Source organism: Gastrolobium bilobum, unplaced genomic scaffold, assembly GCF_033153095.1.
Source record: "Gastrolobium bilobum isolate Gb01-03AN ecotype WA unplaced genomic scaffold, APGP_CSIRO_Gbil_v1 utg9238, whole genome shotgun sequence".
Classification (NCBI taxonomy): Eukaryota; Viridiplantae; Streptophyta; class Magnoliopsida; order Fabales; family Fabaceae; genus Gastrolobium; species Gastrolobium bilobum.
In genome coordinates, this window is record NW_026895853.1 from 69,121 (window position 1) to 140,381 (window position 71,261).

General features: G+C 34.5%; 5 protein-coding genes across 13 annotated transcripts; 4 read left to right on the plus strand and 1 right to left on the minus strand.

Moving 5' to 3' along the window:
- Window positions 1-7,340: 7,340 nt before the first annotated feature.
- Window positions 7,341-15,020, plus strand: LOC133296420 (phosphoglycerate mutase-like protein 1). 3 transcript variants are annotated; one of them, XM_061495398.1, is made up of 10 exons: window positions 7,341-7,359; window positions 9,930-9,991; window positions 10,424-10,531; window positions 10,955-11,034; window positions 11,858-12,020; window positions 12,788-12,862; window positions 12,999-13,087; window positions 13,659-13,778; window positions 14,601-14,645; window positions 14,718-15,020. In XM_061495398.1, exons 1-10 carry the CDS (start codon window positions 7,356-7,358, stop codon window positions 14,830-14,832), a joined length of 861 nt encoding a protein of 286 aa, XP_061351382.1. In that variant the 5' UTR covers window positions 7,341-7,355; the 3' UTR covers window positions 14,833-15,020. The 3 variants fall into 3 exon arrangements, with proteins under 3 accessions (XP_061351382.1, XP_061351381.1, XP_061351380.1); XM_061495397.1 differs by lacking the exon at window positions 7,341-7,359 and adding an exon at window positions 8,886-9,184 and having other exon boundaries at window positions 9,924-9,991; XM_061495396.1 differs by lacking the exon at window positions 7,341-7,359 and adding an exon at window positions 8,888-9,178.
- Window positions 15,021-20,171: 5,151 nt separating this feature from the next.
- On the plus strand, window positions 20,172-44,103 carry LOC133296423 (phosphoglycerate mutase-like protein 1). 5 transcript variants are annotated; one of them, XR_009749499.1, is made up of 12 exons: window positions 20,172-20,246; window positions 28,568-28,629; window positions 29,032-29,115; window positions 29,548-29,627; window positions 30,433-30,595; window positions 31,371-31,445; window positions 31,586-31,674; window positions 32,233-32,352; window positions 33,027-33,071; window positions 33,141-33,279; window positions 42,577-42,723; window positions 43,944-44,103. XR_009749499.1 is itself a non-coding variant. In XM_061495406.1 (11 exons), the coding sequence occupies exons 2-10, from the start codon at window positions 28,570-28,572 to the stop codon at window positions 33,253-33,255; spliced, it is 831 nt and encodes a 276-aa protein (XP_061351390.1). In that variant the 5' UTR covers window positions 20,172-20,246; window positions 28,568-28,569; the 3' UTR covers window positions 33,256-33,279; window positions 42,577-42,955. The 5 variants fall into 5 exon arrangements, 4 of the variants coding, with proteins under 4 accessions (XP_061351390.1, XP_061351388.1, XP_061351391.1 ...); XM_061495406.1 differs by lacking the exon at window positions 43,944-44,103 and having other exon boundaries at window positions 42,577-42,955; XM_061495405.1 differs by lacking the exons at window positions 42,577-42,723; window positions 43,944-44,103 and adding an exon at window positions 20,338-20,407 and having other exon boundaries at window positions 20,198-20,246; window positions 33,141-33,381.
- LOC133296421 (uncharacterized) lies at window positions 40,063-46,469 on the minus strand. Its single transcript, XM_061495399.1, has 10 exons — window positions 46,157-46,469; window positions 45,943-46,038; window positions 45,760-45,848; window positions 45,542-45,670; window positions 45,325-45,445; window positions 43,207-43,291; window positions 42,982-43,091; window positions 42,443-42,594; window positions 41,227-41,323; window positions 40,063-40,530 (listed from the first exon to the last, which is right to left on the minus strand). The coding sequence occupies exons 1-10, from the start codon at window positions 46,442-46,444 to the stop codon at window positions 40,237-40,239; spliced, it is 1,461 nt and encodes a 486-aa protein (XP_061351383.1). The 5' UTR covers window positions 46,445-46,469; the 3' UTR covers window positions 40,063-40,236.
- Window positions 42,317-57,194, plus strand: LOC133296422 (CBL-interacting serine/threonine-protein kinase 8-like). 3 transcript variants are annotated; one of them, XM_061495402.1, is made up of 15 exons: window positions 42,317-42,333; window positions 51,292-51,439; window positions 51,979-52,041; window positions 52,504-52,575; window positions 52,682-52,789; window positions 52,868-52,942; window positions 53,032-53,085; window positions 53,188-53,313; window positions 53,750-53,839; window positions 55,009-55,131; window positions 55,602-55,721; window positions 55,954-56,070; window positions 56,285-56,341; window positions 56,424-56,498; window positions 56,577-57,194. In XM_061495402.1, exons 1-15 carry the CDS (start codon window positions 42,317-42,319, stop codon window positions 56,676-56,678), a joined length of 1,347 nt encoding a protein of 448 aa, XP_061351386.1. In that variant the 3' UTR covers window positions 56,679-57,194. The 3 variants fall into 3 exon arrangements, with proteins under 3 accessions (XP_061351386.1, XP_061351385.1, XP_061351387.1); XM_061495401.1 differs by lacking the exon at window positions 42,317-42,333 and having other exon boundaries at window positions 50,664-51,439; XM_061495403.1 differs by lacking the exons at window positions 42,317-42,333; window positions 56,285-56,341 and having other exon boundaries at window positions 50,664-51,439.
- A 6,046-nt stretch (window positions 57,195-63,240) lies between these two features.
- On the plus strand, window positions 63,241-67,630 carry LOC133296431 (oligopeptide transporter 4-like). Its single transcript, XM_061495416.1, has 6 exons — window positions 63,241-63,735; window positions 63,842-63,939; window positions 65,296-65,859; window positions 65,936-66,188; window positions 66,424-66,606; window positions 67,025-67,630. The coding sequence occupies exons 1-6, from the start codon at window positions 63,241-63,243 to the stop codon at window positions 67,628-67,630; spliced, it is 2,199 nt and encodes a 732-aa protein (XP_061351400.1).
- Window positions 67,631-71,261: the final 3,631 nt, after the last annotated feature.

A 71,261-nucleotide genomic window follows, 5' to 3' on the forward strand; every position in this document is an offset into this window, starting at 1 on the left:
TTTGGTCAAATTCGGTGTTTTTATTCATACTATCGCAAAGTATTAGCCCATTTGACTTGAGGTCATAGGGTTAATCAATCTAATCATCAAATCTGATGATCAATCTCTTTCCATAATCGCAATCGCTAATCTCAAATTGAATATTCATAATCGCACGATATCAATCTGAGTTTGGAAGAGAAATGAACCTGATTAAAGGAAAAACACATATTCTCTAGACTCTTCCACGAAATCAATTACCCTTAGGTTGATTAGATGGTTCTTAACCTCGCATGGCTAAGGTAAACATAATTAAAAATTAAAAAGAAGAAGAAGAAAAGATTAAGAATAGAAACGTGAATTAAACTCTGTAGAGAGAATTGTTAATTGTACAAAAATTTCCAAAATGAAGTCTGTCGTAAAGTTTCCCAAATGAACCCTTTTAAGCCACATCCAAACCGAGTTAGGGTTCAATATATTTCAGCCCACAATAATAAAAATAAAAATAAAAACATAATTAAACTAAACAAATGGCCTTGGGCCTAAACAACATTGGGTTCTGATTACAAACTTAAATCAATAAATCTCTAGCAATTAACGGCTGACTTGGGCTGTAATTTAGATTATCTTCTTGTTCAAACTGGGCTTTCTTGTCTTCATCGTATTTGTAACCCTCTGAGTTATCTTTAAAACGCAATAAGAATGGAGTCAATCAGACATCTGTGGAGTGACATATGGTCAAAATACTAAATTAACATAAAGTTGGAAATTAATGACGAAAATAAATTAAACTCAATAAACAACCAAAAATATAATTTAACCCAAAAGACCATTATTTTCATCCGAATACTCCTAAAATACTAATCAAGAGTGATAAATAAGTGAAATAAAATATCTATTATCAAATTCTCTCACACTTATCTTTTTGCTCTCCTGAGCAAAATCAAAACTCAAAACAAACAAAAGCAAAGACTAAAAGATTAACCTATCCTTTCTAAAAATTGTCAAGAATACAGAGCTTGAATATAGATCACAGAACTTCAACAAATGAACTAGTCAAAACAAAAATTCCTTCATATCAAATTACGGAACCTGGTAATCTCAAATGATATAGCTGATAATGCAAAATAGTCTCTCAAATGCTTTCAATCAATCTCTCAAGTGTATGGGGCAAATAAGTGTATCACTATAGTTCTACTCAAGAAAATTGTCCTATCATAGGCTTGCTCAAGTTCTACTTCTCCACTACTAAAATCAAATGCATGCATAAATCAAGAGAATTTTATTAAAGGTTAAAATGGGGTTGAGGTGTATGGATGAGTATGGAAAAGAGAGGCTAAACACCCAAAAATTTAAAAGAGCACTAGCTAAATAAAAACTATACTAAGGAAACATAACTGAATTTAAAACAGAAAAATTAAAAATAAAGCAAGAAAAACACAACACAAAGATGAGAGCTAAATTTTATTTTTCTTCTTCACTTTTTTATTTTTTGTTATTGCTTTGCTCCTTTTCTTTTTCTCTTTACAGTAAAAATAACATATTAAATGAATGCTCCTCCCCCACATTTAAAGTATTGCACATCTCGGGCAACCCCCCAAAATTAAACACAAAATTACAGTGAAACCTGTAATGCCTGACAACTTGCAAGAATCAACGACTGTCCCCACACACTAAGACGAGACTTTTCAGCGTGTTTTGTCCTCACTCGCACACTTCCTTGGAAAACTTCCCAGTAGGTCACCCATCCCAGAATTGCTCCAAGTCAAGTACGCTTAACTGTGGAGTTCTTCCGATCCGGGCTACCGAAAAACAGATGCATCTTGTTAGTATAGGTAGTACCAATTAATTCTTATAAGCCATTCCCAACTGTACCGTCCCATACCAGCACAGTCTCCGGAATCCCTCTCTTTCGGGTGTTGATTCGATTCATTCATGCACCCCCGTCCCTAGAAGCCTGCCAGGAGCCGCTCCTTGTCCATGCCCTTTCGCACCGGCGATCACTTCCCGCCCTCGTCAGCGCCCGGGATGTTACATGCCCACCAGCTTCCGCCTGGTTCGTCCTCGAACCACACTGTACTGGAAGAGAGGCCCTGCTCTGATACCACTTGTAATGTCTGGCAACTTGCAAGGATCAACGACTGTCCCCACACACTAACACGAGACTTTCCAGCGTGTTTTGTCCTCACTCGCACACTTCCTGGGAAAACTTCCCAGGAGGTCACCTATCCCAGAATTGCTCCAAGTCAAGCACGCTTAACTGTGGAGTTCTTCCGATCCGGGCTACCGAAAAGCAGATGCATCTTGTTAGTATAAGTAGTACTAATTAATTCTTATAAGTCATTCCCAACTGTACCGTCCCATACCAGCACAGTCTCTGGAATCCATCTCTTTCGGGTGTTGATTCGATTCATTCATGCACCCCCGTCCCTAGAAGCCTGCCAGAAGCCGCTCCTTGTCCATGCCCTTTCGCACCGGCGATCACTCCCCGCCCTCGTCAGCGCCCGGGATGTTACAAAACCAATGCTCAGCAAATTTTCAGGGTGTGAAATTAATTGATTTTTCACTTTGGCTAGTGATGTGACTAAGAAAAGAATGAGATAAAAAAGCAAAAATGGGCTAACCAAAGGGAATATAATGTAATGGATGACTATTTAGCTAAAGTAGAGAAATAAAAGAATGAGCAATCATATCTATGCATGCAAATAAAAAATGTAATTTAAAAAAGAACAGGAGCAAGTTCTAGAAAACAACAATCAAGAGCATAAGCACAGCACACAAGAAAGAAAGAATGACAGATGATAAGATCCATTCATATAAGCCCAAATTCTCACTAAAGGATATACTAATCACATATCAGCATCACAAAATTAATTACCAAGTCAAGTAATCCAAGAATTAAGAACTCAGCATAACTAGAGTGATCCATCAGAAGTATCAAGTCCAATTCAAACTATGTAAAACTCAACAAGTATCAGGAAGAATAGAATAATCTACTTATTGACCCTACAAACTAAAATTAAAAATTCAAATAAATTAAAAGTAAAGAAAATAGGGAAAAGAACTCCTTGTCCTCCTTAGGGAGGATAAACAGAATCAATCAACTTGATCTCTGCATCTATAGGCTATTGTTGTGGTCCTTTATAGAAAGGCTTCAGACGATGCCCATTCACTGTAAAAGTCTTGTCTGTCTGCTTATCACATACTTCAACTGCACCAAAAGGAAAGATATTAGTAATAACAAAAGGGTCATCCCATCTGGATCTAAGCTTACTAGGCATAACTTTAGACGGAAATTAAACAAGAGAGCATTTTGGCCCATAACAAATTCCTTTCTCATGATCTGCTTATCATGGAATGTTTTTATCTTTTCCTTGTATAAATGTGAACTCTCGTAAGCATCCAATCTACGCTCTTTAAGCTCTTGCAGTTGCAGCTTCCTTTCCACCCCCGACTGGATTAAATTTATGTTTCACTGCTTGACAGCCTAATATGCTTGATGTTCCAACTCTATTGGAAGACGACATGCCTTACCAAAGATAAGCCAATAAGGAGACATCCCAATCAGAGTCTTGTAGATATGCCCATAAAGCATCATCTAGTCTCTTGCTCCAATCCTTGCGGTTAAAGTTAACAGTCTTCTGAAAAACTTGCTTGATCTCTCTATTTGAGACTTCAGCTTGGCCATTGGTCTGTGGGTGATAGGTTGTGGCATCTTTATGAATAACTCCATACTTTCGCAGTAGAGTCACCATGCTCCGGTTGCAAAAGTAAGAGCCTTAGTCACTGATAATGGCTCTAGGAAAACTAAACCTGCAGAAAATGTGAGACGAACAAAATCTACAACACAGTAGAATCATCAGTATGGGTGACTTTCATCTCAACCCATTTAGATACATAATCCACAACCAGCAATATGTATGTAAAGCCAAAAGAAACAAGAAAAAGACCTATAAAGTCAATACCCCAAACATCAAAGATTTCACATAAAAGTATAGGATGTTGGGGCATTTGATGTCTACGGAAAATACTTCCTCCCCTTTGACAGTTATCACATTATTTACAAAAGAAAGATGCATCATGGAACAATCAAGGCCAAAATAAACCAGAATCTAATATCTTTCTAGCAGTTCTTTGGGGTCCAAAATGACCACCATACGCAGATGCATGATAAAATTGCATGACTGACTGAAACTCAGTATCCCGAAGATAGTATTTGAATTCACATGTGTAAGTGATCATTTTTAGCTTTTTTTGTGTTGTCAAGCTCCACAACACTGCAAAATGCAAATGGTCTCTTTGAGTTTTCTTTTTCTTTTAATTTGGGATGCTTATGATGCAGCCTTTTACTAATTTCAACCAACTTTTAAGAATATTTGTGAGTTCTACAATGAAATCCTATATTTTTCATCTTAATCCTAGCCTTGTATTCTCTCGTATACTCACATAACCTATACTTTGAATGGATTTTTTAAATCAGGATTTGATATCAATTGAACTAAATAACATTTAGGTGAATCCTTAATCCTACAGTTACAGCTGAATGATTATTGTCGCTGACGTTAAAAGTCCTTTTCGATTCTCCAGAGTTGTAACCTCTGTTAATCTTTGTTAATCTTTGCGTCCTCGAAATCTTGTGAGCCTTCAAAGTTTTTAAAGGAGCCTCTAGTTGCATAACAACTGATACCCTAATCTATAACAACATTGTTAATCGCTGCATTGCAGAAATCTTGTGACCCTTCTCCGTAGTTGTTAAACGAGTCCACAGTTATTAAGCAAAGTAGCTCACTATTGCCACCAAAATCATTGAGGGTGGAACTAATAGCTATAACAAGACACTGTTGCGAACTACTAGTAGTGGAAGTACTGAGGTTGCTATACCTTTGTGGTTGTCATGTTTAGAGTTATCATTGTCCCTCCTGCCATGTTGCTTCGTTTTCTTCTTTGATGTGGAATCTGGGATACTGTTATAGGAAATAACTAGGTGCTAGTGGAAGATTAGTGTAACACCCCGTTCTAGAACCGGTTTGTTAACATCACATTATGATATTAAGCGCAGTTACAATCACATGGGTTCAATTAAAATCCGGTTAAATTTTTCATTTTAAAACATGCCGAATTTATAATGCCTAATTACGTGATCATAACATATTACATTGCGGAATAAAATAAATTAAGCTTAACATCATACTTTTATATCCTTAGACCAAATGTTATTAAATATCTTCTTCTAATCGTTAGCTACGCGTGGCTTCGAACCGTGCCACGTTTGGAGCACTGTAGCCCAAGTTATGACAATTTGAAGCAACACAAGAGGGTGTTGAACACAGGCCCCACGCGCTTCAGCGCGCTACCGGGCGCTCAAGCGCGCGTTATCGGGCGCTAAAGCCTCCATCTGGGCGCTTAAGCGCACGGAGGCAGAAAGCATCAGGTCTTTCAGTGTAGATGGGCGCTTCAGCGCGCACCAGGGCGCTCAAGCGCGATATCCTGGGCGCTTAAGCCCCCATTTGGGACGTTTTAGCGCGCAGAGACAGAAGCATCTCCTCCTTCAGTGGCTAAGGGCGCTCAAGCGCGAACCAGGGCGCTCAAGCGCGCAACCCTGGGCGCTTAAGCCCCCACTCTGGGCGCTAAAGCCCGCGGAGGCCGTAAGCATCCCATCTTTCCGCAGCGAAGGGCGCTCAAGCGCGCAATCCTGGGCGCTTAAGCCCCCACTTTGGGCGCTCCGGCGCAAGGAGACAGAGAACATTAGCTCTCACAGGGGAAGCAGGGCGCTCGAGCACGCTCCTGGACGCTGGAGCGCGCTGTCAGGGAATTCTCCCTCTCTCATTTCTCAAGTCTAAAACTAGGGAAAAGGGCATCCCCATGGCAAGCCTCAATGGATTAACCCTCTCATCATGGATTATACTAAAATTTGGGCAGCATAACCTTTGTTTTCTCAACATTCCCCAATTTAGCACTAGGTATATAATCAAGTTTTCCAGCTCAACAATCCAATACATAATGAGCATGCATATAATGAACTTAAGGTAATCATCAATTACAAATCATGTTCATTACAATTTATGGAACTTAGCTTACAAAACACTATGATCACTCCCTTGACTCTCTTCAACAAAGAGATAACCAAAGGCATGAGCATAGGCTAAGTCCATTCCAAATAAACAGAACATACATCTATCAATTGTCTATTAATTACAATCCTATACATGTGAGCTACAAAACAACATGTATAATATCAAAATACAGGATCCTCATGCATCACTACTAGTCTAAGTATGGCCACTTGCCACTGGTGGCTCCTGCAGCATCCTTACCTGAAAGGGGGTCCCCATAACACGGGGTGAGATATACGAATATATCCAGTAAACCAGGGGTCCTTGGAGCATCTCTCCACCCCACAGTTCCATACCAGTGTAATAGCAATAACAATAATAATGCAGTAAATACATATCTATGCAAAGTGCAATAACATCTCCAGGAGAAATCCTGCGAGCTCTCAAGCTGTCCTAAGGAAACTCAGATGCAAATAGTCCTACTGGCCAGCTAACTACCAAGTATGGTTTACGCATCGTCATGCAACATACCACATAGGGAAACACCATCCTATGCCACACCAAATGCATACACATACGTATAACAAAGCATTACACTATTTCATTGCATTTATATACACTATAATTACCACTACCCTTTCAGGGCTTGGTGGAACAATCAAGGGAATTACACCCAAGGTCCGAAGGCTTACCTCAAGCTTCTGTCAACCTATATTCTCCACCAACAGGTTCGACAACCAATTGCAATAATCCACTTTCCAAACAAAACCTACACAAGGTTTAATGCAATTTAAAACATATTGCATCCAAAGTGTCTCATAATTACCAACCACAACTCAATCATGCCACAACTAAAGCATGGACTCACTTATTCCGATGAGCTAATCAAGCTCCATAGCTTGCTCCAATGGTTGATCACTCAAGGTTGGTCCAAATGCCTCAATTCTAGACATCACATGGACACAATAATTATTCAACCAACCAATGACCATAATTGCAAGAAAACTCACAACCAAGTATCATATTCTTGCAATATTCATAGTATAGTCATATAACTATCTAAGCTCATTTTCACCGATTAATCATCATTCCTAGCATTTCTCATAACATACGCTAAGCTACAATACGCCTAGAACATAGCCAATCTATCAATATTTCATAAAAACCCTAAAACACTATTCATTAAAAACCCTAAATCATGGAATTTCCAAGAGAGCAAGGTTCAAGGGTTAGAATCTTACCACCAATGGTCACACAACCAAGGATTGATGGCTCCTCAAGCTTCAATGGAGGTTGAAGCTCTCAAACACCTCAATTTCTCCAATGGGCCGAATTTTTGGAGGATGATATCCCACTCCACAATGCTCCCCACTAAAAACTAAGCTAGGATTATGAAAGAAGAGAAGATTTGGAGTGGTTTAGGCTTTGGAATGAGTTGATTCGGCCAAGGTTTGCTCACTCCATGGTTTCCCCTTCTTCTTCCCTTTTCTCCCTCTCCTCCCTTCTTTCTTTTCTTCTCTGATGCTGGTTCGACGGGGAAATGAGGGGCTTGGGTTCTTTTTTTTTGTTTTATGCCACTTAACCTTATGTTAAATGGTTTTAAGTGGGTATCGGTTCATCTATCTATTTAACTCCAATAATTACCAAACTTCACCCAAAAGTCTGGAATATTATTCTAGGAACATTTTCACTTTTATTTTTATATTTTGGGTACTTTTGCCTACACCCATTTATACCCCTTAATTTTTACTGAGTACACTTTTTAACTCCAAAGTGACTCAAATTCATTTAATTAAGCCTTATACTTAATTTTACTCACTAAAACATGTTTAATTATTTAATTACATGTAATTTGCTAATTAATTGGGTTAGGACTATTATAATTAGGAAGGGTGAGAATTTATTGAGTTGAAAAATGCTGCATTAAATGAGAGCGGGATTAGCCCCGTGCATGTCAGTTACAGGACTAATGATGTGGCAAAGAGAGACGCACAACAAACATGCGGGATTGGCTGGCGTGGTATTGAGGGAAGCACAATAAACATGTGAAACTGGATGATGTGGCAAAAGTGACACATAAAGTACGTGCGGAAGTCATGACGTGGCACTAAATCTCATATTAATAAGATGCGGGATTGATCAACATGCTTTGACTGTGATGGAATCTTTTTCGTTGCGGATTAACTAGGCGATTCTTTTAATGAATTGCACTAGTACAATCATTTTTCCATCTGATTACTTATGTATGTTGCTTAATCTTTATTTTTGTCACTATTCGAGTGGTGATTTCTTTCTAGTAAGATTAGTGTGCATTCAAAGATACGTCTTGTTGGATTATCGCGTTTTTTAGATTTCAGACAATTATTTTCAACATGATGGAAGCAAAAGAAAGCAACAACTCAGTGGATAGGTCCAAAACAAGAAAAAATGTTTGTCCTTTTAAAGGAAAGTCATTTTAGTTAAAACTGATATTTTTTATTTAATATTTAAATTAAAAAAATTTCACTTTTTTTCCACCATGATTTATATTTCTCTAATCATACAAAGTAAAATGACAATTTTCTATATCCTTTAAAATAACAAATATTAATCCCCAAAACAATCACCCCTCCAAATTACTTGCCAAGGTGAAATATTGAAATGCTAATTTAAATTTTCAACCTTTTCAAAATTTATAAATTAATATTATGATTAAAAGTTGATTTTTTATTATATTTAATATGCCTTAGATTATGGTTTATAATCTGTCTTTTCCGTGGATAATTTTTTTGTAATTTAAGTGAATCTAATATATTTTTTTTCATTTGTTCCAACCGTGACAAACAAGAAATCAAATATGTGTGATGACTGATGAGTGATCTGCCATGTGCGAAGGATTAGCAGCCAAAAACGCACCTCTTCATTTTTTCAGACCAAATCAGCAAGCCCATAGGGAGAGTGAGAGTCACAATTATCAAATTATTTTTTCGATACTCAAGCAAGTGGCAACTCCCCAACCGCCACGATGTATTTATCTTGCGCCATGCCCATTCCTCATGACTCTATTTTGTTAAATTCCACTTTTGCCCCCACTCCCATTTCAGAGCCTCGCCGCGCATCCCAATCCCAACGTTCTCCTCGTTTTCTTTGCTTCTCTTCTTCGTTAGGTACTCCCCCTCCTACTCTCTCTCTCTCTCTCTCTCTCTCTCTCTCTCTCTCATTTTTTTCTTCTGCCATGTGAATTCTCATCCACGTTTTCGATGCGCTTTGCTAGAAACTAATCACCTCCAAAATTCTGAGGATTAACTTTCGATTACTTTTACGACGATTCCGTGATCTAATAGTGATGGTGACTCGTTAATTAGTATTCGTTTATGAAAAATTGTTCGTTTCCGGTCATGTAGGAATTAATGGCGCCACTGCTGTTGATCTAGCTCTTTTTGAAATGTAGTAGAATCGTCGTCTCAGTTTTTACTTTCTTTACTAATGATTGACGAACATTCAAATTTTCTTGAAATCAACCTGTCTTCTTCTTCTTTTTAAGCTTGTTCTTTTATTTCATTAATGTTAATAATATATCAAATCCTATAGTCATCTTTGGGCGTTATTGTTGTATGTTCCATGATTCTTGGCGCGTAATCTTGGATCTGCAGTGTTCCTCATTGTTGCTGTTCTGTGTGTTGAGAATATAGAATCTTCTTGTGTGACTTTATGTGATCTTTTTATGCTTGCAAATGTTTGGTACTTTACATCTTTAGGTACAAATACTTATAAGCAAACTTGTGTGTGGTAGAGCCATTCTTGTCTTGTTCAAGGAGACAAGATATAGGCGTGAAGTTTTGCTTATACTCACTACTGGTTTAGTCATTACTTCATCAGTCACACTTTCTTGATGGCTTTTCTTTCATGTCACTGCAGATATGGATACTGCTGCAGGTCAAAGTCTTTATCCATTGCACCGTTGTAAAACTCTTCACCTGGTTTGTGGCAACTTTATGCTTGAAGCAGATTCTTGTTCTTTTTGTTTCCCTTATGATATGAAAATTATATTTGTTCCGTGTAACGTGGCTTAAATTTCTTTTCCCTACATACGTTTGAAATGTAATCCTAAAGCTTTTACTCACCTGTGATTTGTAACTTGTTATATTGACTGATGTTACCTACTTATCTCATTCTGCCTGATATTATAAAATGAAGTTTTAATCTAAACCCTGATGTTCAAGAAGATTAGGAAGTGCATGAAATTTAGATGATGTGGGTCAAAATTCCATTATATTTTAAGGGTGAAATGAATTATCAGATAAGTATAGGGATTCGTAGCTTGTGTATTGGAGTATATTGTGCTTTGGTTCTTGAGAAGATCATTTGCTTACTTTCAACAGTATTAAGGTCTTATCCAAGCTTGTACACAGGTTAGACATGCCCAAGGATTCCACAATGTAGAAGGAGAGAAGAACAATGATGCATACTTGTCTTACGATCTTTTTGATGCAAACCTAACCCCTCTCGGCTGGAAGCAGGTAATTGCCAGTCAAATTAATTGCTGTCATTCAGGATAGACTTTGTGTTTTGCAGAATTCTTGAGGTGTTTACACTTATAAAAGGGAAACATGGTGCTATAAAGCTCCTGCAAGGCGTAGGGCCCATGGAAGAGTCAGACTCATTAAGTGGGTATATAATAATAGGATGTCTTAGCTGATTACATGATTCAAACTTGAGACCTTTGGGTCACATGGCGACAACACCAACCGTTTTGCCAAGATTTTCTGTAGTGATTGGTATTGGTGTTATGCCTTCATATTCTCATAATTTGTTTCTCTTATCAAACAGTGATTATCTCATTCTGGCATAGATCTATCTCTAGCTAGTTCTTTCCCTTTTTTTTCCTGGTTAATTTTTTGTTATTTAAACATCATGGTCGAATATTTGTGTCTCTATGACAGGTTGATAATCTGAGAGAACATGTTAAGGGAAGCGGTCTTTCCAAAAGAATTGAACTAGTTATTGCTTCCCCCTTGTTAAGGTATAACTTCATTGTGATTTAGAATTCTCCTGAGACGTTTACTAGCCTCATTTTTTTCAAGAGTTGTTTCTTCTTTTACTGCTTTCCATTAAAATTGCTTATCTGACCAAGGTCTTAAAGATTTATTGTAATATACCAGATAGGCTGATAGAGATATGTACAGGTGGTGTGAGTTGAAACGAGACATGTTATGACGTGAGGGTATATACATCTGGTAACTTAAAAGATAGCAGAATTGGATTCGAATGAACATACATAAAACAACAGAAATTGAATATGATTTTTTAAAGCTGCTTTGTTTTTCTGATTGTTAGTGGATGATGCAACATATTTTATGACTCTTGACCAAAATCCAACAGAACACAGATACTCAGAGAATATCTGACATTACTTTTTGAATTATATATTGTGTTTGCTAGTCTATTATGTAGATGTATATATTTGTTATATGTCTAACATCTATTATTTAATGTCTTTCAAATATGAGTGCACTATGCTTCTTAATAAATGGTTTATAATTTCTTTTTAAATTCTGAAAAGAAAGAAAAACTGGAAACGACACATTTGTGAACAGATCATCCTACCCATATAGTTTTATTTTCAATATGGGGGATATTTACTTATAATAAGTATTGATCTTGATTTGGAGTTAATCCTTTTAGTATACACTAGGAATTTTTTAAACGTATTTTTGTGGAGTTGTACACTTGTACTGCTATTTGCACAGAATAAATGTTTTGTATATTAGTGAACAAACAGGAGTATTTATTTAGTTTGGGAGGAGCGTCATCATAAGTTAAAATTGCTAATTATTGTATTACAGGACCATGCAAACAGCCGTTGGAGTCTTTGGTGGTGAAGCATACTCTGATGGGATTAATGTACCTCCTCTGATGAATGACAATGTGGGAGATAGTGGTCGTCATGCAATTTCTAGTCTGTATTCCCCACCATTTTTAGCAGTAGAGCTTTGCCGAGAGCATTTGGTATATAATGATGATGATTTTATAGCTTTGAAGTTTGGATGATTGAATTAACTAATTGTATCAATCATTCCTTTGCTTTCTTCAATTCTCTTAGTTCCTATCTCTGCTTGTTTTTTTTCCCCTCTTAAAAGCTTCAAGAGGGCATAGCATCAGTTATTTGAAAATATACCAGATGAATTACTTAAATTACATGGCTGTCTACCTTGCCATCTTGAAACCTGCTTTCCAGCTTATTTAGGAAACTGATGTCAGGTCTTGTCGCTCATTTGCTGTTTGTTTGCTTGTTGAATTCAATATAATCATTACATCAGCTTCTTGAGGAGCTGCTGTAAGGTCATACTTGCCTGTCCCAACTTTAGCCCATTTTATTTTTGTTCCTTAATCCAATTCACTTCATTTTGTTATATCTTTAACCGAGTTTCCGGAGTCTTGTTAATAGTCTGAAGTTCGTTGATTCACTGCAGGATGAGGACATGAGGTGTGTGGTGGGCTGTTGGCTCCTTCATATTGCTTTATATTTTGACTGTATTGATTTTCAAATATTCCCTTTTTATTTCATTGAACAATTGGTGGAGGTCACTGGTTTTCAGCTTTTACGTGGCCTATGAACTTGTAGCTAGTGACTAGATTAGATTAGGTTATGATGAGCGGAAAGGAGTTTCAAAATTGAGCGTGTGGTATCTTTTACATCCTCTCCTGCTGTTTTTAATTTCATTTCATTAAGCTTTTCTGTAATGCTTGCTTCTTCTTCTTTTTTTGTAATCCAGGGGGTGCATCCTTGTGATAAGAGAAGAAGCATCACCGAGTACAAAAAGATGTTTCCAGCAATTAATTTTTCACTGGTACGTGATCTATTTTGATTAGCTCATAATATGCACTAACAGCTGTTGCGATTAAGTTTGTTCTGATGCATTTGTTGCTAGAAGATAATCGAAATTTGTTTAGATGGGATTTATGCTTGGTATAAATTGTGTTTAGATAGAAAATGATGAAGACATTTTGTGGAAACCTGACACTAGAGAGGAGAATGAAGAAGTTGCTGCCAGGGGGCTGAAATTTTTGGAATGGTGAGTGTGATTAAATAATTTATGTTTCCTGTCAATGACTATGAATAGTTGACAAGAATAATCTTATCATTGAAAAGTAGGGAGAGCCAAAGAGGTTTGAGCGTTCTGAATTGGAAGGTTCATATTGGTTGGATAAGGTTGCCTTTTTGACTATTTTGCACTTACTGTGATAATTTCAGAGACATTCAGACGATGCATGTGGTTGCACAATTTGATTTTTAATTTTCCAGTGTGCTGTTGTATGGTATCTGAAGCACATGTTTACACTAATCCATTAGGATTATATATTGGTGGTTTCAAATTTTAAGAAGGTATTTTGACAAGCATTTGCCGCAATAGGACTTTATGAACCTTAAACCTATTAATGGATAAGAACACATTCTAATCACAAGTTTGGGATGAAGCTAATGTTGGTGTTCATGTTAAAATTTACAGGATGTTTCTCACCTACCATTGTGTAAAAATGTTAAGGAAAATTACTATGCAAATGATATCTCTTGTGAAACATATGGCTGCAAGCCTATAACCAAAGATCTGATATTTTCTTTTCACATTTCCTTAATTGGTCCAGGTTGTGGACGCGTAAAGAAAAGGAGATAGCTGTTGTTAGCCACAGCGGTTTTCTGTTTCATACCCTAAGTGCGTTTGGAAATGATTGCCATCCAACTGTGAAGAGTGAAATCTGCACACAGTAAGTATTCCTCTGGAGGGATTGCCTTATCTTTTTTATGAACAAAAAGAATAATAATAAAGGAGCTTTTTGTTTTCTTTTTAAAAAAAAATTATGTAATGAGCGTTGAAGGACCTTTGAAATTTGAATCCTTTAAGAAAAAATAAGAAATATAGAGGACTTTAATTTATTTACAGTTTCACTGTTAAAAAGTTTTACATTATTATCCAATGATATAATGTGATATCATTTAATGAATTTGACGGTACTTGAAATGTCAAACTCATTAAATAATGTAACAACTCATCACTGGTTAGCACTTTAAAACTTTTTTACATTATCAATAATCAAATATTAAGCTACTAGGATTGATCTAATGGTGAGAGATTTAGGTAGTCTGTATTAGGTTGTGTTCAATTTCCACTTGTATATATATAAAAATAAAGTAATCAAAATTAAATTTAATATAAAATGGAAAAAGATCATGGCTTCATGATATATTGTTCGATTATAATTCAGGTCAAGTATGCTCATCTGACTACTTTTGATATATTGAGTATTGACTAATATTTTCATATCTATCTTTTTTTTTCTGCATTTATTTAATAATCTTCACTGCACGTTTGAAAAATTTACGTAGGAAAAAAATAAAAAAGGAGGGAATTGCACTTGAGGGATATTCTTACTCAACATTGTTGAACAACATAATGTAAATTTTTTAAAACTTAGGGTTAATTTGTTGTTCCCTTAAAATTGGAGGTGAAAAGTAGTTTTGTACAAAAATTTGTATGAAAAACTTTTCTCTGAACTAATTAGTAAAATTTTGCGTTTCTTTTTGAACAGCTTTGCTAATTGTGAGCTACGTTCAGTGGTTATCGTTGATAGAAGGTGACCATTTTATTTACTGAACTTAAACTCAAGGTTCTGCTGAAAATTCACTTTTGAGCTTCGTTTTTGCAGTATGATTGGATCAGATGAGTCCTCTACCAACTATCCTGGCAAAATTCCACACGGCCTTGACCTTCCTAGCGATGTTGCTGACGAGAAACTTCCTGGGAATGGGCACGCAAAGTAATAGTTCCCTGCGTAATAACTGACAGTATGTTACATGAGAAAATTTTCTTCGGTTATGTGATTTCCTAATTGCTTTTATTGGTTTTACCGACGCCAAACACAGCTAGGTGCCAACTTTTTAGGATGAAAAAAAGGACGATGACAACTAATACTGTGTTTTAGCATTCATTAATGGCTATCAATTTTATGAATGAAAAATAGACATTATTTTCTTTTTCATTCCCGGTTCACGCCTTCTCATGATATATTCTTAACCTCTGACCCCTTTTCACCACAGAGAAATATCATTATGAAAGTCTGATCCTTGGTAAAACTAAATTTGAGATCGTGGATTAAGAAATTCAATAAATTGTATATTTTTTGGGCTTGTTCGGCTTTCAACATGCGAAAATAAACCACTTTATACTGATTTTGTGACAAAACATAGACAGGAGTTTGTTTTTGGGGAAAAAGAAATATAATGTCACTGAAAAATTGTTAGGTTATATCATAGAGATATAGATTGTGGGACCAACACTTATTTTGTTTTTTAAAACAAAACAACTGTGATTCTTTCAATCTCTATAACATAACTTAACAACTTTCCTTATAATATTATACTTCTATTTCCCTTGTTTTTATATATATTTTCTTTTAAACATTAACAGGGGTATCTTTGTTTAGTTAGAGTTGGAAGTGAGTCAAGCCAGCTTGTGATCATACTCCTTATTCAATTCATTAAAAACTTGGTGAACTACAATTTTTGACTTGTTTATAAATTGTGAGCTAGATCAATATAAAAGTTATAATCATTTTTTAATAATAACACGAATAATGCTTTATTTTAATATGAATTAAAATTTAGTTTATTTTTTGGGAAATATAAGAATCATGTTGCAGGAATGACACTGTTCATTCCTGCAACAAGGATCTGTGTCCGTATCTTAAGGATACGGCGTTGTATCCTGATTTTGGTCTGACTTTTTTTTTTAAGCGTGGGACCCACACTTGATTTGTGTGTGCAGGAAAGTGGTCTAGTCATGTCACATGACAAAAAGCGAACCCTTATTTTTTTGGTAGAAACATTTAGTTTTATTTTTGATTTGATTAAAGGGTTAAATGTTTTTGCTTTTGTTGAAAAATAAAATTTCTGTCACATTTGCATAAAAAAATGGAGGAAAAAGTGTCTATCATTTAAAATTACACAACTTACATCCTTTCACTCTCACAAAGAAGCGGGACCCACACCTTTATTTTTTTTGTCAACTCTCTCTCCTACTTTATCTATCTCTTTCTCTCTCTTAAAATGACACAACTTTACATCCTTTAAAATTATACACAATTTTCCCAAAAATGGGTGGGTCTCGTTATAGAAAGAAAATATTAATGGAAGTCACTAACTTTCATGTGAGTATAGCTAAAGCATAAACATTTTTCACTTGATTAAATTATCTTTTAACTGGACTTGTGTGGAAAAAATACATAACGTTACTGCATTAAAATTTTGAACTTAAATACTACCCAAAAATTGAACTTAAATACTAACCAAAAATAAATAAACTTAATTTTTAATTTTTTTTTTTTTAGAAAATAGGTCTTATCAAATGAGTTTATTTATTTATTTTTGAAAACCAAAAAACAATTTTTAAAAACAGTATTTATACAAAAAAAAAAAACAGTATTTAAACAGGGCTTAGTTTTAAAAGATAGCACTTTTTTTTTCTGGCTCCAGAAGTGGAGAGACATCAATTGGATCTTTCATAGATAACAACTCCATACAATGATCTTTTAAAACCTACGAATGAAAATCACAAGTCAGAGGAATAATGTAATGTTTTCCTTGAAAAATACCCAGAAATAAAAATCAAAAGTATAAATTCATTACAACAGTGACAAGCTTGTAGAGGGTACCGGAGGAAAGTAGTTCTAAAGCATGAAAACACCGGTTGATGTAAATGTAGTCTTAAACTTGACAACGGTAAACAACGACTATCATTAAGTGAACTGTTCTAACTCTGTTACTTTTTGCTTTTGGTTTTCAGGAGTGTCCAACAACATTACCATATTATTTTGCTTCTCATAAGTTGAGTAGCCTCTGTCCTCTGCCATTATGTTTTACATTTGACAATAAAAAGCATGTTATTCAGACCCCTGAACTCATGCACATGCTTAAATTCAAGCATACTTTATTTGCAAAGCACCAGGGTAGTACCAGGCATGAATAAGTAGTTGTTCAAAGGCTCGGGATAATATATTATTTTGGAATGAAATATCCCAAATCAAAAAAAAAATTAATCTCTTCAAGCCAGGATTATGTCTCTTTATATACCTGTGTAACTATCAAATCTAAACTCCTAATCACCTAAAATCTTTTTTAGCAACAATACATGCAATGCAAAATGATCCAACGCAGGAATAGTTGACCTTCAAATCAAATCAAACAAGCAAAACAAATTCGGACGCAGAGAGAAACCAAACCTATACTGCTTCACTACAGAAATGGAACAAACCTCAATAGTTTCAGAAGGCTGCAAGTAATCACACACATACGCCCCTGCTAACCATGGTGCAAAGACACTTCTGGGAAATGGAAGAGTACATCCTTTACTGTTAAAAAGTATGATAAATTCAATCAAGTGTGACAAACCAGAGCATCAGAAGCCAAAATAATAAACTATATCAATTATCATTTATGAATTGACGTGATTATCACTTTTATATGTTTATGGTGGCATAGCTCGATCCACGGGAGAAACTATTGCAACCTAATAAAGTTTGAGAATATCTACAAGCATTTCACCCCAAGTAAATAGGATAGACCGTGCGCCCAATAACCCTAGCTAAAGTGGCAAGTCCATTCAGAAAGTGCATGATCCCGGGTTTGAATCCCATTTACACTTAGGGTGTGTTTGGTACAGGAGAAATTTTTTGGTGACCGGGAATCATGATTAATGGGAATTCAATAGAAATTGAGTTTACTTGGAATCTTACGAAAGATGTGTTTGGTTCGCCAAAATATTACCGGGAATACTGGGTAAAAATTACTGATTCCATATTTGGTTTAGAACGAAATGTGACTTGGAATATGAGGTTATTTTACAAAAATAACCCCAAACTATTTTTACTTTTGTAATTGATAGATTGGGTCTAGATTTTTATGTGTATTGGGGTATTTTTGTCTCAAAATTTATTGTTGTGCTTTCCCTTTACTTGGTATTCTGATTGGTATTCCGAATTACCATATTATTTTTGGTAATCTGAATAGTGACTTTTCTTTATAAATCAAATTACCGGTAATCCTTGGATATCCGGGAATCGTAATTTATTCCTTCTACCAAACATGGTAATTACATTTACCAAAGAAGGATTACCGGTAATCCTCTCCAAAAACTTGAACCAAACACCCCCTTAGGGAGTATTTAGTAGAGGAGAAATTTTTTTTTACTAGGTAATCGCAAGTCCATTGCCTCCGCTTTAGCAATCAAATCACTTGAACCTTGTCACTAGTCTAACAAAAAGAACAAAAACCTAGGAAATCATGAAAATATAACCTGCCTAAATGGCTAATCAGATCTCCCAGGAAAATTCAATGAAGGTGCCAGATTTCCTAGTGTATGAAAATGTGTTAATAGGGTTCATGCATCAGAGAATATAGTCGCAACAAAATAAATAGCTGAATCATTCAGAACCTATTTTAAACCAGGGGAATAGCATAGTAACAAGGTTCTAAGAATAAAATAGCTGTAGGTCTTTGAAACAACCCAGGGATAGATGATAGATCTCACTGCCTAATTACACCAGCTTAAAGAGATAATTCCATTGAGTAAGAATTCAGGTCAGAACATTACAAAACACACATAAGATGAAGTGTCCATGTCATTACTAAACACACCTCACAGTAGCTGATGAAAAAACTTAGAAGGCAAGGAACCATCTTATGGCATTACATGAGGAACCAGCATAATCTCTTGGTAATGAGAAAAAATTGACGTATATCAATGAGCAATATATAGATATTACAATTAGCCATATTTCCGATATATCACTTCGTTCTATAAACCCATGAGAAGGTGTACCATCAAATAACCATATTTCATGGCAGATATTACCAAAATAAATGTCAAACTTAAGACAGCCCTTGAATAAAAGAACACAAGTTTCATCGAAAAATAATGAATGAATAAATATGGATAGATATTGACACCTTTATATCAGTGATGGCTTGTGAAATTTGCTCTTTTGAATTCAGATATGCAAAAGAACATATTGAGCCACTAAAGGAAAGAACGCCAACAACATCTCTTTGGCTGCATGCTTTATAAAATATTAACTGTTAATGTTAGAAAATAAAAATTTAAAAAACTGGAAAAATTGTAATAGCAATAATAACCTGAATACTTATAAGAAATAAGATTGTAGGCAAACATACCTTAAACAAAACTATTATTCAGAAATGGTAGAAGCAATTCAACTTCATGCACACCATCTGATGAGCATGGCTCGCTATCAACAACCTAATAAATTTATCCAGAAGAAATAAATTTCTAACAAAATAACAATAACAGAAGGGATTTTATGACAAATTGTAATAAAAAAGAACTTTTGGGATAATGAACAGATAATTTTATATCAGGGGTAAAAACAGATGAGACCTTGTGTATGCAGAAAATCCTCACTGTGAGACTCACTTACCAATGCTAGGTAACCTACCCGGGTCAGATTGGATATAGTCGGAGCAAAGTCCCGAAACCAGTGGAGCAATCAAAAAAAAAAAAAAAAACAGATAATTTTTTCACTAAAGAACAAGCCTACGTCCTGTACCACAACTTGAAGATATAGCTAAAACTAAATGTATGCTCTAGCTAGCACATTAAGTGGGAACAAATTTGGCAATGTAACCATTTCTATATAATATGAATCTTTAGTGCATCTCTAGATAATCACCAAACAGAATAGAACCGTGCACTCGAGCAGTAAGCAACATGAAATTCATATTAATTAAGTCTTATAGATTGTATCCATATGTCTTGCACGTGAAAATCAGGGTTAACCAATAGGCTACATGGTATTCCTGATTGAATAGACAGAAATCCCCGATTGAAAACACATTTTGGACACCCAAAGCTCCCTCCAAGTCCTTTTTTAAGATAGCAATGCTCAATAGGATCAATACTAATTTTTTTGTAACCCGATGGATTTTGATGTGTGCTTCAAGTTCAGAGATAACAGCCCATTTAACTTTACAGTGTCCGTTTACCAAAAAAAAAAAAAACACTTTACACTGTGTCCTGACAATGACTGCATTTGGATTAGGTTCTTTTGATTAGGTTCTAAATAACTTTACAGCCCCCTAAAGCTTGTGGCTATCAACGTTTTCAGAGCCTCGCCGCGCATCCCAACGTTTTCCTCATTTTCTTTGCTTCTCTTCTTCGTTAGGTACTCCTCCTCCTACTCTCTCTCTCTCTCTCTCTCATTTTTTTCTTCCGCCATGTGAATTCTCATTCACGTTTTCGATGAGCTTTGCTAGAAATTAATCACCTCCAAAGTTCTGAGGATTAGCTTTCGATTACTTTTACGACGATTCCGTGATCTAATAGGTATGGTGACACGATAATTAGTATTCATTTGTGAGAAATTGTTCGTTTCCGATTATGTAGGAATTAATGGCGCCACTGCTGTGGATCTAGCCCTTTTTGAAATGTAGTAGAATCGTCGTCTCAGTTTCTACTTTCTTTACTAACGATTGACGAGCATGAAGGAAATCTTAGATTTATGCGGAAGCGGTTTAGGACCTAGTACATTGGTATGCTTACCGAATCATCTTTGTTTCACAATTACCTCTCGGTGCGCAGGTGTCGTGTAGAATCTTCCCTTGTAGGATTCCTCTTCACGAACAGCTCACCTTAGCGCCGCAGCACGAACAACCTCCTTGAAGCTGGACTGTGGCAGATCTTCCAGACTATCTCTCGAGGAGGATGACATGGTTGTGTGGGCAACCGTTCAGATGATGAACGTCTGCCTCTTGGGGTTTGTTTCTGATGATCTATTCACTTGGAGGCACAAGAGGAGAAAACCATGAATATATACGCTTAGGTCTTAGACATAACTCAACCCTAAGCCTCATGGGCTCAAGTTTCACTGAAGCCCAATAGGACTTTAGTGACCAAAAGAGCATATATCCAACAATCTCCCACTTGCTCTTTAAGATACAAACTTGAGTTCGTAAACCCAAGACCATGTAGCCCATAAGCTATCATCATCTGATAATATACCTCATCCCTTGTCTCGAGCTAGCCTGGGGACCTACCATTTGTCATTGATCAAGGCTCCTGATAATCTTTACAAGATTATCTAATTCGGTGCTACTCCACTAAAAACCCGAACGTAAACTCCAAGATTAATGACCTTTATAACATTAATATGCATTGCCCCTTTATAGAATGTCTATAATTCATTGATTAGTTTTCTGTAACCCAATCAATTATTTATTCCCTTGACTTTGATAATTTCTCTAATGGATTACATGCACTGGCCAGTGTCTTTAATATCCAAGTACCGAAATATATCAAGGGGACATTTCCTATAAATTCCTTGTTGTTTATCTCATAAATACTGATAATCAAATAATCTCACTCCCAAAACACCGAGTTATTGGCCATCAAAAGATCGGACCTCACCCGTTGGTAAATCAAAGAATGAAAACTATTTGATTACCTATTTATAATAAACTCAGGATTAAGAGCAATCACATAACTATAGTTAACTGGAGATTTGATACCTTATGACAGAAAAACAACCTTAATCAAATCTCTCCTTGATCCTTTCAATGTGAATGTTAATTCACACCAATATTTTACAATGATTCGGACAAAATCACTTCATAAAATATTGCAGCCTGAATGAAGTGCCCAACTTTATTTAATGGCTGTGACTCCATTCATCAATTGTGAGATCCTATGATCATGTCCTCCATGAACGTATCCATATGATCATATACTCCACAATTTGATCCGGACCTTTATGTTTGTAAATAGTGCGCAAAATAAATAAATAAAACCTTATTTATGAAATTCAGAAAATTATTTTTTTGTTTCATCGTCTTACTCCAAGAGCACAATGAAACCAATAACTCCCACTTGCTTAATGCAAGTCTGGGATCCTCCTAAGACCCAAAGAAGTAACATGCCTCTCGAACACAAGTTCAGGCAAACTCTTAGTAACTGGGTCTGCAAGATCCACCTCTAATGCTATCTGAGTTTAGTGAAAAACTCATAGCTCGAGGTTGATTTTCTTGAGTCAATATCCACTTGAAATAACTGAATTTTTGAAAACTCAGCTTTTCAAGACTCCCAACCAGCATATAATCTCTCGTTCTCCAAAGATACTTGAGTACATGCTTAACAATAATCTAGTATTCCTCTAGGTTCAAAATGGTACTATCTCACTACTCCCACTGCGTGACAGATGTCTGGTTTAACGCCCAACATGATATGCGTGAGTCTACCTTTGCCAAAGCATAAGATATCTTGCTTATGCATTCTTCCTTCTTAGAAGTCTTTAGTCACTCCTTAGGAAGATGAATTTCACATCTGAGAATTATAATTCTTCTCTTAGAATTCTCATGTTGAATTTTGGGTTTTGTCATGTAAGTAGCCTGAGGTGATGCCAACAACTTATTCTTCCGGTCTCATAAGAGTTTTATACCAAGAATATAATTGGCTTCCCCAGTACTTCCATACCAAAACACTAACTTAGCCAACTCTTTATGCTTGATATTACCTCCACATTGTTTCTAATAAGGAGCATATCATCTACATAAAGTACCAGAAAAGCTACTGTCTTCCGTTGTATCCTTTACATACAAATACACATCATTCATCAAGGTTCTCTCAAAATCAAAATTTTGATAACCTGATCAAAACTGATGTTTCAAGACCTGGATGCTTGCTTAAGTCTATGAAATAGACTTTCACAACTTGCATACCGTGTGTTCCTACTCATTTGCTATAAACCCTTTTGGTTGTTGTATGTAGATATCCTGACATCCAACTCCCAAAATGAAATCTCATAATTGAGACTTATAGCAACTAAGAGAATCTGGATAGACTCAAGCATGGCGTCTGGCAAAAAATGCCTCCAAGCTAGCTTTGAAGGTTTTCACCTTTCTGTCCATCCTCTCTTTGCCTTTTATGTCCACATGCACCTTGTGGGTTTTACCCCTCTTGGTGTATTTACTAGGACCGAACGGAGTTGAAATACAAGTATTTCATCTCATTGTTCATAGCGTGAGCAACACTTGATCAACAACATCTTCTAGTGTATTATCGTAACTAGTAGGATCAATATCACTCAACAAGAGACAACTTGAGAGTTAACAAGGTTCTCTCCTACTACGAATGTACTGCACTAGACCTTGTGTATTTATAGGTAAAACAAATAGTGGGTCAAATGATGGATCTTCAATTTCTTGAGGATCCGATTATCCTTGATATTGTTCCTTTACATGTGATACTAATATTTCTACTAGTTTCACTTATATATTATCATGTTGAATTTCCAATCATGGTTCTCTTGTTTGTTCACTTAGAGATATCTATCCCCTCTTGAACAATCAAGGGAACAATGGATGAAGCTTCTAGAGATTCTGGAAATTCTTGATCTGAGATAAATCTCATCAAGAATAACCTAACTTAAGAGCTTATAATTTCTTATCTAGTCCTCCTTTAAGAAAATCATGTGAGTGCTCACTTAGATTATCTTGTCCTTAAGACTAAATAAGAAATCATCCCTAGTTCTCTTAGGGTAGCCAAAAGATATGCACACTTCCATACAAGATTCCATCTCATTTGACTGCTGTTGTAGGACGTGTGTCGTAGCACCCTAAATTCGAATATGGTTTGATCTGGGCTTGCACCCTTTCCATAATTCTTTAGGTGTCTTTACAACAAACTTTGACGGAACCAAGTTAAGAAGGTACATTTCCTTCTCTTAGGCATCTCCCTTGAACAACATTGACAAAGATGAATAACTGAACATGATCTTCACCAAGTCTAGAAATGTTTGATTTTTGCATACTGCAACTTCATTCAACTAATGCGTTCTTAGAGTTGACAGTTACGAAAACTATCCCCTCTTAAATCAGGTAAGACCTGAACTTACCAGACAGGTAGCCAACACTTTAGTCAGACCAAAGTGTTTTTGATTTGAACACCTACATGTTTTTCTGCCTCAGACTTAAACCTCTTGGAAATTTCCAGAAGCTTTAGACTTATGGCGCACTTGGTTCATCTGTCCCAATCCAGAGTAAACATTCATATAATGAAGTACTCATCACCTCTTATGGTCTGAACGCTAAGTGGTCCACATACATTAGTATGTACCAGTTCCAGTTGAATAGTTGCGCAAACCTTTTTGGCCCTTGTAGGATTGCTTGGCCACTTTACCTTCCAAATAGGACTAACATGTAGCTGTTAGTTAAAAGATTCTTGAACTTTCAGTATCTCTTTTAACTAAAACATATTTTCTACTTGAGATAATGTGACTCAATCACAAAGGCCAAAGTTATGTTTCATTTGAAACTTTTATTTCTTTGGTGAAAATCCTTGTTCATCATCCTTTCCATTCAACATAACAAATTTAAAAAGGTTATAGGACATAGGTAATAAAGACTATTTAAACAATGTACCAGAACAAACAAGACGAAGATGAACTTCGAAATGTAACTGAGGAATCAATTGCATTGTCAACCCATGTTTTAACCAAAACAACTAACAAAAATTGAATTCCTCTTGAAATCTAGAACAAATAAACAGTCACCCAAAACCATAGTCTTATAAATAACTTGTCTTACTGCAAATGCAGACACAAGTTCCCATTTTCAAGCTTAAAATATCTATGTCCATTGCTGACAGGTATGCCATGTTTGAACTACTACAAAGAGTAACAAACATAATCAGTGATTCCTGAATCAATAATTCATTCACTGATCAGGCCTTGATATGCCCATGTCTGGTTCTTTTCATCACCTCTGGGCAATTTTTCTTTCAGTGTCCCTTTAGTCTGTACTTGAAGAACTTGCCTTGCGGCTTCTTCATAGCAACTGGTTTGACAACTGATAACCAAGTCATTTTGTTCTTGTTACCACCCTTGGGTTTCCCTTTGGATTTAACAAGACTCTTAGCAAAACCTGCACCGACTGCATTCTGTCTAGCAGAGCTGCTAGACGCAGCAAACATGTCATTAAGAGTCTGAAGCATTTTTACTCCACTCTTAATCATGTACACTTGCTTCTGCAAGTATTTGGAAAGACTGACAATAATATAGCAACGAACTACCATATCTGCCCTTTCTCAATCTGAGAAATGCATCTTAGTTTCCTTAAACGCTTTCTCTGCAGGTTGCTATGGCCCTCACATTGTCAGGACAAATTTTAGCTTCCATGTTTTAGAACAATATCAAAGATTTGCTTTTCACTTATTCATAGTTGGTACCATCTAGAGGTTTTCGACTCAAAATCATTTCTAAGATATTTTCTGAAAAACATATAAAGCACACAATTACAGACGAATGCAATAAACAAACGAAATGCAAGTAGATTCTCATAACTACTCTTGTTTATTGTTAACAATCCTTCAGTTTATCTTTACAAGGCTTACGATGGGCAAGTCACTTGTAAAAACCAAAATTGTTATTTGGGCCTTCAGTGCCATTGCCAGAGCCTCGATGGGAGGGTTAACAATTTTACCAAAGTTGAATGTAATTAACCATTGTTTAATTTCAAAATTATCCTTAGTGTCTAAGCATTGCCGACGATGGGCCGTACAATACTTTACTAAAATTTTGAAATTATTAAGATTTAATCTAGTGAAATCTGATTATCCTTATCCGATGGGGCTTCAGCGATAACCATTTCACTAATAAACCCACAAATGGAGCCCGCAGGTTTTAAAATTAATTAATTTTTAAAACCTTCACCCATTCAACATTTTTGTTTGAGAATTTTCATAAGCCCAGTCGAATTCATTGTTTAATTTCAAAATTATCTTTAATAACTTAGTATTATCGACGATGGGACGTACAATACTTTATTAAAATTTTGAAATTATTAAGGCCCAATAAAATCCAATCATGCTTATCCGTTGGGGCCTCACATGATTATTTTATTGATAGGCCCACAATGCGCCTGGAGGTTAAATTAATTTCTTAATTTAAATCTCCTCCCATAGATATTTAAGTCCAATCTAATAAAATCCAATCATGCTTATTCGATGGGACTTCACATGATTATTTTATTAATGGTCCTATAATGCGCTTGAAGGTTAAATTAATCTCTTAATTTAAATCTCCTTCCATTCAACATAAGCAACATTTTCTAATTTCCAAGAATTATTTAATTGAGAGTATCCTTTGTTTGATTTCAAAAACTATATAAGTAAGAGCGCCGATAAACGTGCACTAAGCTTAACATAATTTTGAAAGTATTAAGGTCCTGAAATCCGGTCACTTTACGTCAGCGTGTGCTCCAAACAATCATGATACATGAATGTTGTATGCAGCGTGTGTTATTCCATGACCATTTCAGAAAAACCCACAAATTACTCGCAAAATAAAAGAATTCTCTCAAGAAATTTTCTCTAATTATTTTTCTAGATTTAAATCATCCAAATAGCTGACTTAATTATTAATCTAGATTGCAACAATCATAATAATTATCATTTATGAGGATAATTTGAAATCAAAATAATTTCCATAACGATTATTTGTCTTGATGTTAATAATCCAAAATTAATTAATTCAATTATTAATCTAGATTTTTAATAAAAATCATAATAATTATTAATTAATTTCTTAGGATGATTTAAAATCAAAATAATCCTATAATAACTATCATACTAGTCGCTGAAGACATAATAGCTATTATGCTCATGCAATCATACAAGTTATGCAACAATATGGCACCACCTATTCTATATGGCATGTTATCGCAATAAAGCATGTTATCTATCATATAATTTATACCAATCAATAAAAGCATTAAATAATAAATCATAATTACTTTAATCCATGGCCTTCCTATTTTAAAGAAAATAAAATAAAATAAAATAAAATAATACAACTTTGGAATTCAACTTTCGCCTAGCCCATAGTATCTGTCTCAAGCCCCTTTAGGGTTTCATGGGCCCAAAAGCCCAAAGACCCAATCCTTTGGCGAGAAACCCTAGGACGCGAAAGAGGAACCCTAGCCGTCAGGTCTGCCGCGCCGTCACCCGAAGTCAAATCAGGCTGAAACTCCAGGGGAAGGACCGCCATGTAGAGACGAGTGCACCGCCGCCGGAACCACCCAAAAAGGTGGCCGGACGCTCTCTCACTCTCCCATTCTTTGCCGGAGAGTGGCGGCCACTCTCAGAATCTTGTGGAGGTGCGTGGAGGCGCGTGTAAACTCAGATGGCGTTAAGCCACCCACCGTTGCGTTCGTCTTTCCGTCCTCTTTCCAACCATATATAGATCGCCTCATTCCGAGATCGGGAAGACCTCGAAAAATCTCCGACAGTACTGACTGCGCATCTTACTCGCGGTTTCTCGATCTTGAACTTTTACAAAATATTGGAAAAATACACGGAAATTCCAAAAATAAACAAAAACAGCAAGGAGGAAACCTAATCATATGGGATTAGCCTCCTTGTTACAAATCGAGAAATACACGAGAGATCCTAACCATGGATTAAAGCATTTTTACCGATTAAAATTTAAACTTTTATGAAAATGAATTATAAAATACACATGCTAGATTCATACCATAATCCTAGAACCCTAGGTGCCACATTTCAAGAAGCAAAACTAATTACATGAATAGTGAAACTAGATTCACATACCAATGTACAGCCAAGGCTCTGATACCAATTGAAGGAAATCTTAGATTTATGCGGAAGCGGTTTAGGACCTAGTACATTGGTATGCTTACCGAATCATCCTTGTTTCACAATTACCTCTCGGTGCGCAGGTGTCGTGTAGAATCTTCCCTTGTAGGATTCCTCTTCACGAACAGCTCACCTTAGCGCCGCAGCACGAACAACCTCCTTGAAGCTAGACTGTGGCAGATCTTCCAGACTATCTCTCGAGGAGGATGAGATGGTTGTGTGGGCAACCGTTCAGATGATGAACGTCTGCCTCTTGGGGTTTGTTTCTGATGATCTATTCACCTTGGAGGCACAAGAGGAGAAAACCATGAATATATACGCTTAGGTCTTAGACATAACTCAACCCTAAGCCTCATCGGCTCAAGTTTCACTGAAGCCCAATAGGACTTTAGTGACCAAAAGAGCATATATCCAACAGAGCATTCAAATTTTCTTGAATTCCACCTGTCTTCTTCTTTTTCTGCTTGTTCTTTTATTTCATTAATGTTAATAATAAATCAAATCCTGTAGTCATCTTTGGGCGTTATTGTTGTATGTTCCATGAGTATTGGCGCGTAATCTTCGATCTGCAGTATTCCTCATTGTTGCTGTTCTGTGTGTTGAGAATATAGAATCTTCTTGTGTGACTTTATGTGATCTTTTTATGCTTGCAAATGTTTGGTACTTTACATCTTTAGTTACAAATACTTATAAGCAAACTTGTGTGTGGTTATAGAGCCATTCTTGTCTTGTTCAAGGAGAAAAGATATGGGCGTGCAGTTTTGCTTTTATTCACTACTGGTTTAGTCATAACTTCATCACTCACACTTTCTTGATGGCTTTTCTTCCATGTCACTGCAGATATGGATACTACTGCAGGTCAAAGTCTTTATCCATTGCACCGTTGTAAAACTCTTCACCTGGTTTGTGGCAACTTCATCCTTGAAGCAGATTCTTATTCTTTTTGTTTTCCCATGTAACGGGGCTTCAATTTCTTTTCCCTACTTGTGAAATGGAATCCTAAAGCTTTTACTCACCTATGATTCGTAACTTGTTATATTGACTGATGTTACTTACTTATCTCATTCTGACTGATATTATAAAATGAAATTTTAATGTAAACCCTGATGTTCAAGAAGATTAGGAAGTGCATGAAATTTAGATGATGTGGGACAAAATTCCATTATATTTTAAGGGTGAAATGAATCATCATATAACTATAGGGATTCGTAGCTTGTGTATTGGAGTATGTTGTGCTTTGGTTCTTGAGAAGATCATTTGCTTACTTTCAACAGTATTAAGGTCTTATCCAAGCTTGTATACAGGTTAGACATGCCCAAGGATTCCACAACGCATACTTGTCTGATGATCTTTTTGATGCAAACCTAACCCCTTTTGGCTGGAAGCAGGTAATTGCCAGTCAAATTGATTGCTGTCATTCAGGATAGACTTTGTGTTTTGCAGAATTCTTGAGGTGTTTACACTTAGGAAATGGAAACATGGTGCTATAAAGCACCCACAATGCGCAGGTCCAGGGAAGAGTTATACTCATTAGGTGGGTCTATAATAGGATGTCTTAGCTGATTACATGATTCAAACTTGAGACCTCCGGGTCGCATGGTGACAACACCAACCGTTTTGCCAAGGATTTTTGTAGAGATTGGTAGTGGTGTTATGCCTCCGTATTTTCATAATTTGTTTCTCTCATCAGAGAAATATGTGTCAACAGTGATTATCTCTTCTAGCATAGATCTATCTCTAGCTAGTTCTTTCCCTCTTTTTTCCTGGTTAATTTTTTGTTATTTAAACATCATGCGGGAATATTTGTGTCTCTATGACAGGTTGATAATCTGAGAGAACGTGTTAAGTTAAGCGGTCTTTCCAAAAGAATTGAACTAGTTATTGCTTCCCCCTTGTTAAGGTATAACTTCATGTGATTAAGTCCTGAGACTTTTACTAGCCTCACTTTTTCAAGATTTGTTTCTTCTTTTACTGTTTCCCATTAAAATTGCTTATCTGACCAATGTCTAAAAGTTTTATTGAAATATACCAGATAGGCTGATAGAGATACTTATAGGTGGTGTGAGTTGAAACAAGACATGTTATGACGTGAGGGTATATACATCTGGTAACTTAAAAGGTAACAATTGGACTTGAATGAACATACATAAAACAACAGAAATTGGATGTGATTTTTTAAAACTGAAATGTTTTACTGATTGTTCAAGGATGATGCAGCATATTTTATGACTCTTGACCAAAATCCAACAGAACACAAATATTCTCTGAATATCTGACGTTACTTTTTGAATTATATATTGTGCTTGCTAGTCTATTATGTAGATATATTTTTTATATGTCTAACATCTATTATTTATTGTCTTTCAAATACGAGTGCACTATGCTTCTTAATGAATGGTTTATAATTTCTTTTCAAATTCTGAAAAGCAAGAAAAACTGGAAATGATACATTTGTGAACAGATCACCCTACCCATATAGTTTTATTTTCAATAGGTGGGGTTTTTACTTATAATAAGTATTGATCTTGATTTGGAGTTAATCCTTTTAGTATACAGTAGGAATTTTTTAGACATAGTTTTGTGGAGTTGTACCGCTATTTGCACAGAATAAATGTTTTGTATATTAGTGAACAAACAAGAGTCTTTATTTAGCTTGGGGGGAGGAGCGTTATTATAAGTTAAAATATCTAATTATTGCATTGCAGGACCATGCAAACAGCAGTTGGAGTCTTTGGTGGTGAAGCATACTCTGATGGGATTAATGTACCTCCTCTGATGAATGACAATGTGGGAGATAGTGGTCGCCGTGCAATTTCTAGTCTGAATTCCCCACCATTTATAGCAGTAGAGCTTTGCCGAGAGCATGTGGTATATAATGATGATGATTTTTTAGATGATTCAATTAACTAATTGTATCAATCATTCCTTTGCTTTCTTTCATTCTCTTAGTTCCTATCTCTGACTTCTTCTTTTTTCCCCTCTTAAAAGCTTCAACAGGGCATAGCATCAGTTATTAGGAAATATACCAGATGAATTACTTAAATAACATGGCCATCTACCTTGCCATCTTGAAACCTGCTTTTCAGCTTATTTAGGAAACTGATGTCAGGTCTTGTCGCTCATTTGCTGTTTGTTTGCTTGTTGAATTCAATAAAATCATTACATCAGCTTCTTGAGGAGCTGCTGTAAGGTCATACTTGCCTGTCCCAACTTTAGCCCATTTTATTTTTGTTCCTTAATCCAATTCACTTCATTTTGTTATATCTTTAACCGAGTTTCCGGAGTCTTGTTAAATAGTCTGAAGTTCGTTGATTCACTGCAGGATGAGGACATGAGGTGTGTGGTGGGCTGTTGGCTCCTTCATATTGCTTTATGTTCTGACTGTATAGATTTTTCAAATATTCCCTTTTTATTTTATTGAACAATTGGTGGAGGTTACTGGTTTTCAGCTTTTACGTGGCCTACAAACTTATAGCTAGTGACTAGATTAGATTAGGTTATAATGAGCTGAAAGGAGTTTCAAAATTGTGCGTGTAGTATCTTTTACATCCTCTCCTGCTGTTTTTAATGTCCTTTGACATTTCATTTCATTAAGTTTTTCTGTAAGGCTTGCTTCCTTTTTCTTTTTCTTTTTGTAATCCAGGGGGTGCTTCCTTGTGATAAGAGAAGAAGCATAACCGAGTACAAAAAGATGTTTCCAGCAATTAATTTTTCACTGGTACGTGATCTATTTTGATTAGCTCATAATATGCACTAACAGCTGCTGCGACTAAGTTTGTTCTGACTGATGCATTTGTTGCTAAAAGATAATCGAAATTTGGTTAGATGGGATTCATGCTTGGTATAAATTGTGTTTAGATAGAAAGTGATGAAGACATTTTGTGGAAACCTGACATTAGAGAGAAGAATGAAGAAGTTGCTGCCAGGGGGCTGAAATTTTTGGAATGGTGAGTGTGATTAAATAATTTATGTTTCATGTCAATGACTACGAATAGTTGACAAGAATAATCTTATCATTGAAAAGTAGGGAGAGCCAAAGAGGTTTGAGCGTTCTGAATTGAAAGGTTCATATTACTAACCTGAATTTTTTTTTAAATTGGTTGGATAAGGTTGCCTTTTTTTACCACTTTGCACTTACTATGATAATGTCAAGACATTCAGACGATGCATGTGGTTGCACAATTTGATTTTTATTTTTCCAGTGTGCTGTGTTGTATTATGTATTGGTGGCTTCAAATTTTAAGAAGGCATTTTGACAAGCATTTGCCGCAATAGAACTTATGAACCTAAAGCCTATTAATGGATACGAACACATTCTAATCAAAAGTTTGGGACAAAGCTAATGTTGATGTTCATGTTTATCATGTTAAAATTTACAGGATGGTTCTCACCTACCATTTTGTGTAAAAATGATTAGGAAAATGATATCTCTTGTGGAACATATGGCTACAAGCCTATAGCCAAAGATCTGATATTTTCTTTTCACATTTCCTTAATTGTTCCAGGTTGTGGACGCGTAAAGAAAAGGAGATAGCTGTTGTTAGCCACGGCGGTTTTCTGCTTCATACCCTAAGTGCTTTTGGAAATGGTTGCCATCCAACTGTGAAGAGTGAAATCTGCACACCGTAAGTATTCCTCTGGGAGGATTGCCTTAACTTTTTTATGAACAAAAAGAATAATAATAATAAAGGCGCTTTTTGTTTTCTTTAAAAAAAAAATTATGTAATGAGTGTTGAAGGACCTTTGAATCCTCTAAGAAAAAATAAGAAATATAGAGGAGTTTAATTTTGATTCAGTTTCACTGTTAGAAAGTTTTACATTATTATCCAATGATATAATGTGATATCATTTAATGAATTTGACAGTACTTGAAATGTCAAACTCATTAAATAATCCAACAACTCATCATTGGTTAGCACTTTAAAACTTTTTTACATTATCAGTACATCTAAATTAAATTTAATATAAAAAGGAAAAAGAGCATGTCTTCATGATATATTGTTCTATTATAATTCAGGTCAAGTATGCTCATCTGACTACTTTTGATATATTGACCAATCTTAACATATCTATCTTTTTAATTAGGATTTATTTAATTTTCACTGCCCGTTTGAAAAATTTACGTAAGAAAAAAAAATAAAAAAGGAGGGAATTGCACTTGAGGGATTGTAGAACAACATAATGTAAATTTTTTAAAATTTATGGATAATTTGTTGTTCCCTTAAAATTGGAGGTGAAAAGTAGTTTTGTACAAAAATTTGTATGTCATCTCTAAAATTTTGCGTTTCTTTTTTAACAGCTTTGCTAATTGTGGGCTACGTTCAGTGGTTGTCGTTGATAGAAGGTGATCGTTTTATTTACTGAACAACTTAAGCTTCTGCATAAATTTCACTTTTGAGCTTTATTTTTGCAGTATGATTGGATCAGATGAGTCCTCTACCAACTATCCTGGCAAAATTCCACACGGCCTTGACCTTCCTAGCGATGTTGCTGACGAGAAACTTCCTGGGAATGGGCACTCTAAGTAATAGTTCCCTGCGTAATAACTGACAGTATGTTACATGATAAAATTTCCTAATTGCATTTATAGGTTTTCCCGATGCTAAACACAGCTAGGTGTAACAGAAAAGAGAAGCTCTCATATCTGAATATTGAGATGAATTGATTAAAATGAAAAACTAATTGTTCTCAGATATTTAACAATATATATATGAGCTGAAATACACGCTCCAATGAATAATCAAATCTAACTAAATCCTAACAACTTATCAATCATAACTAATCGACTAACTGCATAATAACAGAATTCCCATTCTGTATTCTCTCATGATTAGTTGCACGTGCATATATTGATGAGAGTCCATGTGAACAAACCAATGCTACTGAGTGTGATATGGGCCTTGGACTGGACTTTAAGTCGTTGGGCTTTGGCTGATGATCGGTGGACTTGGGCTGATGATCATTATATTGTGTTACCCCCCCCCCCCCCCCACAAGATGGGCGTAGGATGTTAACAATGCCCAGCTTGGCAATCATGTGATGAAAAGAGGAGACTGGCAATGCCTTAGTAAAGACATCAGCAAGTTGAGCGGAAGAGGAGACTGGCAACAAGTGAATTAAACCGGAGAGAACTTTTTCACGAGTGACATGACAATCCAATTCAATGTGCTTGGAGCGCTCATGAAACGTTGCATTGTGGGCCAAGTAAATTGCAGATCGATTGTCACAGAACACCGAAGCTGGTCGAAGCCATGGAAGGTGAAGGTCATGAAAGAGGAACTGCAACCATTGCAACTCACAAGATAAGGCTGCAAGAGCTCGATACTCTGCCTCCGAGGATGAGCGTGACACGGTGGACTGCTTTTTGGAGCGCCATGCAATCATAGAGGAACCGAGGAACACACAGAACCCTGTGATGGATCTGCGTGTGTCAGGGCAACACGCCCAGTCTGCGTCAGCAAAGGCACGCACATGAAGGTCATTTGCAGAAGAGAAAAACAAACCAGCACCGGGGGTGAGTTTGAGATAACGCAGGATGCGATGAGCAGCATTCAAATGATGATCGGTGGGATTGGAGACAAACTGGGAAATCTGTTGAACGGCAAAAGAAATGTCTGGTCGTGTTGTGGTCAAATATAATAAACGACCAACAAGATGACGATAAGGAGCTGCATCAGGTAAGGGAGTACCCTGAGAACGACTAAGTCTGATAGAGGGATCCATAGGAGACTTGGATGACTTAGAACCCAATAAGCCAGCATCAGAAATCAGTTCAAGAACATATTTGCGTTGGTTAAGAATTATGCCAGCTTTAGAGCGAGCAACCTCAAGTCCTAAAAAGTATCGCAAGCTGCCAAGATCCTTGATCTTGAATTGATTATCGAGATGAGACTTTACACGGTTGATTTCAGTAAGTGAATTCCCAGAAAGGATGATATCATCAACGTAAACCAGTAAAACCGTGAAAGAGTCAGTAGAAGTGAATGTAAACATTGAGTGATCAGCAGTACCTTGCTTGTAACCAAGGGAGAGAAGGGATGAGGAAAGTTTGGCATACCATTGCCTGCTAGCTTGTTTCAAACCGTAGAGAGACTTTCTGAGTTTGCAAACAAGATTAGAAGAACCAGCAGGAACAACAAGGCCTTGAGGGAGACACATGTAAACTTCCTCATGGAGATCACCATGCAAAAATGCATTGTTGACATCCAATTGTTCAAGATGCCATCCTTTAATTGCAGCAACGGCTAACAGGGTGCAGACAGAAGTGAGCTTGGCCACCGGTGAGAAAGTGTCAAAGTAATCTACCCCTTCCATTTGGGTGAATCCTTTGGCAACCAAACGCGCTTTGTAACGTTCCACCGAACCATCAGCAAGATACTTAATCTTGTAAACCCATTTGCATCCAATGGGATGTTTTCCAACAGGTAAATCAACCAACGACCAAGTGTCATTCCTAGAAATAGCAGACAATTCAACCTGCATAGCTTTAACCCAATGATCATGCTTAACAGCTTGTGAATAACAAGTAGGTTCAAAGTGTGTGCAGGAACTAAGACAAAAGTTTTTGTAAATTGGTGAACATGTGTCATAAGAAATAACAGAAGATAAAGGATGACAAGTAGAACTGGGGTTAGGCAAACCTGGTACCGATGGATCATGCTGAGTAACTGAAAGACTGTGGTGATAGTCCATTAGGTAGGTGGGTATGATACGTGTACGAGAGGATCGTCGAAGATGCTGTTCAGAAGAAGATGCAGCAGGCTCAACAAAAGGTACAACAGGTTGAGCTGGACCTGAAATAGGTGCTTCATCTGAGGATATAACAGATAGAGGAGGATTGGTCAAAATGGGAAAGTCAAAGTTGGGGAAAGTATTGAGGTCAGAAGGTAAGATATAGGAGTTGGGGGTATCAGGATTGTGTGAAGTGGAAAAAGGGAATTCATGTTCATAGAATATGACATGACGAGAGGTAAAAATGGCATGAGAATGGAGATCATAAAGCAAGAAACCTTTGATGCCATCTCTGTAACCAATGAAAACAGACTTTCTAGCCTTTGGGGAGAATTTAGTACGATTGCTTTTAAGGGTGGAGACATAGCATAAGCTACCAAACACACGAAGGTGGGTGAGGTTGGGTGGTTGTCCATGAAGCAATTCAAAAGGAGATTTGTTTTGTGTGATGGGTGAACAAATGCGGTTAATGAGATGGACAGAGTGTGTCACAGCATAACACCACAGATTCAATGGTAAAGAGGCTTGAAAGCACAATGCTCGTGCCACATTGAGCAAGTGACCATGTTTTCTTTCAACCTTAGCATTTTGTTGGGGCGTCTCCACACAACTAGTCTGATGTATTACACCTTTTTGCAAGAAGAAATCTTTCATAAGAAACTCAGTTCCATTATCACTGCGAAACACTTTAATAGTTGTGTTAAATTGATTCTCTACATAAGCAAATAAATGGTGAATATTTGCTCGAGTATCTGCCTTAGTTTTCATCAGGATTATCCAAGTGAAGCGTGAAAAATCGTCAACAATAGTCAAAAAGAATCTGTGACCATGTATGGTTTGCAAACCAAAAGGACCCCAAATGTCTGCATGGATTAGATCAAAAGGTTTCGTGCTTTTGCTCTGGCTGATGGGAAAAGGAAGGTGTTTTTGTTTAGCTAAATGGCAAGTGTCACAAGGATGTAGTTGATGTAATGGACTAATAAAAGAGTACTGAGAAAACATTTTATTCATAATTGCATCAGACACATGGCCTAAACGTCTGTGCCATAACAGTGTGGCATCTGTTACATGAGTGTGACTATTACACTTGTGGTCACTTATTCCTTGAACTGTATTTCCTTGGGCTGAGGTCTTGTCATGGACTATCACATACAAGCCGTTCGATTGCTCAGCAGAACCAATCGTCACCTTGGTTGAAATCTGTTTAATATAACAGAAGCGGTCAAAAAAGGTTAGGTAGCAGTTAAGAGAATTTACCAATTTGGTTACTGAAATTAAGTTTACATGAAAACTCGGTACGAAAAGGACATTTTGCAAAATGAGATTGGTTGACAAAATAACAGAACCTGAGAAATGAGACATAACTTGTAAACCATTAGGCAAGTTTATAGTTATTGGATTAATTTTTTGAAGAGAAGAAAAAGAAGAACTCATGAAACTGATATGATCCGTGGCACCAGTGTCAATGATCCACTGAGTGTGTGTTATACCTGGAAGACTTGTGTCAGTGTGAGAAACGTGTGTGACATTGGCTGAGTGTGTAGGTTGGGTTGTAACAGTACTAGGAACTGGACTTTGAAGTAGAGAAATGATGTGTTGATATTGTTCATGTGAAAGTTGTGGATGGACAGAAGCAATATCATTCTGTGAAGTAGGATATGTTGAAGCATTCTCATTGAAATTTGCATTAGATGCATTGTTAGCAGTATGATTGTCTGAAATTCTGGAACGGTAGCCTGGAGGATAGCCGTGCAACTGATAGCAGGTCTCCACTGTGTGGTTCGATCTGCCACAGTGAGTGCAAACTCTATTGCCATAATTTCCTCTTCCTCCATTGTTCCTTCCACGTCCTCTACCATACCTGCCTGGATTCTGAGTGAAATTTCTACGGCCTCCATTAGCAGTTGCATTATTATTGAAAGCAACAAAATTCTGATCGTTATTTGAAACTTCATTATGTGATTCTGAGTTGAACTGTCTTTCATGTTGCACAACCATAGAAAAAACTCTATTGACATTCGGTAGTGGATCAATCATCATGATCTGTGACCGAACAGATGAGTATTGGTCATTAAGTCCTTTAAGAAAACGAATAACGTGATCTCTATCACGATAATCTCGTATCTTCAGCATTGCTCCACAGTCACAAGAAGGATCACATTCACACATAGGGAGAGGCTTTAGATTCTCAAGCTCATCCCACATCGTTTTGAGCTGAGTGAAAAATTCACTTACAGTGCGATTTCCTTGATAGATCTTATAGATTTCTTCCTGTAGATCTGACACGCAGAATATATCCGACTGAGAAAATCGATCTTTCAAGTCAAGCCAAGCATCTCTGGCACATTCAATCCATAATATGGATCTGGCAATTGAATCGGAGATGGATCTATGGATCCAAGCCATTACCATGGTGTTGCAACGTTGCCACTGGTTGTAAGTAGGATGATCAGTGGCTGGAGGTTCGATTGATCCATCAATTAGAGCAATCTTGTTCTTCGAGAGTAGAGCTACGGTCATTCCTCTCGCCCAGGTATGGTAATTACTTCCGGTCAAAGGTGGGGAAACCAGAATCAAAGAAGGACTTTCATTGGGATGCATGAACAATGGATGAGAAGGATTTGTGTGGAAATCCATTGCAAGATGAGGATTCGCCATTGATGATAACTAACCAAGAAAATCTCGAAGGCAGAGTATCAGAGCTCATTGTGAGCTCTGATACCATAACAGAAAAGAGAAGCTCTCATATCTGAATATTGAGATGAATTGATTAAAATGAAAAACTAACTGTTCTCAGATATTTAACAGTATATATATGAGCTGAAATACACGCTCCAATGAATAATCAAATCTAACTAAATCCTAACAACTTATCAATCATAACTAATCGACTAACTGCATAATAACAGAATTCCCATTTTGTATTCTCTCATGATTAGTTGCACGTGCATATATTGATGAGAGTCCATGTGAACAAACCAATGCTACTGAGTGTGATATGGGCCTTGGACTGGACTTTAAGTCGTTGGGCTTTGGCTGATGATCGGTGGACTTGGGCTGATGATCATTATACTGTGTTAAGGTGCCAACTTTTTAGGATGAAAAAAATGGATGATGACAACTAATACTCTATTTTAGCATTCATTAATGGCTATCAATTTTATGAATGGAAAATAGACATTATTTTGTTTTTCATTCCCGGTTCACGCCTTCTCATGATATATTCTTAACCTCTGACCCCTTTTCACCACCGAAAAATATCAATATGAAAGTCTGATCCTTGGTAAAACCAAATTTAAGATCGTTGATTGAGAAATTCAATAAACTGTACATTTTTTTGGGCTTGTTCGGCTTTCAACAAGCGAAAATAAACCACTTTATATTGATTTTGTGACCAAACATAGGCAGGAGCCCCCGGGTATCTTTGTTTGCAGTTAGAGTTGGAAGTGAGTTAAGCCAGCTTGTGATCATACTCCTAATTCAATTCATTAAAAACTTGGTGAACTACAATTTTTTACTTGTTTATTAATTGTGAGCTAGCTCAATATATAAGTTATAGAAAATAGACATTTTTAATAATAAGATATCCAACAAAGGTTTCTTCTATACATAAGGGTACTTCTAATCTTAAAGGAACCAAGCAAGATGAACCTTCGAACATAACAGAGAGTAGACCAAACAATGAAAAAGGGTTGGAGAGGGCTGTGTAAACTTCTTAAAACCTAGGGTAACCTTTGAAAAGAGAGGATATGGGTTAGGGCAAGAATAACATCGATTAAGTAAGAAGATAGAGAAGAACACGTGATGGATATCGAGTTTGTAAAAAAATTAACATACATGCTTAATTCTTGAAATTACATAATACAAGGAGGCTAATTGTAACAATTAAAAATACTGTGTGACCTTTTGAAAAATGTCTAAGTACAAGCGAGTAACATGTAATTTACCCAAAAATTTTATATGCATTAAAATTTAATTTACATTTTTGGTAGAAACATTTAATTTTATTTTTGATTTGATTAAATTATCTTTTAACTGGACGGTGGAAAAAATACAAAATTTTTACTACATTAAAAAATTGAACTTAATTCATTAAGCTTAAAATACTCAATTAATACAATTTTATGTTGATTCATTAAAATGAGTTAAAGTTGAGTTGAAAATAAATTTAATTTCTTATTTAGGTGAGTTTTCTTCGAACCTTAATTCTGGTATTTAGAAGAGCTAAGTGACCAAAACTCAAGCCCTATAGGATGGATGCACAGGCCAGGGTTTTGTTGCAAGTGAATGAAACAATTAGTAACCAGTTTTAAACCTTACTTCCTTTGGATAACCTCGGACTGTTGAAACTTCAAATATTTGAGAAGAAACGGACTATATATAGGTAATTAATGTAATAAAAAAATTAACTTTGGTTCAGATGTAATAAGAATTGTTCCTCACTACGGCAGAACTAATCCGCGATGCTACGGATGTGTACTAAGAAATGTTTTATATTATAGAAAATTTTCAATAATTTTGGTTTTAAATTATTTATTCAAAACGTAATCATGCAAAATTTATAAACTGTTATCATAAGTAAATTAATTTAAATAAAACCTCCTTAATCCACAAAAGCACGATTTTATTGTTCCGGTTGATTCCAGGTGAAGAGCATCAAAAAGCTAACAGGCCAGATTTTACTCAAGATTGAACTCCCCATCAACTACGAATGCAGTTTTGCAAACTAGGAAAATATGTGAATCCACGGTGGAGAAAAATTCTTAAATATAAAGCCCTCAACCCTTTAGGACGAAGAACACAAAACCAAGTAAGACAGAGAGTAGAAGGATGAGACCGGCAGATACAACATTAATGTGACCTGGCTTCACCGATTTACTACTAGAACTTTTCCCTCTGCTATCAAGCTTGCTCTTGTCTTCCATGAGGTGAATTTCTGAATGGGATGGCACTGCCACATCCCAGAAAGATTTAGTTTCGAAAGATAGCACTTCTTTTTCTGGCTCCAAAATTGTAGAGACATCAATTGGAGCTTTCATGGATAACAACTCCATACAATGATCTTTTAAAACCTAAGAATGAAAATCACAAGTCAGAGGAATAATATAATGTTTTTCTTGAAAAATACCCAGAAATAAAAATCAAAGTACAAGTTCATTACAACAGTGACAAGCTTGTAGATGCTACCGGAAGAAAATAGTTTTAAAGCATGAAAACACCGGTTGATGTAGATGTAATCTTAAAATTGACAACGGTAAACAACAACCATCGTTAAGTGAACTGTTCTAACTCTGTTACATTTTGCTTTCGGTTTTCAGGAGTGTCTAGCATTATCATATTATTTTGCTTCTCACAGGTTGTGTAGCCTCCTCCCTCTGCCATTATGTTGACATTTGACAATAAAAAGCATGTTATTTAGACCCCTGAATGCACATGCTTAAATTCAAGCTACTTTATTTGCAAAGCACCAGGTAGTACCAGGCATGTTAAAGTAGTTGTTCAAAGGCTCGGGATAATATATTATTTTGGAATGAAACATCCTAAATCAACAAATTATTAATCTCTTCAAGCAAGGAATGCCTCTTTATATACACGTGTAACTATCAAATCTAAACTCCTTATCAACTAAAATCTATTTTCAGCAACAATACAGGCAACGCAAAATGATCCAACGCAGGAGTAGTAGACCTTCAAATCAAATCAGACAGGCAAACAAATTCAGACACACAGAAACCAAACCTCTACTTCACTACAGAAATGGAACAAACCTCAATAGTCTCAGAAGGCTGCAAGTAATCACACACGTACACCCCTGCTAACCATGGTGCAAAGACTCTTCTAGGAAATGGAAGAGTACATCCTTTTCTGTTAAAAAAGTAAGATAAATTTAATCAAGTGTTCCAAACCAGAGCATCGGTAGCCAAAATAACAAAATATATCAATTATCATTTATGAATTGACATGATTATCACTTTTATATGTTTATGTATGGCGGCATAGCTCGATCCACTCGAGAAACTATTGCACCCTAATAAAGTTTGAGAATATCAACAAGCATTTCATCCCAAGTAAAAAGGATAGGCCATGTCCCCCAAAACCCTAGCTAAAGTGGCAAGTCCATTGGAAGAGTGCCAGATTTCCTAGTGTATGAAAATGAGTTAATAGGTTCATGCATCAGAGAATATAGTCGTAACAAAATAAATAGCTGAATTATGCAGAACCTATTTTAAACCAGGGTAACAGCATGGTAACAAGGCTCCAAGAATAGAATGTCTCAAGTGATCATGTGTATTAAGATTTTTTTAGCATAGCTGTAGGTGTTTGAAACAACCCAGGGATAGATGATAGATCCCACCTACAAAGCACCGACACTTCAAAAATCCTGACGTGTCCGACACTCCAACACACATTGTAGGGACTCAAAAAAAGGTTAAAGGTTACGTTGCGTTGCGTTTTTAGTTTCAATTATTAGATTCGTTTGATTACGATTACCATTTTATTGAGTTTAATATAAATATTTGGGAGATCATATTTTTTTTGCAAAATTGATGGATATTATAAGTTTAACTTCATTTTTTTGGTAAATTATTGAGATTAAATATAATATACATTACATAAATTAAAAATAATATTTAATATCAAAACGTGTCCTAATGTGTCGAAATCTAACATTTTTTAAAATTAACATGTCGGAGTGTCTCGTGTCAGTATCGTTGCTACATAGGATCCCACTTCCTAATTACACCAGCTTAAAGAGATAATTCCATTGAGTAAGAATTCAGGACAGAAAATGTAATAACCTTATAAAACATAAGATGAAGTGTCCATGTCATCACTAAACACACCTCACAGTAGCTGATGAAAAAACTTAGAAGGCAAGGAACCATCTGATGGCATTACACGAGGAACAAGCATAGTCTCTTGGTAATGAGAAAAAATTGAAGTATATCAATGAGCAATATATAGATATTACAATTTACCTACCTCAATAACGGCAGCAAAAGTTGGGAAACGGAATTTTCAGCTGATATCTCATTGTTTTCTTGCTTTCCAACATCATGATTGTTACCTGAATCACCATCTGCCTCATCACAGATTATATCCAATCTACTTTGCAGACTCATAATGATATCTCCCTAAGCACAGAATTGTGGACCAGGACAATATGGGACAAAATCGAGAAGAGAGGAAAGTCAGTGCAGTTTGAAGGAAGATTAGACAATCAATGTTTTCTACCGAAAAAAAAAAAAAAAATCATTAAGCAGGTAAGCCACTAGTTCAATGAGGTAATTTCAATAACTGTACCAATAAGCTACATCCTATTAAAATGTGGCATAATAGTACATTGCATTTCCGATATATCACTTCATTCTATAAACCCATGAGAAGGTGTACCATCAACTAACCATATTTCATGGCAGATATTACCAAAATAAATGTCAAACTTAAGACAGCCCTTGAATAAAAGAACATAAGTTTCATCGAAAAATAATGAATAAATAAATATGGATAGATATTGACACCTTTATATCAGTGATGGCTTGTGAAATTGGCTCTTTTGAATTCAGATATGCAAAAGAACATATTGAACCACTAAAGGAAAGAACGCCAACAACATCTCTTTGGCTGCATGCTTTATAAAATATTAACTGTTAATGTTAGAAAATGAAAATTTAAAAAACTGGAAAAATTGTAATAGCAATAATAACCTGAATACTTATAAGAAATAAGATTGTAGGCAAACATACCTTCAACAAAACTATTATTCAGAAATGGTAGAAGCAATTCAACTCCATGCACACCATCTGATGAGCATGGCTCGCTATCAACAACCTAATAAATTTATCCAGAAGAAATAAATTTCTAACAAAATAACAATAACAGAAAGGATTTTATGACAAATTGTAATAAAAAAGAATTTTTGGGATAATGAACAGATAATTTTATATCAGGGGTAAAAACAGATAATTTTTTCACTAAAGAACAAGCCTACGTCCTGTACCACAATTTGAAGATATAGCTAAAACTAAACGTATGCTCTAGATAGCACATTAAGTGGGAACAAATTTGGCAATGTAAGCATTTCTATATATTATGAATCTTTAGTGCATCTCTAGATAATCACCAAACAGAATAGAACCATCCACTCGAGCAGTAAGCAACATGAAATTCATATTGATTAAGTCTTATAGATTGTATGCATCTGTCTTGTACATGAAAATCAGGGTTAACCTATAGGCTACATGGTATTCCTGAATAGACAGAAATCCCCTATTGAAAAACCATTTTGGACACCCAAAGCTCCCTCCAAGCCCTTTTTTAAGATAGCAATGCTCAATAGGATCAATACTAATGATTTTTTGTAACCCGATAGATGTATGATGTGTGCTTCAAGTTCAGAGATAACAGCCCATTTAACTTCCCACTCCAGACACTAATTGCATTTCTTGGTTTTTTTGGTGAATGTTGGGTGTGCCCCCCACAGCTTGTGGCAGTACGAAGTTAAATGCGCTGCTATCCATACTTGTGTATAGCCCCGCTATAGCAGAGTTGCGTTGCGGTGCAGCGGCCGACCGCCACAGACCGCGCCACTACGGTCAGGCGGAGTGTAGCGGATGTAGCGGCCGCTATTGTGGCTGAATCGCGGCGCTATTGCTGCGCCGCTACAGTAGTTTCTGCAAAAGTGTTCTCGTCGTAGAAGGAAGGGATTTACAACCTAGATACAAGTGAAAGTGCAGATGAAGATTTGGATGTTCATGATTTCAATTATGATTAGTTCCTCAAGTTCTTTGATTTTAACATTTCACTTAATTGGCAGTTTAAATTTTGACTAATTTTGCCACTTTATTTTGTTGTGTTATATTATTTGAGACTTTAATTCCTTCAATTTGCTTATGATTTGAATTTTAATGTTTGAAATCATTTATGTTTGAGTTTGAGATCCTTCAAATTTGTTTTTATGTCACATTTTCATATTTTAAATTTTATATTTGTGGAGTACAATTTAGTGTATCACTTAGGTACACTTTGCACAGTAGCGTTGTAGCGCTACCCGCTATAGCAGTTTGGAGGGTCAGCCGCTACACGCCGCTATCTGATATTAATAAGTATGCTGCTATCAATGAAGTCTATCAAGCAGAAAAGGTTGTAGACATAGGGTTTACTCTACGATTTTGCTGGTCTCCTAAAATCTATTCCCATTTAACCACTGTGCCAGTCATACAAAATCAGAAAAACTCCAGCAAATTGCAATCTTATTGTAACAGCTTGTGTTTGAAAAGAATCTGGACATCAAATTTTGTACAGAATGCATTGATGCAGTCATATGCTAGTTAGACACTTAGACTTCTTACAGATACCTTTAACATCTATTAACACAATTTGTTCTAGATACTAAAGCTTTAGTAACATACCATAGAAAAGATGAGTCAACAATCAATTACTTGATCCTATTCTACAACAAAATAATGAGGTCTAAGTTTACTTCTGTAATTTAATAGTAACAGCTTCCTTCCAACTTCACTATCAACAACATTGCAGTATTTAGTTTCAGTTTTCATCAATGCTTATGAACTTAAAAGAGAACAATGCCAAAAATGTAACACTTATTGAATGTTCAAACAAACTCTGATGACAGAACTAATTTGGACCATGTATCAGCGCAGAAAGCTACTGTATCACACTAAAAATACATATTGTGGGAAGTAAACACAGCCAGGGAATTAACAATTTGGCTACTTATAACAGCTTATTTTTTTCTAAAATTGGGGAATCAAATTACTTCTTACTTCTGACTAAAGATAAGCAATAACTAGAAGCTAAAAGCAAAAAGATGAAATGAAAAGTGGGGAGTAGAGTGTACTTACCAATTTACCATCAATCAAGGCCTTTGCACATGTAAGCTCTTTGGCATGAATAGATATTGCATGACGAAGAACATCACTCATTGTCTTCAATTTTGATGCACTGTCATGCAATATGGGTAACCTTGCAAGACAAGACATAACATCATATACGAGAACTTAAATTACCAAAAGATTTAGTCAATAATTGAAGAGTATTACAAATTTGCGAGAATGATACCTAAGGTTAAAGCTGTGCATGCACCTAAATGTTTGAAGGGAACTCAAGACCTTTCCCATTTTAAAATCACAAGGCCGTAGACTACTTGATGTAATATTTGAAGATAGTGAGCAGTTTCGACAATTCCACCTACACTAACAGTAATATCATGAGTATCAATCACATCGAAAACAAAATCGATCATATAAATGATCCCTTTTGGAGAATAAGGATTCCACCTCCTAGGACTATAACAAATGTGAAGAAGCAGTCTTTCATCCCAGTCAACCTCCAAAACCGGTGCTGCTTCAGCAACTCCCTTCACTGTCTGCAAGAGAACATAGGGAAGAAAAAAAAATCTTGAATACCTAGAAAGCAACACAACACAACACAACATGTGAAGTGGCCAATTGGTAACAAACCTGGCAAAGCATGATGGTTGAATTCTTAAAAGCAGTATCACCAACCCAAATATATAAGCCAACAACCTTCATGCCACCCACTAGCATTCTAGATACCTTGAGAAAATACAATTACAATTACAATAAATAAATAAAAAAAAAAAAAAATCAACCTCATTACTTACTGTTACGAACAACAATAGTGAAGAGGAAAAAATAGAGTTGAGTTCAGAACCTGGCGAGCATGTTCAGCGACCCAATCCTTATCAATGAACAATGAAGAAGAGTCAGGGGGATTAGATTTGGATTTAGGAGGGTTTTTCTTGTTGGGGTCGGTGATGGAAGAAGCAGGTTCGCCAGAATCATTTTGTGGAGTTGGAACCAAATCGAAGATAAAGGCCCGGTCCAAACCGGAGCTGAACTTGCCTATTAGTAAACCCACCTCTGTTGGAAGCGCAGATTGGCTGAGACGATCCTCAACCGATTTGAGTCGCGTTTCTTCTCCAACTACGCCTTTCACCATCGCTCATCAACTGCTTCTCCACACATGGATGATGGGTACCGACCGAAGGAATCAACACTTCATAAATCGTGAACCCAAAAGCCCGGTTTAGCCCGTCGTGTTAATCCAGGTTTAGCCCGGTTCTCTAAAGTTTAGCCCACGTCATTTTGAGTTTTGACTATTAATTTTGGGTTTTTTTTTTTCATTTCACGTGGAAAATATCTCTCATGTTTATACACAACAAATGATAGATCCCATCATTTATTAAAAAAATAAAAAGAAAATATCAGGAATTTCGATACTTGTAACATGAAAAAGCAATCTCCAACAACATGAGAAAATAATCTTCCATTAATTTTAGAGAAAATATTTTCTCTCCCTGTAATAGAATTTTAATGATCTTTTGGTTTTTATTTTTTAATATATATGAGCCTCACGCAAAATATAATTACAACATGAAAAAAAATTCCTACTCATAAGAAAATTAAAACCCTTAATTTTATTACGTTTAAACATTAAAATAAAATAAATAACATATTATAAACATTTTATGATTACAATATGAGTTTGATGTTTGTCATTTAAAATGACATAAGTTATGTAACTTTAAAAGAGAGATAGACACATGGAATGGAAATACTAGGTGATTTTCTTTAAATTAAATTTTAAATCAAAAAATAAAATTATATGTCTATCTCTATCTTAAAATGATATAAGTTTATGTCATTTAAAATGACAAACATTTTTCCCTTACAATATTCAATTCATTATAATATAAAAAAATTGTGCACAATTTACTGTTTAGAATTTATAATCCTTTTATTTAGTTTTGTCTCGAAATTTTAATTGTCCGAACAATTTTCGTTTCAAAACTTTTGAAATAATAAACTTATTTATTGCAAATCAAGTAAGGAGGGGAAAATATTTCTCCAGATATATGATATAATGGAAACGGATCATTTATTTAACATAATTAGGAGAATCCTAATTATATAAAAGTAAATTAACAATGATAATGGAGTAATTATTTATTTTAATTTTTTCTTTCTTTTTTATCACTATTAATTCACCTGTATATAGTTATGAATTTCACACATAGATCCAGCATGTAAAAAAAATGGGCCTACTTTTTTTTTAATATTTTTTTTTTGGTAACTGATCCTAATTACCTCTTTGAAGTGAATCAGAATCTCTGGTATCTTCACGGTTTCGACTCTTTGAGCCGCCTATGGAACTAATCCAGAGTTCGGGTGCGAGTCCAAGAATTGCGGTACTTATGCCCCTCCCCAGATGATGTTGGTGGGATTCGAATCGATAATTTTTATTTTTTGTTGAATACATTGAAAATCAAATACAGCACCTACTATCCATTATTCATTTCCTCCAGCACTAGGCTAGTCCTAGTGACTTTATAACTTGTTTTTTATATAGGCTTTTTTAAAATTTAAATTTATTTTATTTAATTATAGATAATAGATCAAGCCTCACCTAACTTGATATAGGCTAGGATGCATGCCATGCAACCCACTTACACCCCTAGTGGGAAAATTTTTTTTTTTTTGGAAATATTCCATCGGTTCATCGCTTTGTGATTAGTCCGATTCGGGGCGGGTCCAAGATTAAGGCTTTAAACCCCTTCCAAAGGTGGTATTAGGAATGTTTGTCATGCAACTCACTTCCACTCAGTGTATCTATCCAATAAAAAATGAAGAATGTTTGTCATGCTTGTATGGAAAGAAGAGAAAAATAATTTTTTTGAGTCACTTGATGAATGACAAATGTACCTATGTACAGAAGATCTCCATAGTGGAATAAGTGATGCCAATTTTCTGAGATCCTTGTTTAATAAGATTCTGTCATCCAACAAATCGAATCGACTCAAAAAAATCATAAAATGTCGGATTTTATTGGTCTGTGTCACTTGAATTGGAATGAGTTACCCAAAAGTGATTGTGCTCTTTTTTTATCTCATTCATCGCGGTGGTTACACTGGCAGAGTTGGTTCAAAAATTTAGGTCGTGTCAAAAAATTTGACATATTAAATTATCAAAATATTTATCATAATTATATAAATTTATCAGAGAAAAAATTTACTATAAATTCTAACATAGTTATCTAAATTATGTACTAAATAATGTCACATAATATTAAAAATTCAAATGAACAATTATCGTTGATTATATATCAAAACAAACATATAAAAATGCACTAATCTTTTCGGTAAACATTTCAAACATAAGAATTTCACTTTTATCCCACAACATAATAAGTAATGAACCAAACATTATCCTAAAGTAAAATTTTTGTGATTAAGTTTAGAATAGGTCAACTAATTGTTTTTGTGATTAAGTTTAGAAGTCTTTTTTTTTTAAATAATAGGAGTAAGAATAAATAACATAACTGATTAAAATAAAGCAAAAAAAAACAAATATACAGAATAAAAAATAAAAAAAGGTAAAACACAAAAATAATCATAGTTCCTTATTATTTATTTGCATTTAGATGGTTTGTTGTTACTTTGTATTGAGTATTTGATTTTCTATTTAGGTAATGTCAAATTATAATTTTTACCTTAGTTAATTATAATTAATTATATAATAAGTAAAAAAAAAAAAAAACAAAGCAGCGCCAAGGCACCTGCCGGCTTGCTTACGTAGTTCTGCACATTATTGATTTTTTGGGCTTGAAAAGAATATTTTGAGTTTTAGATGGTACAATCGTTGGAACGTACCCTGAGAATTTTGTGAGTTTCTTTTTTTTGAAAACAGAGAGTTTTGTGAGTTTTGTGGCACTTGAGATAGCCTGAGAGAAAAAATGCAAGAGAGGGTGAGATGGAAGAGAGGGAAAGAAAATAAGTTTTATAATTCTCAAGTTACATAAGAATTAAAATTTTATGTTGTAGAAACAAAAAGTATACGGAACTCATATATTACAAAAAATTATGTGTAGGATTCACCTCAATACGAAAATCAAAGGGTGTGGGTGTGTAGGAAGATTTCAATTCTCGTGTTAAATGAGAATTATAAAATTCAAAAAAAATAACATTAATCCAAAGCTATCGGATAAAACTGTAAGATAATTTAGTGGTAAATATAACTAGGGTTGGCTCGTAACGTAAAAAATGAGCCAGGTGGGGTTGACAAAATGAGTTGCCAACCCGACCCAGTTCGAAAAAAAAAAAACGAGCCAACCTGCGGATTAAACAGGCCAGCTCGTGGGTTGAATTTTCTTTTTTTATAAAAAATATATAAATATAATATACAAAAATGGATAATACTCACACCTTCCTTCTCTAAACCTAAGTCTCTAATCTTCTCACATCCATTTCATTTTTATATTGTTAGACTGTGCTGGCTTTGTTTGGTTCAAATATTTTACTCACTTGATAGCAAGTGGTTCTGATTGTTTCATGATGTTAATGCAAATTTGTTGTGAAGAAAATTCGAAACTATAATATTTTTCTTTTAGTTCTCATTTTGTAACCCTTTGTTTAAGCTGATGGAAGTCACATAGCTGGTGCATTAATACTACAGGTTCATTTAAATAGGCTGAAAACGAGCCAACACGAGAGCAATTTTCGAGTCAACTCGCGAGCTATTTTTTTCAAGCCAACCCATGAGCCATATTTTTGAGCCAACCCGCAAACAAACCCGAACCCGACTGGGTCGGGCTGAGTTGAGTTTTCTGGCTCGTTTCTTTTTTTAGCCAACCCTAACCTGGCTCGTTTTTTTTGGGTTGCATGCGGGTTGAGTCTAGTCGAGCCGGGTTCATCCGTTTTGCCAAACCTAAATATTATCGGTCTTTTTATTTATATATTTAAAAATTGAGAAAAATATTTTTCTAGTCATTAGATATAAAGTTATCTCTAGTGAGCTTGAAATGACATCGTTTTAAGATTATAAAATTAAAAAATTATAATAATAAAGACTAATATAATCCTGAATATATTAGAATTACAAAAATACTTTGATTTTTTGTCTCAAAACAACGTCTCGTTGAAGATAATTTATTTTAATTGACGGAAAATCTTTTACCATTTTATTAAATATTTCAGTGTCTATGGCGGTGGAAGAGGTGGGGCAATCAGCTACATCCGTGTCAGCGGAAACTGTTCCCCTAACGACCTCCATTTGTCAATCCATTATTGTTTCCGTCGTCCGCACCACACCCAATGACTCCAAGTCCAATCCTGTTAGTGCCGATTCACGACTTGCTCACAAGTCAATCATGCTTTCTCCGATTCGGAAATGTTTATTATGGTTTATGACCACCTAACGATGATCTGGTGCTTCCTTTTACATTATTTATTTTTTTTATTTTTTTTCTTTTTCAATTTTACCTCTTCGTTTACACTAAAAAAATCATATAAAAAATAGTGATCTCGTACCGCAATAAATAATCTCCTCCGCTTCTATCCTATCACATAAAATAAAAAATAAAAAATTACGATATGCAAACTTTTGTTAATTCTGAAATCTCTTCTTCATTTTATCTTCCCTCACTCGTTTCTTCTTTTCTTTGATTTCCAGCTGAGAAAAATCGTTGGCTTGGGTCAGTGATTCTTTCTTTGTTTTATGACCTACCAATCAACTTCCCTTCCCAGCTGTCAAACAGGCCTTCCTTTTACTTTTCCTTTTTTTTTTTTTTTTGGTTGATTTCGAAAAATAAGGTTCTTTTTCAGTTTCTCTAATTCCTCGCATAGCAAAAGCGAAGTTAACAAATTAAATACTGGAAAAGTGCGAAGCTTGTGAGTTAAGTTTGGTTTGTGATATCATATGCTTTTGGGGTTGGAAGAGCGTGCAATGCAGAAGCTGAGTTTTCTGTAGTGAGAGAGAGACACAGAAGAAGAGGAACGCCATGGTAGTTAGGAAAGTTGGTAAGTATGAGATTGGGAGGACGATTGGGGAGGGAACCTTTGCGAAGGTGAAGTTCGCTCAGAACACAGAGACCGGCGAGAGTGTGGCCATGAAGGTGCTCGACCGTAACACCATCATCAAGCACAAGATGGTCGACCAGGTACTATTAACTACCCTAACTTCTTGCGATCCACTTCCTTACATGATTGGACCCCTCTTATTTGGCTTTGATCATTCCAATCATGCTTAATTTTTACTAGTTTTTTTTGTTTCCTCCTAAAATAAAAAAAATTGAAGTATGTTCCCTAAGCTTGCTGTTATTCTCTTCTGTAACGTATTAGAGGCTTTTGGATTATGAATTTGTTATATAAGAGTCGGTACCCTTTGCAAAGCATAAAGCATGAATGCCTTCACAACTTCACTTGCCACATAAATCGCTGTGAGTGGTGCATATAGCAGTGATCTGTTATATTTGAGAGTTTCGGTGCAGTTATAAATTAAGATGAAATAAGAATCTTAACCTTTCATTCTCACTTGATGTTAACACTTTGATTGGATTCGCATTCCTATAAGTGACCTTAAGAGGCTTAGGCTTGAATTTCTTTCATTCTAAGGTATAACAAGTTTCATGATTCTAGTTGTGATTGGTATGTTTCTATTTTCAAATTGTATTTGATTTTTCCTCCCCTTATTTTGCAGATCAAGAGGGAGATTTCCATTATGAAGCTAGTCAGGCATCCTTATGTTGTTCGTCTGCATGAGGCATGTGATAATTTTTTAAATTTGTACCCCCATGCTTTCACTCTTCAGTTTCACAATGTCATGATACTTTAAATGTATTTTTTAAATTAAGGGCCCGTTTGGCTTCTTTTCTCTGAAAAATAAGCTGTTCTCCAAATCATGATTATCAGTGAAAGTATGAAATATAGTTTCAAGTAATTTTTTAGAAGTATTTTCAGTCAAGTACAAGCAAAACCAGAATTATGGAATTTCTTTTTCCATGATTGTTTGGAGACAGGAACACTATTAGAAACATATTTTGAAAATTTATCTTGATTAAATGGAAGTTCCTTTCTTTCTGGTTCACTCTTATTCCTTGAAAAAGTTTTAAAAGAAGAACCACACTGATTCAATCTTTTGTCTGATAAGCCATTATAATGTTTCTCTTGTTAGCTGTCACCACTCTCAAGCACTTCATTCTGTTGTAACATTTTATTTTTTCAGGTTCTTGCTAGCCGTACTAAGATTTATATCATATTGGAGTTCATTACAGGTGGTGAATTGTTTGATAAAATTGTAAGTAGCTCAAGATGAACCTTTTTTTTAACAGCTTTTACGATGTCTTTTATCAATTATCATTCAAGATATTGGAGAAGTTGATGGTGAATAATAAATTGTGCAGATACACCATGGGCGTCTTAGTGAAGCTGAATCTAGAAGATATTTCCAACAGCTTATTGATGGTGTAGATTACTGCCACAGTAAGGGAGTTTATCACAGAGATTTAAAGGTTTGCATTGTCTTGGATCTGGAACGTTGTCACCTATCCTTATCATGAATTCTTCTAATTTTTTTTAACCTTATGCAGCCTGAGAATCTTTTACTTGATTCAGAAGGAAATATAAAGATTTCAGATTTTGGTTTGAGTGCATTGCCTGAGCAGGTGAGATTGTTATCAAATAGATGTATAGCTTTGATTCATGTAGATGAATTGATACCAAGCCGCTTCATACTTGTTGAATATTCTCATAGGGAGTGAGTATCCTTCGAACAACTTGTGGGACTCCAAACTATGTTGCTCCTGAGGTAAATACATGAGTAGCTTGTTGTCTAGTTCAATTTCAGTTTAAGTGCAGATACTGTTCTTATGCTGGCTTCTGTATTTTGCATTTAACTTTGTTGCCTTAGGTACTCAGTCACAAGGGTTACAATGGTGCTGTGGCAGATGTTTGGTCCTGTGGGGTTATCCTTTATGTCTTATTGGCTGGATATCTTCCCTTTGATGAGCTTGATCTAACCACCTTATACAGTAAGGCATGAATTTAAACATGTCAGATATGTATTTTACTACTGTAGAATAGATTGGATTGGACCGCAGAGCAAAATATTTGTCTTCATATGGTGACATACATCAATTATTATTTATTACCAATTTAACATGATAATAAGTAGTAAATCATTTGCTCGCCTTTTGTGGTGAAAGAGTTTACAAAGCAGCAAATTGAACCTGAGTTCTGGGTGAGGACTGAAAATGAAAATTTTCATCAATAGTCTCTTGCATCTTCTAATAGGTGCTGACTGCAGTCCTGACAGGCTACAAATTCTTGTGGTTACATTCTTTTTTCTGTGTCCAAAGGCTTAAGAAATACTTCATTATCTAATGGTTGATAATCAAGAATGTTTTCATGAAAATGGAATTCCAATATTAATGCTGATGAATTTTCTTGGGTTTTATGTTTCTATCTTGCAGATTGAGAAAGCAGAGTTTTCATGCCCTCCTTGGTTTCCTGTGGGTGCAAAATCGTTGATACATAGAATTTTGGATCCAAATCCTGAAACCGTAAGTTTTGGCTTTGCACAAGAGTTGTGAGACACTGCCTTTCACTGTCAATTTAAAAATTAATATTGTATGACCACTGAAGCAGAAAATGAATTAGGTGTTTGATGTGGTTCGTGAGGTGATACAAAGGCTTCTAGAAAGCTTAAGAATCTGATGATATGTAGTTCTCATGCATGATTATGAACTTATGACTTTTTTCCAGTAAAGTAAATGGAAATGATAGAAAGAGTTAGATTTGTATTGAAAGGACCTAATAGTCTTGGTGACTATGCAGTTGTGGCATGTTATGATCTTATTATTTTTCTCCATTTGTATATCGAGACGAAATAATTTTAGTTTGTTTCATTGGTAATGGTAGGTACTGTGTAATGCATTTATTTATGTTATATTGTATCTCAAATTGTTGATATAATGATATATGGTGCTAACTTCTTTATTTAGTTTTAATATGTAAAATGAATGAACTCCTGTACAAGTTTGTATTTCGTATAGAAGTTGTTGGACACTTTAATCCTTAACATGTCTTTTCTTTTCATAGAAGAGCCCTTTGAGCTTGAAGTGTTGACAATGCACAACACACTTCATGCTGAAATTAATTTAATTATGAAGAGTGGGAGTGGCAAATACCAACTTTTCTAAATGCTGTTTTTATGTGGATGCTCATGAGTTGTTTTGTATCTCTTAACAAGATTAATAGATGATGCATTGAATAACATAACATAGCTCTTCGTTTGATGTGGAAAAGCTATTCTTACATGAAACTTATCCTTTTTGGTTGAACTCAATAATGATCATTAATACTCGAGTTATTTATAAAATGTTCATGGTTCTGATTACCCGAATCTTGTTTGCATGGAACACATATATTCTCTATTTCATCCTGCAAAACTTGAATTAAAGGTGTAGTTCACCCAATAGTTCATGATAATTTTTTTGTCTACTGACACCACGTGTATCAACATGGTCTAATCATACTTGATGATGATGTTCAGGGATTTCTTCCATTTTCTGTATTGGACCTTGTTTTTGTTTATGTTTGATGCGTAATGTACTAAGTACCTGTTTTCTAGTGGATTTAAATCTTACTTCTATTTCATGGTCCCAATTGATTCTGACTAGTCTCTTCCCCTCTTCCCTCTTTGTTTGTGGGCGTGAATGTGCATTTGCAGCGTATAACCATTGAACAGATAAGAAATGATGAATGGTTTCAGAGGGGACATGTTCCCGTCAGTCTTCTCGAGTATGAAGATGTAAATCTGGATGATGTAAATGCCGCTTTTGATGATGCTGAGGTTTGTTACATCTGTATGATTTTATTTATTTATTTAAGCTAATTCACCTTCATTTTTCCAGTCTACCCATTAAACTTCATATTTTTAGGTTGAATTGTATATAATGAATGTTCTGTATGCCTCTCCACAATTTTATTTTATAGAGGCATATCAAAGAAGCCTAAATGATAAACAAAATTATTAAAGATATTTTGAATTATCTTATTGCTGGAAAACCATCCATTACTGGCATGGCATGGCTTCATCAAACCTCTAGTTTACCGAATACACATCAAAGCAGAAGAATGGGATTTTATGTTAAGACTGTAATGCAAATTGCAGTTGATATTGCAAACAGTACCCGTGTTGTCATTTTTCACATTTTTTGTCCCTTTTCTTCAATTAAGGATTCAGGCTTGTTTTTTCCTGTTGCATTCATATGGTAATTACCTCCCAGACTTGCTGACTAGCTGATTATTTTTTCACTGAAGGGACAGACGGCTAATCAACAATGTGATAATGAGGACATGGGTCCTTTAATGCTTAATGCATTTGACTTGATAATTCTATCACAAGGCTTAAACCTTGCAACAATGTTTGATCGTGGACAGGTATTTAATCATGTCATTGTCTTTGCTATGAGGCTCAAATAACAGCCCATATAATCCCAACTCCCAAGGGAATTTTCCAGATCTATAGATGTAATCTTTACCATGTGAGGCATGCTGTGAAGTAAAATATGTTCTTGCACCCCATTTTTCTGTCATTTAAAGGTCCAAGACTCTTAAAATTTTCCATATTTAGGGGTAAGATATCACATATGTCTCTGTAATATCCTTACAGGACTCTGTGAAGTACCAAACCCGCTTTATCTCTCAAAAGCCAGCTAAAGTGGTTTTATCAAGTATGGAAGTTGTGGCACAATCAATGGGATTTAAGACGCATATTCGCAACTACAAGGTTGGTAGCCTATAATATGCACAGTTGATTGATCGACCAGTTTGACCCTTTCGCTGCTTTTGTTGCTCGGTATTCTTTTGCATCATTTTGTCCTTTTAAGTACCCACACAAGTTTCAAATCTTTAGCATCTGATGTCATTTTTTACATGAGATGAAACCTGTCTAAATTCTAAAGTTATTCTTCATCTGAAGTGATATTTTTATGAATTTTCAGATGAGGGTGGAGGGTATTTCAGCAAATAAAACGTCTTATTTCTCGGTTATCCTGGAAGTAAGTTTCTGTCCCTCTACCAGAATTTCAACTGCCCCCTTAACATTTTGGCTAACAAAATAATTCTTGTTTAACTGCACAGATTTTTGAAGTGGCTCCCACATTTTATATGGTAGACATTCAGAAAGCAGCTGGAGATGCAGGTGAATACCTCAAGGTAAGTGTTTGAAAACCTCACTTTGCCCCATTGCTTGAATTTAATTTATGACGGGAGGTACCCTCCTTTATGTTGCAGTTTTACAAGAACTTTTGTAACAATCTTGAGGATATAATCTGGAAACCGCCTCATGAAGCAAGCAAATCAAGGATCTCTAAAACTAAAAGCAAAAGACGATAGTTTCATTACTCATGATAGCTTCTGCTTTAATTGAAAAGAAAAAGTGGAAAAATAAAGATTCATTGTGATGGAACATGAACTTTTAAAGAAGGATTGACATATAGACGCACGGGCCCTGCATATCAAGGTTAATCCAGTTTGCCTAATCCCAACATCCTAGGTACTTTTAAGTCCGCCCTAAACTTTACCAATCACCACTTCATATAGAAGACCAAATCCAAATTCGAAAGAGGTATAACGAGAGTATATGTTTATATATATAATCTTGTATTTTTGGTGTATGTAACTCTTTATTTATCTGCTTTATTAGTCCTACCAGTAAAATGTATCCTATAGCCATAAGAGTGCAAGTATTCTGACAGTTGATTATGATGTATGTTACGTCGGGTTATCAGTTACCACGACTAGAATATCGAAGGGTAGATGTCACACTGTTTCATGTGATTTGTATTTGTGGGTGCATTATTGAAACAAGAGAAAGAAAGCAGAGAAATAGAATTTATCCATGTTGCCCTGCCCTGTTGTGAATGAAATGTCCAGTGCTCTTTCCATTGGCGGTGTTTATCTTGAATTACGCTGAGTAGCACCTGGCTTTCCTTAAAAGCCATGGTGTTCATGTAATCGCTGTCACTGCTTGCTATTGATAGCCACTTTTGAGTATATATATCAAATAATATAATTTAAGTACTTATAATAAGTTAACTTGAATAAAAATTATTTCAGAACTATGCATAAACAGCATACAAATACAAATAAATATGCACTTATAAAGATGATACAAATAACTTATAATTTTGTAATCAAGGAGTTTGGTTTATGTATGGAATTAAAGTTACGAAAAGATGCTTGTGGTGGAAATAGCAGTACCAATATCTAGAACAATGACTAGTTTCAAATAAAAAAATGTAAACAAATCTTATGACCAAAAAAGATAAAAAAAATCCGAGGCTCACCAATAAAAAAAAGAAAAACAATATTGTGGACATTGTTTGGCTACAAAATGCTCTCACCAGTTTACCTCATCAGTGAAAAAAAGTTTAACTTCTCTCGGAACACAATCGATTGTAACATATACTTTGAGCCCCAGTTTTAAACTTGAATGACGTATGTTTAATTTGTTGATAAATTATGTGGAAGAACACTTGATTTTGTTATAAGTTTCAAGGTAGCTGGTATCCTAAAATAAGTTGTGCTCGCCAAGTTTTTTATAAAATAATTTAGTTTTAGGGGTGATCAGGTCCTATTACTTGCGAGATGAGGTCAATCTAACAGAGGCCTAAAAGACCTAAAAATCATGACTTAATTCTAAAGTAAACAAGTGCAAGTAGAAACCGTCGGTATTTCGCCAACTTGGTTGATAGGCACTTGACTAGCACGCAAGTAAATAGGACTGGCTAGATCAGCAGCTCAAAACAACTTGACCTTCACATGATTGAATGACAACATCAGCTTGTTGCCTTCTCTACTAAGGGCTAGTCTGGCTATAAACATCTCATCCAAAGAATAGCCTATGAAAGGCTATCATGCTCCACCAATGGTAGTGAAACCATTATAGAAAGACGACATAAATCAAGACGCCCTTCTACTATAAATGCAGAGGTATTCAGCCCATATAAAATCATCTATTCTTGAATACTTGAACTATATTGAATATTGAACTTGCTCAAGTATCAGAGTGTCTTGCAATTATACACTCTTATCTCATCAAATTCTCCGAACTTTAAAGAACCAGCACAACTATATCGCCAAGATAGTCAAACTATCTCACCTGCATCTTGTTAGCTAGGCAAACATTCTCTTCATCAACTATGTGTAGTTTAGCCTAGTCAGGTAGTTTTTGGACTGATTAAGGGGTATTTTAAAATTTAGGATTATTGAATTAAAAAAATACTAATGTAAATTTTAATTATGAAAAAAGTGATTCTTCTAATTAAATAAAATAGTAATAAAAATAAATTAATTATTTATAAAATTAAAAATCATGTATGCATAAAATAATTTATAATATTTTTTTGATACAAAAGTTTATAAGATATATTTCATAAAATGTAAAAATTTATAATTTATAATAATATATATGTGTAATACAAATAATCTTATATGTAGCGTGTTCAATTATTTTTCAGATAACAGTTTTTTTTTATTTCTTCTATTTAATGTATTTTTTATTCTTTTTTTTTATTCAATGAATAAACTCGTATACTAGATATTTTAACATATTTTGATATATAATTTAGAGTAAAGTACCTTTTGAGTCCTCAACAAATATCATGGGACCCAATTTAATACTTTAGGGAAAAAAAGTCGACTCGTGGTCACTTTGAAATTCAAAATAGATCCATGTTAGTCTTTTTGAAGAACTATCATGGGTCTTCTTTTGAATTTCAGAGAGATCACGATTTCAACTAACTGAATCTATTTTGAAATTTAAAGGAACTACAAGTCGACTTTTTTTTCCTAACGGGTTAAAATGGCTCTCATTATTTTTGTTGAAGACTCAAAATATATTTTACTCTATAATTTATTAGTTAGAAGTTAATGAATAAAGTTAATAGTAAAATTATTTTTATCTTTTCATTAAAAATGAATTTAAGTACTATCTTATTTTTAATAAATTTAGTTTTTATTAGTCTTCTTAATTAAATAAGCTAATTTAGACCATTAAAATAAAAGAAAATCAAAAGTTGACTTGTGTCACAGTTTAAATAACTAAAATAACAATAAGTTTGAGTCGTTTCTTCAACAAAAATTTGAGGCTCTTTGTCGAAAATAAAATGTAGACTTTTTGAACCTTAAAGTCTAAAGCAATGGGTTGAGAAAGGTTAGTTTAACCCTTTTTTAATGATCGGATGATAAATGAACCGGTTTTTTTTTTTTTTTTTTTTTTTGAAAAAAATATAGTTCTAAACAAGACTGTTTGAGACATGTTGGTGAGTCAACTTGTCTAAAATTTAAGAAATAAAAATAATGAAAAGAAAGTTAGACATGTAAACTTATTAAAAATTAAATACCTAAAATTATATAAAAACAAGGGAAAAGTTCACCAATGCCCATGTGGTTTACTTCAGAATCACTTATGCCCCTGTGGTTTGTAAAAATGTATGTTTTTTATCACATATACCCCTGTGGTTTCTTATTTTTTACTAAGCACAAGGGCATATGTGATAGAAAAAAAACCACAGAGGCATAAATGATTCTGAAGCAAACCACAGGAACATTGGTGGACTTTTTCCAAAAAACAAAATTAACCCGCTTAACTCACTTTAAAAAAATTATAACTACATTAGACAATTTTCCTTTATTCATTTGATCAATTACTGAGTTTCAAGTTAGATATGAAGCTAAAGTCATGGATTTCTCTTTATATGGCAAACTCAAATTATATATAATTTCTTGAATGAGTCTCCTGAATAATGCCCAGACTAATCATCTATCCCTTATGTAGCATATGCTAGTTATCTAAAGAACTAAAAATAAAATGAAAAATATTTTTCATTTTAAAGGACACAAATTTGTATTCTTTAAAATAAGAAACAATTTTTTCAAAAATAAATGCACTGACTGAAGTGGAGTTATATTGAAACACAAACAATGTAAGATTTAAAGTCAATTTATAAATGATGATGTTGTTGCATAAAAATTAAGAAAGGCATTAAACAACATTAATTATAAATAAAATAAGTTCATTTGATTGAATTATGACGTATAAAAATACTTGAAACATTATTATCACCTAATAATCTTTTTTTCTGACTTATTAATGTTAAGGACAAAGTTAAAAATATTTTTTTTTAAATAAACAAATAATAACACTTTTAAAGACACTAAAAAGGAACGGAGGGGAATAAGATGTGGTTGATAGGACTTTTTCAAGCAAATTAGAAATCTCCTTTTCCTTTTCAATTTCTTTCTTACGTAAAATCTTCTCCAATTATTTATTTCCAATTTTATTAAATGTATCTAAGAGTGTATATGATAAAAGTGAAAATATATAAAGAAAAAATTGTAAATTTTGATGAAGTATTTTGACATTACTAATTCTAAATAGATATATCATTTTCACTTCTAAAATCTTATTTAAAAAAATTCTACATTAATTCTTAATATACACATTAGCATTTTGGCAATAAAAAAATTTATACTTGGAATATATATATATATATATATATATATATATATATATATATATTATTCCAAGTATAAATTTCACTAATATAAAAGTATTTTTTTTTTCGTGAAGAAAAATGATTTAGTCAATTAACGGTAAAAAAGAGAAAGTCATTTTGTAATTTTTTTAGTTGAAATTTTATGATATGTTTATTTTAAGATTTATCATGCGCAAATAAGCATTTATACGCTTCCCAACAATGTTTACTGGAAGCAAAAAAAGGGACCATTTTTCTCAAGGAACCGGGCACAGCTGCGTTGAACATTATTTTAACAAACAGACAGTAGATTTCATTAGTGCTGCAACACGTTTGCTTTTGCATCACTTTATAGTATAACCAATTTGACGGGGTGGATCATCTCATGGTATCGTAGCATCATGAGATGTCGTTTTCTATTTCCCAATATATAATGAGATGACAAAAATTTATTTCTTCATTTCTGAACTTATATAGTTCATGTACCGAAAGCAAAACTAGTATTATAATACGCTTTGTCTCTTATACTGTAAATGCAATTCCATTTTTATTTCTCATGAGATTCTTCTGATCATTTCTTTAAAAAAAAAAGATGTAAATTTATTCAAATAATTTAATTATGGCATATTGAGATTTGTTTTCAAAAAAAATAGTATTAATACTTTTTTTAGCCAAACGTATTTTTAGAATGTTTTAATTTTTTTTGTAAAGTTAATTTAATTTAAATACTTATTAAATAAAAATCTAGTACTAATTTTTGAATTTAGAAAACTAGTACAACCCACATGCAACATATTTAGTATTATTATTAATATATATGCATAATTTATCTCTTTGAAAATTACAACATGTAACGCCATTTGCATAGTAAATTTTATAATAATCAAAATGCTTTTGTTTACTTTACAATATTCACCCATATATAACAAATTCATGTTCTCATTATTTAGAGCCTGTTCGAGAATTATTTTTTTAAAGCTAAAAGTTATATTTAAGTTAAAGTTTACAAAAAAATGAAAAAAACTACAAGCTATTTGAATATTAAATAAAATTTTAATTTAAAAATTACTTAAAAGCTATTCATATTTTTTTTACAAAAAAAGAGAGCACACATGGCAAGAAAAGTTTATAAAAGCTTAAAAAAAATTCTTTTATAAGCTTTTGACTTTTGATATTTTTATTTATTATAAAAAAAACTTTTTTTTATTATAAGAACTTCTATAAATATCTGTTTGGCCTAATTCCTGTTTATAAGAAGAAGAAAAAAATCCAAACATACATGGATAATATCATCCATCTTACCTAACCACGTGTCTTCCTCTTTTTGTCACGCAAATTTTCTGACTTTCCACATTAATATTTATTATTTTTAATTAGCTATTTATTTAAATTAGATTTTTACTTTTTCTAATTTTTTAAATCAATGTAACATTAGACGTAATGAAATATTAGTAAATCATCAGTAAAATAATATTTTATCACATAAACTAAATTTTGGAAATTTTCGAGGCCGGAAGTTTCAACTTTCAAACACCAATGTCCTTTATATTTAAATGTAATTTTTTATTTTTAATAAAAGGGAAAAATATTTCTGCTTTTACTGCAAAAAATATTTCTCTGCCACATTCGTATAAAAATGAGTGAGTCTCGAGAAAAGAGAAAAAATTAATAGAATTCATTTATTTTTATGTAAGTGTGACGAATAAATATTTTCTACTGCAATATATATATTTAACCCTTAATAAAATACTATTTTATAAAGTTAAGTAATCTTCCTTTAAAAACAAGATTAAAAATAAGCGTTTAAAGTTACTTTAAATAATTTTATCTAATATTTATTAAAATACACACAAAAAAGTATATGGAATTCATGTGAACTCATGTGAAGAGGAGAGAGAAAAAAAAAAGATACCACACAAATTTTTATGTGTACTTCTAAACATTGAATAAAGTTATCTAAAATAACTTTAAAACTTTAAACCCTAAAAATAAAAATAAAGTATTGAATATTAAATAAAGTTATCTAATATTTCTTTTCTCTCTCCCCTTGTATGTGAGTCACACTGCTGTTTTGTGAATGATGCATGATATAATTCTTCTCTAGTTCCCAAAAATAAATGAATTGTTAAACAAGTGGACAGCTAAAATTTTGCTGGATAAAACTGAATTGAATACATACTCATTAAGGGTCCGAATTCATTCTAAGATAAAATCCAAAGTATTAAATGTCATTAGATTTCTTATTAACTTTTGTACCAAAAAATTAAATAGTAATAATAATAAAGTTCGATATAAATTGCAAATGAGAAGGAGCAAAAGCTGAAAAGAATCGACGTTACGATGCAAAGCAGCTCAAGAATCTTCCATTCTTGATTTCTTCTTCCTAGCGAGTGAGTGTATGTGTGTGCGTCACTAGCATGGCCTCCATCGAAATAGAGAGCGTCGATGGCAGAGAAGCCAGCAATGACGACGACGTTTCACCGATCGAGCAGGTTCGGCTCATCGTGTCCAACGAAGATGACCCGACCCTACCGGTATGGACCTTCCGTATGTGGTTCCTGGGAATTGTCTCGGTGGTGCTACTCTCTTTCTTGAACACATTTTTCGGTTACAGGACCGAGCCTCTGTTGGTTACTATGATATCAATTCAGGTGGCCTCGCTTCCAATTGGTCGATTCATGGAGAGAGTGCTTCCAACGAGGAGGTTTCGGGTCTTCGGGTTCGGAGAGTTCTCGCTTAACCCGGGCCCATTTAACGTGAAGGAGCACGTGCTTATTTCCATATTCGCAAATGCGGGTGCTGCATTTGGGAATGGTTCTGCTTATGCTCTCAGTATTGTGGATATAATTCGCGTCTTTTACGGTAGAAAGATTAGTTTCTTGGCTAGCTGGCTCCTTGTCATAACAACGCAGGTACGTTTCCTTATTATTTGCGTTGTCATATTTTAGAGAGAGAAAGAGAAAGAGTCTTTTGAAATTGAAATGAATGGGAGTTACTGACTGAAGGAGTGATAAACAGGTTTTGGGGTATGGATGGGCCGGGATATTGAGAAAGTACGTGGTGGAACCGGCGCATATGTGGTGGCCCTCAACACTAGTGCAAGTTTCTTTGTTCAGGTAATTAATTAAAGCTCGTAATTAACGTGGTGCTTAGGCGATGCTATGGTTTTTGTTGAGGGATTCCAATCCTCCAATTTAGCTTTATTTGATTAAGGGAAACTTTTGTTATACTAATTGTGTGTGTATTTGTATAAACTAATTCTTCGTTGTATAAATTTACTAATACTCATATCTGGATCTCTATTTTTCTTTTTTCTTTTTTTGGTTCACTTCTTCATTATATGAAGAATTCATTTACTTGAGTCAGACACAAGATCCATTTGGTGGAATGGCATTGCCTTTCATGTCATATAGTTTTAAAGGAACCTAAACTTTTTTGTGCAATTTATATATAATTTTTTTATTTTTGCAAGCTTGGGTTTAGATTTTTTTATTTTGAACTTTGAAGATCAAGAGCATTTTATTTCCGAATAAACCAAAGTTTTAAATTTTATAAAAAGAGTTAATCTTTTTTCTTTGGTTGTTGGAGAAAAAATTCACCTTCCTGCGTAGAGAAAAACTCATGGTGCCCATCTCTTTTTAGTAGGAGATTAATTTTTTCTCTAACAATAGAAAAAAAGATTAACCCTTATAAAAAATAAAAAAATGTTTGTCATTTTAAACTACATAATTTTGTGTCATTTTTAATAAATTTATATCATTTTGGTGTTTTTTTTTTGCATTCTCTCTCCTCCACTTTTTTTTGTTGCCTAATTTCATAAAAAAGAAAAAATATAAAAATACATCAAAATAACGTAATTTCATTAAAATGACAAAATTTGTCATTTAAAATAATAAATATTTTTTCCATGAAAAATATAGGTAATACTTTTTTTATGTTGCATAAGAAAATTATTATTTCCTACATTTACATATTTTAAATGGATCCCACAAGAATTTTTTCTCTCACCTCCATTTTTTTTCTCTTTTATTTATTATTTGAGTAGGAGATAATACTTTTTTTATGCCACAACAAAAAATAATTGAACGCATCGTTTGGTTAAAAAATTGAAAAGAATTGTAGGGACTGTTTGGACCAAAAATAAAAAATTATTTAATAAAAAATTAATTTTATCTCATACATAACGGTATACCAAGCTAGCTCAATGGACTGTTGTGCTAGGTCGATGTGAAGTGGAGGTTTATAAACCATTTCAATGCTATTTTTTTGTTTAATGTGAGACTTCTACCCACACCTTTTTCATCTTTTTTTTTCTTCTTCTCCAAATTCACTTCTTATTCATAACCCATGAAATTTAGAGAGAAAAATTCAACACGTTTATCTTTTGTTTTCCAAATAAGTAAAAGATAAGCATAACATAATTATTATAATATCGAGCTAACGTTTATCTACTCAACCTAAACACCTGGCAGGGCTTTGCATGAAAAAGACACGAACCGCATGTCGCGAGGGAAATTCTTTTTGATTGCGCTTATTTGCAGCTTCTCGTGGTACGTCGTTCCTGGCTACCTCTTTGCCACTTTATCAATCATTTCGTGGGTGTGTTGGATATTTCCTCATTCGGTAACAGCCCATCAAATTGGATCAGGCAAGAATGGACTTGGTTTGGGTTCCTTTTCACTTGACTGGACCACTATAGCTGCATTCCTTGGCAATCCACTTGTTACCCCCTTCTTTGCAACAGCTAATATCATTGTGGGCTACATCTTATTAATCTATATACTCATTCCCATATCATATTGGGGACTTAATGTATATAATGCCAAGAACTTCCCCATATACTCTTCAAAACTATTCACTGCCCAAGGTCATAGATACAATGTGACAGCCATTGTGAATGAAAAGTTTGAGATAGATATGCAGGCATACGAGAAACAAGGACGCGTCAACATGAGTGTGTTCTTTGCTGTTAGCTATGGTGTTGGTTTTGCTGCCATTGTCTCTTCCCTCACTCATGTGGCCTTATTTAATGGGAGGTAATGGTTAAGAAGCAACTTATTGTTTTGTAGCTTTTTGTACTGAGACGTTGAAACTAAATGTTATTTTAAACAGGGAGATATATCAACAATTCCGATCTTCTCGATCTGGAAAGGAAGACATTCACACGAGATTGATGAAGAAGTACGAGGACATACCTAACTGGTGGTTTCATGTGATGCTTTTGGCTTCATTTCTACTTGCACTTGTACTCTGTATTTTCATGAAAGAACAGATACAAATGCCTTGGTGGGCTCTCATATTTGCAGCTGCGCTTGCAGTAACTTTTACTCTTCCCGTCAGCATCATAACGGCCACTACTAATCAGGTAAGAAACTACTAATTAAATCACCTATTGTTTGTTACCCGAGATTTTTTTATCTTGGGTAGGAAATTGCAATTCTGTTTTAATTACTACTTAGCACAAAATAAATATTTAGTAGCCCAGAAAAGAGAGATACTACTTATATTCAAATATCCGGTACTCAAAATTTCGGGCGTAGTTTGAGAGATATTCCACTAACCATAATTTTGTTTTTATGATTTGCCTCTTCCATTTTCAGACTCCAGGTTTAAATATCATTACGGAATACATAATGGGAGTGATTTTACCTGGCAGACCAATAGCCAACGTTTGTTTCAAAACCTATGGGTACATGAGTATGTCACAGGCTGTTTCCTTTCTATCTGATTTCAAGCTTGGACATTACATGAAGGTCCCGCCACGGTCAATGTTCATAGTTCAGGTATATAATTTTACTCGGCATTTTAGTCTAGGTGAAGAAGATAAAGCAGGATAGGAAATGATTCTCTTGATTGGAGAATGCAAATTATGAACAAATAATTTCATGTGCTACATGCATGACAAACTTTTAATTAGACTCCACTTGTTAAAATGATTATCCCATTTACTATCACTATCAGTTGATTTTGTGGTGATATTTGATTTAGATTTTGTAGTAATTGTTTTATTACATCAAGAAGCTGAGACTAGACTGTAATTTTGATTTACTTTATACTATCAAGTGATAACAAGTATCTAAGAAATTAAATTATGTTAAAGATGTGGCAATACATATATAATTGAATTATAGCAATCAAAATGAAAACCTGCAGAGAAATCTAACTACTTGGGTAATTCAAAATTTCAATGTTATGCATTAGGCTGTAGGGACTCTGATAGCTGGAACCGTCGATGTGGGCGTCGCATGGTGGTTGCTGGGTACAATCAAGAATATATGTCACGAAGAACTACTACCCCCAGAGAGTCCATGGACTTGCCCGGGTGACCAAGTCTTCTTTGATGCATCCGTCATATGGGGTTTGGTTGGTCCAAAAAGAATTTTTGGCATTCTTGGGAATTACTCAAAACTCAATTGGTTCTTCCTTATAGGAGCATTGGGACCACTAATTGTATGGCTACTACATAAAGCCTTTCCCAAACAGAAATGGATATCCTTAATTCACCTTCCTGTACTTCTTGGCGCAACTGGGAACATGCCACCAGCTAGCACAGTGAACTTCAATTCATGGATTATTGCTGCCACAATCTTTAACTATTTTATATTCAAACATCGTAAGAAGTGGTGGCAGCGATACAATTATGTACTAGCAGCAGCTTTAGACGCTGGATTGGCTTTCATGACGGTTCTTCTCTATTTTGCCGTTAACATGGAGGAAAAAAGTCTATCCTGGTGGGGACAAGATGAACACTGTGCCCTTGCCAAATGTCCAACAGCGAAAGGCATAATTGCTGAAGGGTGTCCTTAGGTGTTGATTCCCATATCAGTCATCATGTAGATACATTTATTTTAGTTGAATAAATATTGTCGTTTCTTCTTTTTGCTGCTCTCCACAGAAGTTGTAGTAAATTATTAACACTAATTAAAATATGAGATCGTATCTTGGCCTAAAAAAAAAAAAAACATATCAGGATTCAGACGCGTATCCTGATAAAAATAAATATTGCTGCACTTTTACCCATCTGCATTGATAGAAGAAGTATATAACCCTAAAAAATAACATCATATCATTTGAAAAGAAAAAAAAATTAAATGATAACTGACCAAATGACATGATATTTTTGGCCTACATGTCACATAATAAATAAGAATGGGGTAATATAAATATCATGTAACATGAACTCAAAACTATTTTTCTGCACAAACAATGTAAACGTGGGGTCCACCATTTTTCTTTTCTCTTTTTTTCTATCATTTTCTCTCTCTTCACTTTTGTTTTTGTAGGAAAATTAGCTAAGGTTATGTGACATAATACTTCTATAACCCATAAGAATAACACTGGTCGCACTAAAAATTTATTTTAGTTTCTGATTTCCTGCAAAGTGGAATAATACTTCTTATATTATCGTTTTTACTTTTTATTTTTAATGTTATTCCATTTTATCGTCGCCAAAATAAAATACCATTTAGACTTGGTGATGTTAACATTTAGTTGTAAGTAACCATTATTTTACGAAGTTTAGACCTTAAGCGTGGAAAGACGATGCTTCCAACTTCCAAGGCCTCTTCAGTCTTCACTAAGAATCAATCATATTTGTACTTTTATTCAGAGTAGGATCTCTGAATCTGCATCACCAAACAAGGGAATCATGAAGGGTACAGCTTAATTTAATTAAAGGGCTAAATTCCTTTAGAATGATTCCAAGAATCAATGATTGAATCTGGATTTTGGCCAGAATATTGTGTCGATGCCAAAATAAAAGTAGAGAGAGAAAGAAAGGGGAAAAGGGTAGTCAAAGATTTGTAGATTAATCGATCATCAATCGGGGCACTAGCAACAAGCAAGAACCTTATATAAACTATGCTGCTGCATTTTTGTCTGTTATAAGAAAATGTTTCTGCAATTGATTTATAAAAATAATATCTTATTGTGTAAACAGAACTATGCAACCCAACTGAAAACAAAAGTGCAGCTCACTTGTTGATGTGAGCTCTGCTCCAGCCCAATTATTATAACAACTTTTTTTTAAAAAAAGAAAAAAGAAAGAAAAAACAAATAGAAAGCGAAGATATTATATTTTCATCTTTTAGTGACGAGCCCTTTCAAAAAGAGGTTACATACTTACACCGTTACACGTTCACACAGATTATTGAGAAGATATTATAATGGGAGTTGCTAGTACACCCAGTTTAAATACCCCAATTATATCTTAGCTAAGCTAGGCATGGTCTAACATAGATAAAAATGTATTACACCCAGGTTATAGGGGCCATGATAAAAATGTATTAATTTTTAAAAACATTTTTATATACGTCAAATAGTAATTTGAATTTCTAAATGATGATATCAAATATTTGTTGGCTTTTAATTTTACAATAAATGTTTGAAAATTCAAATACAATTATATTCTTGAAAAAAAAAATTACCAAGTGATAACTATATAAAAAAAATTCTTTCATAAACATTGGATGTACGAGACCAATAAATTATTGACATATAAATAATTAATGATGCGCGTTGCTGATTTATTGAGTTAATGCCCAAATGTGGATTCACCAAGTTTATGCAAAAAACTGTTGTTAAAGATTACCAAGAAAATACTGTTGTTAAAATCTTGATTTATCATTACGATTTTATATTTTTATGATTTTTTTTTCATCAAAATAATTTTACCAATATTTCAAACGCTTTTATTTTTTTACGATTTGTTATAATTTTTTTTTTACGATCTTTTAGTCCTCTTTTAATTTTATTTAAAATATTGATTTTAACAACATTGATGCAAAACGTTCTCCTGCCATAGTGAAATAATTTTTCGGATCTTGTCTTCTGAATTTTCTTAGGGATCAACTCACGAATTCCTGAGCTGATCAGAATTGGTTGATTTGATCCAAATAATTATTTTTAGGCTAATTGTTTTATGGTTAACGCTCAAGATAATATTTGAGCTAGAGCTAGTGTATGGGTAAGATATGTATGTAGCGGCGCCCAAGTATAGAGTCCATGTATTTATAACGATGAAGGGATTTGATTCGTGGTATGTGTGATCCTCTGAAAGAGTTGGCGTCAGTTCCTTAGATGATATGGACTCTGATTGGCTTCGTAAAAGGATCCTGAGATATTGGTATTGTCTTTTAGAATCTGTATTTGCAAGCTTCTGATCGTAAGCTATGCTAGAACTAGCTCTGTCTCTGTGTCATCCCATTATTAGCTTGTGGAGACGGTGCCAACCTTGCCAGCTCATTGAGGTACTTGTGTTAGTCTTCTATTCTATGATGTTGCGCCTACGTCCCTCCTCCCTCGTATAGGTGAGGCCAATATCTTGCCTTCGTAAGGTCCAGCTTGGCCCGAAGTCAAATTAAACCATGATATTTTGGGCAGATAAAGGTAAATAGAAATAATTAAGTCTTGATCACTAAGAGTTATATCTTTTAGCCTAAGCACTCGATCCAATGCTTTTATTTGAGCCGAAGTCATGAGTTAAATTTCTCGAGATAACACTTGGTGGAAGACAAGTGCTGGGGGATTGTTGGTAAAACTCACTATTGTTAAAATTTTGATTTAAATTTGGACTTTTACAATTTTGTGATTTTTTTTATTCAAAATGATTTCATCAAAATTTCAAATATTTTTATAATTTTATGATTTTTTACAAAAAAAATTTATCGTAAGATTTTATGTTTTATGATTTTTTATCCTTTTTTTTAATTTTAAGTAAAATTTTGATTCTAACTACCATGATAAAATTAACATTCTATCTTGATAAGCCCGATATGAGTCGGTGTCAAATAAAATCATAATGTTTGGATTGATAAAGAGAAATAAAAAAAGTTATTCGTTGACTAACAATTATATCTTTTGAAATAGTAATAAGCAAAGGAAAAATATTTTTCTTTTAAATGACATAATTTATATCATTTTACTTTCAAGAAGAAGTGAGATCTACACTTTTACTTTTTTTGTCCACTTTTTTCCCTCACTGTTTATTTCTTTCTCTCATTTAAAATGATAAAATTTTACGTCCTTTAAAATGACACACACTTCTCTCAATAAACAATCGATCTAACACTAAGTGTGGCACAGTTTGCGTGTTGGTTTTATTATCCAAATGACGGTATTAATTTGCTTCAGGGGTAAAGGGTAGAAAACAAAACAGAGCATGAGAAGAATTGAGTCATTCATATTGAGCCTAGAACACTGTTATTAAAGGATTTTCCACGCCAAATAAAAACTTAGATATGCATGTCAAAGATTTAGTTTTTCTTTCAAATCTCTTTCTATAGTTACTTGTCAATTGTCATTATAAATTTTTAATTTACACGCAAATAACCATTATAAAGCAAAAATATAAAGTTAATCAATACTTATTTGTCAAAATCAATTCGAGGCTGCTGATATTTTCTAATATCGTGTTCTAGCAAGTTGTCTTCGATAATTA

Bases quoted from the DNA above. Each gene is read 5' to 3' on its own strand.
- LOC133296421 (XM_061495399.1), bottom strand. From the start codon at position 46,444: ATGGTGAAAGGCGTAGTTGGAGAAGAAACGCGACTCAAATCGGTTGAG. The intron at 45,849-45,942 runs GTTTGTTACCAA...GTTCTCTTGCAG, and splicing joins CAACCATCATGCTTTGCCAG to ACAGTGAAGGGAGTTGCTGA. The intron at 43,292-45,324 runs GTAAGTACACTC...TAAATTTATTAG, and splicing joins CCTTGATTGATGGTAAATTG to GTTGTTGATAGCGAGCCATG.
- LOC133296422 (XM_061495402.1), top strand. The intron at 52,943-53,031 runs GTGAGATTGTTA...ATATTCTCATAG, and splicing joins TGAGTGCATTGCCTGAGCAG to GGAGTGAGTATCCTTCGAAC. The intron at 56,499-56,576 runs GTAAGTGTTTGA...TTTATGTTGCAG, and splicing joins ATGCAGGTGAATACCTCAAG to TTTTACAAGAACTTTTGTAA.
- LOC133296420 (XM_061495397.1), top strand. From the start codon at position 9,037: ATGTATTTATCTTGCGCCATGCCCATTCCTCATGACTCTATTTTGTTA. The intron at 9,185-9,923 runs CCCCTCCTACTC...TCTTTCATGTCA, and splicing joins CTCTTCTTCGTTAGGTACTC to CTGCAGATATGGATACTGCT. The intron at 10,532-10,954 runs GTAATTGCCAGT...TCTCTATGACAG, and splicing joins CCCCTCTCGGCTGGAAGCAG to GTTGATAATCTGAGAGAACA.
- LOC133296431 (XM_061495416.1), top strand. From the start codon at position 63,241: ATGGCCTCCATCGAAATAGAGAGCGTCGATGGCAGAGAAGCCAGCAAT. The intron at 63,736-63,841 runs GTACGTTTCCTT...AGTGATAAACAG, and splicing joins TCCTTGTCATAACAACGCAG to GTTTTGGGGTATGGATGGGC. The intron at 66,189-66,423 runs GTAAGAAACTAC...TTCCATTTTCAG, and splicing joins TAACGGCCACTACTAATCAG to ACTCCAGGTTTAAATATCAT.
- LOC133296423 (XM_061495406.1), top strand. From the start codon at position 28,570: ATGGATACTACTGCAGGTCAAAGTCTTTATCCATTGCACCGTTGTAAA. The intron at 31,446-31,585 runs GTACGTGATCTA...AATTGTGTTTAG, and splicing joins CAGCAATTAATTTTTCACTG to ATAGAAAGTGATGAAGACAT. The intron at 33,072-33,140 runs GTGATCGTTTTA...TTATTTTTGCAG, and splicing joins GTGGTTGTCGTTGATAGAAG to TATGATTGGATCAGATGAGT.